The 60948-nt window shown below is 35.0% G+C and overlaps 1 protein-coding gene across 1 annotated transcript; it reads left to right on the top strand.

Moving 5' to 3' along the window:
- Positions 1-302: 302 nt before the first annotated feature.
- On the top strand, positions 303-52097 carry LOC133327645 (polyhomeotic-proximal chromatin protein-like). Its single transcript, XM_061536167.1, has 8 exons — positions 303-338; positions 43496-43548; positions 44819-45326; positions 45387-46761; positions 46823-47396; positions 47469-48322; positions 48410-49576; positions 51178-52097. Exons 1-8 carry the CDS (start codon positions 303-305, stop codon positions 52095-52097), a joined length of 5487 nt encoding a protein of 1828 aa, XP_061392151.1.
- The last annotated feature ends 8851 nt before the right edge of the window (positions 52098-60948 follow it).

Below are 60948 nucleotides of genomic sequence, written 5' to 3'. Positions count from 1 at the left end.
TATAACCTGTAAAATTATACCAATTTCATTTTAACCGGATATAACCGGTTACGTTCCGGGCCAAGAAAAAAAGATATCCCCATAATTAGGGTAAAAATAACTACCCCTGGAAAATTATTTCAGAAAAATATCATCGTTTTTACTAGACTTGAGTTGTTCCTACATTTTTAGTGACCAGTCGGAAGGTGTCCTTATCGACGAGCGGAGTGTTGAAGGGAGTATTTTATAGAATAGCCTCTTTTATGTTGACTACCAACCATGACCAGGTAATTGACAAACCAACAACTACAAAAAATTACAAAATGAAGTTAGATGACCACGCCTCGGATTTGTCCCAGGTAAGTTAAACAAATGATCCATTACAAATGCAACTGCCACGAAACCACCAACATTGCCAACAAAAACAGCAACAAAACAGAATGCAAATGAAGACTACAATAAAACAAAAACAACATAAAACATCCCTAACGAATGAACCTACGCTGAATAAGAAGTGTTAGAAAATTTACACACATACACGCACACACAAGAAATATTACAACAAAAATAACACATTGTAACGGAACGTTTCATAATACAACAAAAAATATTACAGACACAAACACACATTCATACAAACAATGCAGATATCATCGTCATAAATTTTCAACACGAAGCCGCAGAACAACAACAACAGCCTCTTGTTGGAATGATCAACAGCCTCAGAAACCGAAAAACAACATGAAGTCATTTCGGAAAAAAAACTGAAACTTCAACCCGAACAGTTGTTGAGAAAACGAAAAAATGGCAAACCAACAAACTGATGTGGCGGTACTGTACCCAGACATCGCTGCAGAAAGCCGTGAGAGCAGTAGGAAATGAAACAAAGCAACAACGACGACGAGTCGTGAACTCACCACCACCACCCGTCGCAAACATGTTCGCTCTGAGTCGTTGTACTGCATGAGACAGAAATACAACAACAGCAGCAACAACACAGTGAATGCTTAATGCTCCCCACTCTCTCTTTCCCAACCCCTACTCAAGCTCCAAACAACTACATCTAAAGGAGTAATGCAGCGCATGACAAATTCAATGGCGTGTTGTTGGTTTCTGTTGTGTAGCTTGGCTTTGCAACAAAACAAAGCAGAGATAACAACGTAAAGGAGGAAATCAGAAGGAGACGAAAAAACGGAAAACGAAATTTAAAATGAAGAAAACAAAAGCGAACGATACACGAGAGCTCACAAGATACACACAACGACGACAGGCGTTGGGCCTGTGCGTTGCTGGTATAGAGAAAATTTTGTAAATTAATATGGCGTCGTTCGTCGACATTTAACGAACGTTGCGCACAATAATTGAAATCGTCGTCTGGTCGGTCGTTCATAAATACAATGTTGTTTGTGCAGGCGAATGGTAACAATTATGTTTTTCTTTAGAAAACGAACAGTGCGGAGGTGTTGTTAACCACCAATTGTTTGTATGTGTGTGTCTATGTCGCCACACTGTTTTTTGTTGTTCTCCATATTTTACACATAACAATGTGAAATCTATAAATTTTAACAAAATGAATTCTTGTCAAGCTATCACCATTGTTGTTGTCCACTGCCAAGCTCAATGCATGGTGACGACTTCGTCGCAACAAGCATTTGTAAGAAATAAATACAAAACGTGAAACTCGTTTAGACCTATCAGTAAGAGATCAGAAGTCGAGGACGGATTATGATGTCTTGTTTTGCTTGCATTATAGGTCTTTGGCAATATTACTGATAACAAGTATAAAACGCCCAGCCGAACGTTTTATACCCTCCACCTCGTTGTGTGCGTTCAAAATTCCTTAAATTGGTCAAAATTTAAAAAACTCAATAAACGGGACATTTGTATGGAGATATTGTATTTATACACTCAGTAGAAAAAGTCTGCGTACAACCTTACCCATTACTCTATAATGCTCGAAAACCAATTTTCTACACAAAATTGTTACACAAAATTATAAGTATATGTATAGCGTTAAAATAGTTGTAGATCAGGCAACACTAATTAAATCGATAGTTTATTAAAAAATCCTAGTGATTCCCCGAATTGTAGTTACATGACTTGAACAAACGCATTTTCTTCGTTCGATGTTCAGAAGTAACTATTTTAAGAGGTTCTGACCGACGAATCCAATATCGCAAAATTACCTCTAAAGCAATGCTCAAAAAAGTGCTGCAAGATGAGTGGAATCAAATGTATTCGACAGAAACTTCTAAGCTTGCCTCTTCGATGCCAAAGCGTTTAGCAACTAAAATCTCCAAAAAATATTGACAATGGATAGAGATGAGCAGTGGGTAAATACCCAAAGGGTAAATACCTGGTAAATCAGGTAAATATCCATTTGTGGGTATTTACTATATTGAATCGGTGATCCAACATCTTACACCCTGGTTTCCTGGTTTCTATTATCAAATCGATTTAGAATGGATATTTTTACGATACTTTAAAGACGTGGGTAAATACCAGAGTATTTTGCATCCATGTTTTTAATGTCAAATATAGAAATCCAAAATGGAGTCCCTGGGTTCAAGTATTGATATAACCCCCATATAACCGTATCTCCCGATTTAAGTTATTTTTTATTTTACAACCAAATTGGCTGTAATTTGGCACAGAGAGTTCTCTTTGGGTACCCAATGTCCATGCAAAAATGTATATATGTAGGCCCACGTTTTCTGGTAGCCCCCATACTAAGGCACCCCTCATACATACCATTTGTATCAAAAACCACATCTCGAGAAAATATTTTGTGCAAAAGGAGATCTCACTACACCAAATTATAACCAATTTGATCGTAAAATGTGTCTAATAGACAAAAAATACCTTAAATCGGTTATATGGGGGCTATATCAAAACCTGGACCCAGGGTTACCATTGCTCACACCATTACTTGTACTGATATAAAAACCATCTGAGCCAAATTTTAGCCGCCTATGTCAAGTGGTTTGCCATTTAATGAGTTTACTAGCAAAGTGCCCGCTACTTCGTATGCGAATATAGCGAAAGATATATAGGGACTTTGGTACACCATTTACATTAAATCGGACGAAGTTATATATGGGAGCTATATCTAAATCGGAACCGATTTTCACGATGTTTAACACACATCCTTCTAGACGTAATTCAGCCCGCTGTGCCTAATTTCGTGTAAATCGAAGGTTATATAGGGAGTTTGGTGCACTATTTACCTAAAATCGGACTAAAATATATATGGGAACTATATCTAAATTTAAACAGATTTTTCCCAATTTCAATAGGGTTCGTCCTTAGGCCAAATATGTGACGTATGCCAAATTCCATCCAATTCGGATCATAAATGCGACCTGTACTTTGTTTACAATTTAACATGGACAGACAGACGGACATGCATAAATCGACATAGAATGTGATTCTATGCATATAATTTGATTCCGTTGCCGAAATCGAAATTTTGTGCATTTGCTATTCTATTTACTATTCGTACAAATCAATTCGAGTTTCCATAGTTATCTCTATAGCTAAATACTACACTTCAACAGTAATCTAAATTCCAAATCGCAGGATCCAACCAAATTCAAATGGTTCCAAATATAGTACCATCATACTTATAACTAAGAATTTCTAAAACTACATCAATATTACTCTCCAACTTACTTAGCTGGCTTGTTACAGATTTACAAGCGCGTCGGTCTTGTGCGCAAGTCCACCAATTTGGAAGACCACGTTCCAAGATGTTGTTTTCTACTTGGTCTTTCCATCTAATTCGTGGCCTTCCCCTTCTACGGGAACCATCAGTAGGCTCATTTTTATATGCCTTTTGAGCTGGGGCATTTGTTGGCCTAGCCACCGTAGTCGCTGCAGCTCAATACGACTGACTATGTCGATGTCCGCGTATAAATTATAAAGCTCGTGGTTCATTCGTCGCCGATATTCACCGTCGACGCAGATCGGCCCGTAGATCTTTCGGAGAATTTTTCTCTCAAACACCCCAAGAGCTGCCTCATCTGCTTGCGCAAGTACCCATGCTTCAGATCGACATAACAGCACGGGTAGTATCAGCGCCTTGTAAAGTGTGAGTTTGGTCTGGCGGGAGGTGGCCTTGTTTCTAAACTGCTTACTTAGACCAAAGTAGCATCTGTTGGCCATCACAATCCTTCTCCGAATTTCAAAACTGATGTCATTCGTTTTATTTATGGCGGTACCAAGGTATATAAAGTCTTTAACTACTTCGAAGCTGTAGTTCTCAAGTTCCACAGTTGGTCCGAGTCTCTCTCCAACAGTAATCTTAATTCCACCAAAGTCCAAATTTAGTACTTTTCGTACTCATAAGTACGAATTTCAAATATACCTCAATCCTTATTTCAAATAGTAGTCGTAAGTCAAAATTTAATAATTCCAGCTCTGTCTGTTCATCAAAAACCAAATTGTACCAGATTTGGTACCATTCTGTACTTTTCGTACCCATATCCAAACTTTATCAAATCTACACTCCCACGGTAACCTAAGTTGCAACTTTCGGGATTCGAATTCTACCCGTTAACCAATGTCCAAGTTGTACCAAATTTTGTGCTTTTCGTACCCATAAGTAGTCCACATTTAAGGATTCCATGTCTATCCGTTCACCACACTCTAACAGTAATTTTAATCATAAATTGCAGGATCCCTGCCCTATCCGTTCACATAAATCCAAATTTTAGCATATTTAGTACCATTTAGTAGTTTTCGTACTTTAAGTTTGAATTTTCACCACTGTCTCAATCCTGTACTGTAACAGTAATTTTATTTTCAAATATAAGTTTTTTATCTCAATCTAAATAAACTTAGTACCATTTAGTACACATAATCATGCATTTTCAAAACTACCTCCATCCTACACTCCACCCTTAATTTTGATTCCAAATTTTAGGGTTCCCGCTCACACAAAACGAATTGTACCCTATTTAGTACCATTAATGCTTCTCGTATCCAAGAGTACGAAATTAAAATGGACTGATAATTTTATTTATTTTTGGTTTTCTATGCGCCCTAGACGACACAATTATAAGCCGATCTTCACACATTTTACATGGGATCATCATAATGTACGATCAATATTTAGCGGCTCAAATGACCCAATTTTTTTTGTTTGGCTTTCTCATCGCATTTTTTTTTGTTTGAGCCTCTCATATTAAACTTTAATACATTGCGAGAACATAATATATCCTCACTGAGTCGGATCCCAATTTCCGAAAGCCATATTTGAAAATAAACAAATCATTTGGCTTTCCGGGTATGTAGACTTGCTAACATAGCTCTGTTCTTGAGATTATATATTCAACGATAACCCCGTCACCAATTGCGTTGAACTCTTAAATGTTTTTTTTTTTTTACTGCTATGACATTTTGTTTGTGTTGCCCCAAGAGTCCTAGACCGACCTTTAATGATACCAATTGTCAGATCTCGACTAGCTGAGTCGATTTAGACGTCTGTCCGATATAATTTGTAAACCCGATACAGGCACAGGCCACAGTTATGCACCAATCGTCAATTTTGCATGTGGGATCGGTTCTGGCCAATGAATACCCCTATTGTTTTTTGAAAAGATCCGTTTATATTTAGGGATGGAATGGACCAAACACTTTTATATATATATATATATATTTTATATATATATACAGTGGTGGTCACAGAATTAAAACATTTACTGTGGTAAACATTTTTTGAACAGCCCTCGATTCGTTTGAAGTATTTTTGAAAATTTTTTAATTCAGAACACTTCGATATACTGCACTTAAGAGATTTAGTGTGAAAATGGAAAATTATTGCATGCAATTTTTCCATAAATAACGGTTTTTATGAAAATACATCGACTTTGAAGTGGCCATATAATTAAAACATTGTGTGATTTTTTACTTGACAGCATTTTTTGAAAATATTTTTTAAAAAAGCTCTTTAATTTAGTTAAATTATGTAAACTAAGCACCGATAAAATCATTTACTGATAAAAAATTTTGAAAAAATCAGTAAAAATCTATCAAAATTCCCAAAAATTTGTACAGTACACCTTACATTCAGAAAATAACCCTTATTATAGAAAATAAAGGTCCGAATGCACCAGAAATTGCTAGAATTAGTAGAAAACAATAAATAATTCTCAAAATAAATAAATATTTGAAATAAAAACTTAAAAAAATGGGAATTATTCTAAAAGAACGACTCAATTTCGATAGCCTTTATTGAAGAAACCCGGAATATTTTTGCAGTATGTGAGGAAATATCGATTGATATTGGCATTTATTATATTAAATCGATTGTTCGAGTAGTAAAGAATATATTTCATCAAAAAATATACCAGTCACAACAGAAAGAACAGAGATCAACGCCTATGTTGACGAGTAAAAGTTTCTGCCACACAGCAGCATTGTTGATGCTCAACACAAGACTTTAAATATTTGTCAAATTGTAAATTTTTTCTTTCTTTAAGGCTAAAATAGATTAAACAAACATTATTATATTAAAAAAATATTATTTTGGAAAAATATTGTCATGTTCAATAGATTTTAAGGGTCAAGAGTTAACCATCAAATATGCTGCTGTGTACCAGAAACGTTTTCTCGTAAACATAGGTGTTGATCTCTGTTCGTTCTGTTGTCACTGATATATTTTTTGATAAAATATATTCTGTACTACTCGAACAATCGATTTGATATAATAAATGTCAATATCAATCGATATTTCCTCAAATACTGCAAAAATATTCCGGACTTCTTCAATAAAGGCTATCGAAATTGAGTCGTTCTTTTAGGATAATTCCCATTTTTTAAGTTTTTATTTCAAATATGTATTTATTTTGAGAATTATTTATTGTTTTCTACTAATTCTAGCAATTTCTGGTGCATTCGGACCTTTATTTTCTATAATAAGGGTTATTTTCTGAATGTAAGGTGTACTGTACAAATTTTTGGCAATTTTGATAGATTTTTACTGATTTTTTCAAAATTTTTTATCAGTAAATGATTTTATCGGTGCTTAGTTTACATAATTTAACTAAATTAAAGAGCTTTTTTAAAAATATTTTCAAAAAATTCAGTAAAGTAAAAAATCACACAATGTTTTAATTATATGGCCACTTCAAAGTCGATGTATTTTCATAAAAACCGTTATTTATGGAAAAATTGCATGCAATAATTTTCCATTTTCACACTAAATCTCTTAAGTGCAGTATATCGAAGTGTTCTGAATTAAAAAATTTTCAAAAATACTTCAAACGAATCGAGGGCGGTTCAAAAAATGTTTACCACAGTAAATGTTTTAATTCTGCGACCACCACTGTATATATATATATATATATATATATATAATAAACTATATGTTTAATTTTGAAAATGTTATAGGGCACATATTATCTTTACAATTTCAGTTGCTTTAGTTTTGGCCACCATTGTATGTGCAAAGTTTAAAAGCTATATCTCAAATATTTGCGAGCTTTGTCGTGATTTCAGCAGAGGCTTAATCAACATAGAATTATATTCTGATCAAGAATATATACAATACTTTATGGGACTTCAGATTAATATTTCGAGGTGTTGCCATGTGGTGAAGGAAGGCTTAAAATCGTACTTATTCCGATGCGTTACCATTTTTCCTTCAAGACAAATGTTTGGACACAAACCAATATCGATGGGGTTTTCTACCCTTCATCTTGAAGTATAATTCTACAATATAAAAGATCTAACTTAAATGTTTAGGATATGTCGGGCCTCTTTTTTGTAGCCCCCCAAAACAAAGGGTCCTTCATTTGCGACGATAGGTTCATGGAGAATGAAATACATCTTTGGAAAAAATAAATATGGTCCTAAACGCATTTTCCAGCCGAAGTTGTTTAATTTGGCATTCCGAATTTCAGTGGGTAATATCTAAAATAAATAAATAAAAAAAATTTACATTGGATAAGGAAAATACTTCAGAATATAGGTTCATGTTTTGATATAGCCCCCATTTCTCTATGTTTAATGTCCCAGCAATATTTACAAAACGATTACAGGATATATGACCATTTGGCGCACAATTTTCACTATTTATAAGTGGTTTGGATAATGGGGTCTCTGAGTCCACGTAATATAACCGTACCACCTGATTTAAGGTAATTTTTATCAATTATCCACATTTTTCAATCAAATTGACTGTGATCTGGCATAGTGAGTTTTCAATTTGTACAAAATGTCCATGCAAAAAAGCGTCCGCGTGGACCCGAAACCCAATTTACATGCTAGTATTCGTTTTTATATTAGAAACATGTGAGCCAAATTTTTTCCACCTATGTCAAGTGGTTGGCAAGTTCACTCATTTATACCCAATATTTGGGTAAATACTCAAAATAGGAAAACCTTTGCATGAGGCTACCAGAAAAAGTTAACATACGCCGATGTATTTTTGTACCCATAGATAATTCTCTGTGACAAATTACAGCCAATTTGATTGTAAACTGTGGATTATATGTGGGAAATTACAAAAATCTTTTAAATTCCTTGAAACTGAGGTTTGCAAGCTTATAACTCGCGAAATATGAACATATTGCATATAATTTTAATTCATTTCTATAAAATAAAGTGTTCTTGTCAATATCTTAAAATATTGGTAATAAATAATAAGTTGCGTGGAAGCTGTGATGGTAATGTAAAAAAATGGGTGAAAATGTATTGAAGCCAACGAGTTTTTTTGTGTTCCTTCCTGATTTGTAGCTAAAGTACACAACGCACGCAAATGTGATCAGTGACTAGGTTGCAGAATACCTCATGGACTATACGGTTCTAATGTATGATTTTTTTATATAATCACTGCATCCATCCAAAATGGATGCTGACAATCCGGAAGCCGGATTTTCGGTGTTTTTTTTTTAATTTTTCTTATAATCAGGACGCGCAACCAGACAATGGACTAAACTGATTATAGGATTGAAGAACTCGTGATTTTGCTTCGTTTGGTGTATATCTCATGAATGTGCCCACCGAAACTTCTTTGCAATTGGATTCCAAAGACGAAAATTTGGTGCGAAAATTTTTATAAAAATCCTATTTTTCGAGTCTAAATTTAAGAAGGTCCACTCAAATGCCATTTCCACGTAATTTTAGTTTTGTTATGTACCGGATCTAATGAGTCCGGTCATGTTCAATTCCGCTCAATAAAACGGTAGGTACCTTGAATGTGGGAAAAACACCAAGAAGTTATTTTGACTAATTCGCATATATGTATAATCGCGTTTTTCTTCGAGTTGATTTTACCAACATTCATGCTTGTATCATGATATTCGCGAATCTGAAAATAGGTCAAAATACATCGATACGCCAATTCTGTTAAAATAGATGTACTTTTGTGTATTTTCATTGTAGATTACTGAATCCTGATGCGCATAAAAATCGTATACACGTTGCGTCATTTTTAGCCATTTTACGGTTTTTGCATAGTTAAGTGCATCGAGCGGCACACTTTGGCCGCTAAATGAAACATCAACAAATTCAAAATTATTGGAAGAGATTGATTCGGTTTATACGACAACAGCATGCGCAACAACTGATTTCCACGAATACGCAAATTGCATGCTTTTCAATATTGATCATTTTAATGTATTGTAACTGCAATATATGTAGACATTTTAACGTCGAAACTCTTATCAGGTGAATCTACCGATATTTAACAATCATCTAAAAGAATTTGAAGAACAAGGCGCCGAAATCGAAAATTCAAAAAACGGTTTGTTTTAATTACAAAATAATTTATTTTATTTTTAGATATCTTCATGCTTTTATTAGTTTTTCGCGACTATTAACCCGTATTTCAATGTGATTTGACTAAAATGCAAAGCAAATAAGAACATATTACGAATCAGCATATTTTCCTTAACCTTTGTACCAAAAAAATAGTAATGTGCTCGCAAAAAATGTTTTCAATTGTTTTTATGGAATTTTAAACGAATTTTGTAATTTCCCATATACAAATTATCTTAAATCGGGAGGTATGGTTATATGGGGGCTATATGAAAACATGGACCCAGAGACCATTTTCCATGCCAGTATTCGTTTTTATATTAAAATGCCAATTTTTAAATTTAAAATACCTGTAATCATTTGGGACCTATGTATATATATGGCAGATTATGCCGTTATAGTTTAGAGCCAGAAAAAAGAAGAAAGATCAAGAAAAACGTGAGCGTGAGCAAGTCGTGATATACAGGAGTCAGAATGAAGTCCGAAAATTCTACCAACGGGTAAAACACCAAACCGAAGGCTTTGATGCAGGCTGTAGAGATAAAGAAGGAAACCTGGTGACAGATACAGACAGCGTGCTGAGGATCTGGAAGGAGAATTTTGAGAAACTTCTGGTATCAAATAGTAGCAATAATAGATGACGGTATAGAGTGTATACCACCTAGCCAAAATGAAGTCAGAATAGCAATCAATCGGCTGAAGAATAATAAAGAATCAGGTGCCGATGGGTTACAAGCCGAACTATTCAAGACTGGTGGTCAGATGCTGGTAAGGAGCATGCATCAGCTGGTTAGTACAATTTGGCTAGAAGAATGCACGCCCAATGATTGGAACCTCAGCATCCTGTGTCCTGTGAGAAATGAGACAAGACGATATGTACCAACTATAGAGGAATAAGTCTCCTTTCCATCGCATGTAAAGTGCTATCCAGCGTACCCACGAAAAACACATCGACACATTCCAGCTATTCGACAGCCCTATCAGTTCAGGGGTGTATAAAGTATGGCATTCCTGAAAAATTAATTCGGCTATTCAGGGTAACTTCAACAGGCACAAGATACGCAGTTAAAGTGGAAAAGGACCTCTCGGAGCCCTTAAATACCGAACGAGGATTCAAACAAGGTGATAGTTTGTCGTGTGACCTTTTTAGCATCCTGCTGGAAAAGGTCATACGAGAGGCAACAGTGAACAGAAATGGCACTCTGTACACCAAACAAGACATGTTACTCGCCTACGCCGATGACATGGACATAATGGGTCGAAGATTGAGAGCGGTAACAGCCACCTTTGAACAAATTGAGAAGGAGTCTGCCAAAGTGGGTCTGGCAGTAAACGGCGAGAAGATCAACGCGCAAGACGTCCAGTAGACTCGCACCAACTGTGGAACTTGAGAACTATAGCTTCGAGCCTGGCATTTTAGCGGGTCAAATGGACCCTGACTTTTGTGTGAAAAATTACATAATTTGTATTATATAGCGTATAGATTTATCCCTGAAGGACATATACCCGAGAAGTTGATAGTATATCCAAGAGGAGTTTTTAATCTTTAAACTGATTATATGGTTGTATGTACTCGGATGTGGGAGTTGCACTTAAATATTTCAGGGTACTTACGTATTCATATATTATTTAGTAACCCATTACCACACTAGAGGGCAAAAATATAGCGCTGATCGCTTTGAAATTTTCCATGAAGTTCCAGTTAAGTGAACCGAAAACTTAATATTTTGTGTTTTTTCGAGTCGAGTCAATTATAAGCCAAACATCACAACACAACCTACGGAGATGGGAATCTGGACAAGTAATTAAAAGAGCTGTACTGAATATTAGTAATATTTGGAAAATATATCAGTGTAAGGCAGCACCTCTGCCTCTAATTAGGCAAGAAGGTGCAATATCACGAAATATTTCCCAGGCTCGAAATAAACATCCGAACAAAGTTAGTGTTCCGTGGTAGTTGTGTAGGGTATCGTATGGTCGGCCACGTCCTACTGTACTGCTTCGCTAACTGGTTTAAAATTATTTTTTCTGCAAAATCGTTTTTTTAGTTATGCCTGTCTTGCAGCAAATGAGCGATATACTTTTGATCAGATCAGAGATTCTGTCCACATTTTCAACTCAATTGGCTCTAATTAAAATTGTTCAGGGATAGCCAACGCCTACGTTTTAGCATTACGAAGTGGAATATCTTCACAGATCATTTAAAAGATAAGACCACGTTTCTATATAGCCTCCATTGAAAGTTCACGGGGTATTTTAGTAGGTAGTTCAAGGTCATTGTAAAAGCTAATAGAAAATTTTTAAAAATGCTAAAAATTACTAGATGCTTTGTAACTCATAAGGTTCATATTCTTGTAACTCATCATTTTCATATTCTTCATCAGGGTAAAATTCTAGCCCAACGGTCCGTTGAAATTACACAGTCTTCTGAAGGGATTTAGAAAAAGCGTGCAATTTTCCATAGCGATGTCTATCATCAAGTCAAGTCCTAAATGCTTTTTGAGTATTGCTATCGATAGATTTTTAGATATAGCCCCCCATCCCTTGTACCCCCCAATTTGTGGTATTTTGGGGATTTTAGACACGTTTTTGAACAGTTGGCTGTAATTAGATATTTTTGTGTTATCATTCTGTAGTAAATTTGAAAATCTATAAATATCGGTCAATATTTTCCTAAGATATTAAATGTCCATTTATCCATATCTATCTGCTTGTCCACAAAATTACGAATAGACCTTTGAACCTTTTCGCATGCATTGCTATTAATCCCAGGAAGTTTAGCATTGGTGGGTGGCGTAGGGGATGATAGATACCAAGCAACGGCTCTGATTGGCTTTAACATGGCGAAGCCCAGGCTTATCTTGGTCCCTCTTTCATCTCAATTGTGGACACTGACCTCCCCGCGGTGCCACCTGGGGAGCTATTCTCATCACCCGATGAAATAGTGAGCTAACATGTGCCGCGAGTTCACCCATAACAACTATAAAAAAAATGAGTTGAGGCGTCGGGTTAGTTGCCCACTCTCGGAAAACCCAACCTACTATGAAAAAGCAAAGAAAAAGAAAACCAAACCCCCCTAATGTTGACGACCCCCGCAAACGTATAAAGGACCACGATCTGCGAATCTGCACTTGAAATGTGCGCACGTTGCTCTCATATAAGGGTACCCCCCACGTAGCTCCCATATAAGGGTACCCCCCAAATTTCGGTGTTTTGGGGTTATTGAGCGCGTTTTTCAACCGAATTCGCTGAAATTTGGTAAATTGGGTTCTTATTGGATACCAAATATGTCCACTAAAAATTATAAATATAAGTCCATTCTTCTGGTAGCTCCCATATAAGGGAACCACTCACATCTCAGTATTTTCGTGTTCTTGAGCGCGTTTTTCAACCGAATTCGAAAAATGAAAATTGGTATTTTGTAGTCGTATATGGTAACAAATCTCCCTACCAAAAATTATTATTATTCAACCCCTTTTAGGGGTAGTCCCCATATTAATAGTTATCTAAAATAGTTATCTGATTTGTTCCGCGTTTTGGGTTTGGTTTTAAGACTCTGTTGTAATTATTTCACCTGCGGAGAACGTTGAACTATAGTCCACATTTAGGCCTAGCCCCTATATAATGATACCTACGGATTTTCGGTATTTTTAATATTTAGCGTAAAGAAATGTAAAATAAAACCTGTGTATATTGGTGATGGTCTTATATAACTGTGTATTTTATTTGGTATATATTGAATTTTCGGCATAGGTCCACTTTTGATATTATTATATATTTGATTTGATATTATTATTATATTTTCGATACTAGTATCTGTTAGTATACCTATGGTGGAGGGTATCCAAAGTTCGGCCCGGCAGAACTTAACGTTTTTTTTTCACTTATTTGATATTGTGGGCGTACCAACGGTAAAAAATTAAAACAAATTGTTTTCACGACATAGTAGATTTGTCGTCTAAATATATTCCAGGTCAAACATTATATACATTTGACTATAAAAATGTTACTGCGTTATATTAAAAAAAACTCAAAACTGCGAATAAAAACAACTTGTCGGGTAATGTGGACCAGTAAGTTAAAAGGTAGGTTGTGGATTAGTTGTGATAAATTTCAATTTATTGCAATCTTGGGTAACAATGAATGCAAAAATATATGGGTATGAACCCATATATTTTAGCAATTTTCCCCCTTTTAAAGGTACCGCTCCATTTGCTGTATTTTGAAGGACCTACCTTCATTAATCAACCAAATCAGCTGTAATTTCGCATATCGAATTTTCAGAGGATAGAATACCTCCTCATAGAAATGTTTTTAATATGGGGCCATGTTTGGAACTTGTCCCCATGAAAATGTCCCGTTTTTTAAAGTGGTGAACATTACACGACTTTGCTTTTTTATTTAAATACATTTTTTGGCTTAAAAAATTAATTAAAATTGAAACTAACCGATTGTAATTACAGCTAAAGGTACATTTTTATTGAAGTTCTATAATTGAGAAAAACTTCTTTATAATTGAGAAAAACAAATTGTTTTACTCTTGTGATAAAAATCTTTTCAAATCACAGATTTCAATAAGAGCTTAACTAAATTTTCAACATTGCAATTATGTACTAAAAAGCGTGTAAAATGTTTGTTTTTACTTATTAGGAAAATATATATCAAACCGGCATTGACATACCTCAACCGTTTTCTTAGATATGGGGGTGGTCCATATTAGACGCATAGTCCACATTACCAGAAGTTACTCGAATATCAGAATGTCCTTTTAAATATTGACGTATAACTTCTACATTAAAGTGCATTCAAAAATATAAGTGACTAGCAAAGTGCCCGCTACTTCGTATCCGGAAAGGGAATGCAAAAATATTTCATATGGTATCGTAAATACTGTAAATTTGTTGTACTATAGTTTGCGATTTAGTACTCTTCATACACATAAGCACTAATTTCATCCAATTCGGATCATAAATGCGACCTGTGCTTTCTTTACAATTTAACATGGACAGACAGACGAACAGACAGACGGACATGTATATAATGTGATTCCGTTGCCGAAATCGAAATTTAGTGCATTTGCTGTTCAATTTACTATTCGTACAAATCAATTCGAGTTTCCATAGTTATCTCTATAGCTAAATACTGCACTTCAACAGTAATCTAAATTCCAAATCGCAAGATCCAACCAACTCCAAATGGTTCCAAATATAGTACCATCATTTTTACAAGTAAGAATTTTTAAAACTACATTAATCTTACTCTCCAACAGTAATCTTAATTCCCCCAAAGTCCAAATTTAGTACTCATAAGTACGAATTTCCAAATATACCTCAATCTTTATATCAAATAGTAATCGTAAGTCAAAATTTAAGAATTCCAGCTCTGTCTGTTCATCAAAAACAAAATTGTACCAGATTTTGTAGCATTCTGTACTTTTCGTACCCATATTCCAAACTTTATCAAATCTACACTCCCACAGTAACCTAAGCTTCAACAGTAATCAGAATTCCAAATTTCAGGTTTTAAGCTCATCCGTTTAAGCAAAATCCAAATTGTACTATATTTAGTACGATTTAGTACTTTTCGTACCAATAAGTGCGAATTTCCAAAACTACCTCAATTCTACACTGCAACTGTCATTTTAATTCCCAATTTCAAGACTCCAGCTCTATATGTGAACCGAAATCCAACTTGCAGCAAATTTAATACCATTAAGTACTTTTCGTACACAAAGGTACGATTTTTTAAAGCTACCTCAATCCTGTATTCCAACAGTAGTCCTAATTCCGATTTTCAGGATTTAGTACCATTTAGTACTTTTTAAAAAACATAAGTACGAAAATCTTAAACCCTTTCTATACATCAACACCACTTCCCAACCTGTATTCTATATAAAATTTCAAGATTTTAGATATATATGTTCAATATATCGAGCCATATTCGCCAAAAAAAAAACGTAACCCTCAATTTGAAATTTTACAGGAGAATGTTTTGTTTTAATAAATTCAGATTTAATAAAGCTATTATTTTGAAATTTAGAAATATAGTTTAAAACAAAACTAGTTTGTAACAAAACTATAGTTCTAAATTTCAAAATAATATCTTTATTAAATCTGATTTTATTAAAACAAAACCTTCCCCTGTAAAATTTCAAATTAAGGGTTACATTTTTTGGCGAATATGGCTCGATATGTAGAATTAGAACTTAATTTAGTACTTTTAGTACACTTATAGGTCGAATTTCCAAAAATCCTTTTGTACATCTTTCTAACTTTTCATCAGTGACCCACATTCCAAATTACAGAATTCTAGCTCTTCCAGTTCGCCTAATACAAAGGGTACCATATTTGGTACATTTTAGTACTTTTCGTACCCTTCTAGTACGAATCTCCAAACCCAGCCTTATCTCACGCCTACACACCAACAACAACCCACACTCAAAATTTCAAGCTTCTAGCTTTAGCCGTTTCGTCTGGGCGATGATCTGTCAGTCAGTCAGTCACTCACTCACTTAACACTAAGCTTTCATATATATATATATATATCAATTTAAAGGTCAACCACTCCATTTGAATATATTGTCAACTTTTCCCCCTTATGTCCTTCAGGTCAAATGCATTTTCTTAATTTTTCACACAAAAGTCTGGCCATTTGACCCCCTAAATATTGGTCGATCTTCATTGAAACATCCATGCTTATTATTTAGCCAGATTTCCTTCCTCGTTTAAAATGTCATGATGTTTGGGTCATAATTGTAGCCTACAGAACGACAAGAAAACAGAAAAAAATGGTCTCTTTCATCGTCTATATATTAACCGATCATTGCCAAAAATAGGGGTCTTTGGACAGAACTTACAAACAAAATTTCGTGATGATAGGTCCATAATTGTGCGTAGATTTATAGGAACATTTGTTCAAGGAAAATTAAGTAGTACATTACAAATTCCAAAGTGTGGGTTTTTATAAAAATGTGTTAGAGGACTATCAAGAAATTTATTTTTAGGATAATTTTTTAAAGGCTATCAAGGCGTAAATTTTGGGTACATTTTTTAAAAGCACGGGTAGTTTAATAATATGTTTTTCATGGACTATCAATGCAATTTTTTAAAGCCAGGATTTTGTACAAATATTTTCAAGGATTTTGTTAACTAATTTTGAATTCCGAAGGTATTTTTACGTGTATTATCCAGGCGTAGATTATTAGAAACATTTACAAATCCAATATTAGGAGAAAGATACAAATCCAATTATTGAAGATATAGCCGATTTATTGTGTCAGCATCAAATGACGGCTAAAGGGCTTCTCAAACTTTAAACGCGTTTTTCTCTTGTGCGTATGACGGGCACGATAACTCAAAAACTAATAACCCAGTCGATTCCAAATTTTTACAAGTTTCTCTGTGAGTGTATAGCTATCGTATGAACTAGGATAAAACCAATCGGTGAATATCTTCCTTATTTTTTAACTTTTCGAAAAATATTTTTTCAAAGGTCCGCCATTTTGTTAATTTTAGAGCGAAGGCAATAATCCTAGTTCATACGAGAGCCAGACATGTACTCTTTCTAACACCGTTGGAATTTTCGGATTCCGTTATCATGCCCGCCATCAAAAATAAGGACTTCTCTTTAATTACAAAAAACAATTACAAAATTTTTTTGTAAATTATTTTTCTTCCCTTTTAAATCTTCAAATATATATGTGCAAAGTTACAAACCTTAACAAGCATTGGTATTGAAAATCTTGAAAAAATAAAATCGAGAATGGGGGGTTCCCTTAAATAACAGATTTGATCAACTTTAAATCGAAAACCTCGTTGATAAAAAACATATACCTTGTATAAAGCGATTTATAAAACCTGTGTGTAATTCAAAAGACCTCCTCCTCCTTGTTTAAGTAAAACTTATAAAGAAATCTATGGAGGGTGATTTTTAAGAATATTTGACCAAGGACTATCAATGTGGATTTTTACAGATATTTGTTCAAAAAATATCGAAGCGCGGATTTGTAAACATTATTTATTCTATGTTTCCAAGGCATGAATTTTTATACGAGGAAAGTTAAGACCTGTTCTTTAGAAAACATTTTCAAGGTCTGAAGATTTAAAAAAAAAATTTTCAAGGAAATAGTTCAAATATTTTTAAAAAGACTGTAACAGAGGGTTTTTTAGGAATATTTTTTTTTAAATACTATGTTTGCATTTGTAAAAATAAATTTTCTGGACATGTGGATTTTTAAGTATTGTTTTTTAATAATATTATATTCAAGAATTGTGAAGGAGTATCAATGTTTGAGGATTTTGTATACATATGGTAGGAATATGTCGAACAAAGATGTTATTAAAGCATGTGGAGATCTAGTGCTCCTTTTCTAAAAAAAAATATTGTTTAACAATGTATTTCCGTTGGGATGTTGCAAAACGTTGGCACCATTTTCGGACTTGGTCTAGATTTGGTAAAAAACCAAATCGGAAATTCCATTCGCCTGATATTGGATTTAAAAATATTGAAAGTTTTGACCCTTTGTGGGGGATGTACCAGAAGGAGTGGACCAATGGGTCCCATCTTCAAACTTGATATTTTATTGGTAATCATAATAGGTTGTATAAAGTTTGTTTCAAATCGGACATTCCAATGATATTGGATTTATAAATATTGCAAATTCCGATAATTTGAAGGGAAGGCATCAGAAGAAGTGGTCCAATGGGTCCCATCTTCAAATTTGATGTGTGCTTGATAATGATAATAGGTTGTGCAAAATTTAGTTGAAATCGGACATTCCATTCGCCTGATATTGAATTCATAAATATTAAAAATGTTGACCCTCTGTGGGGGAGGTACCAGAAGGAGTGGACCGATGAGTCCCATCTTCAAACTTCATCTAGGTTTGGTTAATAGAATAGGTTGTGCAAAATTGGGTTTAAATCGGACATTCCAATTGCCTGATATTGGATTTATAAATATGAAAAATGTTGACCATTTGTGGGGGAGGTACCAGAAGGGGTGGACCAATGGGTCCCATCTTCAAACTTGATCTAGGCTTGGTAAAGGTAATAGGTTGTGCAAAGTTTGGTTCAAATCGGACATTCCATTAGCCTGATATTAATAACTAGAAAGAATCGACCAATGGTCGAGAAAGAATCGACCAATGGGTCCCCAATTCCTACTAGATCTAGGCTTGGTAAAAATAATGGGTTGTACAATGTTTCGTTTTAATCAGATAGTCAGTTTGCATGTTATTATAAAATAATTTTTTAGCACAATTTTGAACATTTTGTAGGGTAGGTACCAGAAGGAGGGGGCCAATAGGCCCCACCTTCAAACTTGATCTAGGCTTGGTAAAGGTAATAGGTTGTGCAAAGTTTGGTTCAAATATATTGGATTTATAAATATTAAAAAAACTTTATCAAATTCAAACATTATCTATTTTTTGGTAAATATAGGTTGTACAAAATTTCGCTAAAATCGGATAGTCCGTTTACAGTTATTATAAAATTAATTGTTGGCACAATTTTGACCATTTTGTAAGGGAGGTACCTGAAGCAGTAGTCCGATATTCCCCAACTTTGAGGTTAGTTTAAGTTCGAACTTGGAGAATTTGGAAGAAATATTAAGACGTGGAAAGTTTGGATGATATTTTTATATGTTTATTAGAACATATATGGAAAGGCTTTACTAATCGTGAAAATGTATTAAAACTAAAGACAATATTTTATATTCATTAAGGTCACAAAAATATATGTTTTGAATATAATCTGTATTTCAAATCTAGTCTTCTATTTTCGGTTTTTTTGCCAATAAATAAAATGTTTACATTTTCTTATCATTTTATTTAATTTGTGACTATAGCTCTACAACACATGCTTAAAAATAATTTGATTTATTCAACGTTTAAAAACATTGGCCGCCGTTTATCTTGCAGAATTGTAATCAGCGTCCCCGACATCCTTAGTACCTCCCCCACAGAGGGTCAAAATGTTCAATAATTATAAATCCAATATAAGGCTAACGAAATGTCTGATTTGAACTAAATTTTGCACAACCTAGATCTAAGCTTAGTTTAAAGATGGAATCCGTTGGTCCACTCCTTCTGGTACCTCCCACACAAATGGTCGAAATTTTCAATATTTATAAATCCAACACCAGGCGATTGGTATGTCGGATTTGAACCAAACTTTGCTCAACCTATTGTCTTTACTAAGCATAGATCATGTAGGAAGATGGGACCCATAGGCCACTCCTTCTGGCACCTCACCCACAGAGGGTCAAAAATTGCAATATTTATAAATCCAATATCAGGGTAACGAGATGTCCGATTTGACCAAAACTTTTTAGAACCTAGTATCTTTACCAAGCCTAGATCAAGTCCGAAGATGAGACCCATTTGGTGAACTCCTTCTGGTACCTCCCACACAAATGGTCAACATTTTCAATATTTATAAGTCCATAGGGTGAGGGTATATATCTGTCGGCAACACCGACTGACACGTTTTTACTTGTTCTTAAGAAACATTACTTATCGCTAGATTTGACAAAACTACCTGAATAAATGTACTCAGTTCGATTAAATTTTATACAGTGATAGGTTGCAGTGTTATAGAAGATTATTCAAGGTATTTTTCACATTTAGTGTTAGAATTTTTTAGTTATTTGAAGTTATATAAAACAGATGCCGACTATTGGTACATGCCGGGATAGACAAAAAGTGTTTTTGACCCATGGTGAGTCTAGAACCAATATGGTTTCAAACTTTTGGGGCCGCATACACTTCTAATACGCTCACAAGATATAACTAGTAAAAAATTAGTTTAGTTCGGCTGGGCCGAGCATTTTGTACCCCATACCATGTAGTGTGAATTCAGTACCTTCAACACCTTAATCGTGATTTAAAGTGATAAACTGTCATCAGCATAAATTGTGTCCCCTATTAACATAGTCCATAAATACTACAACTACATTCTCAAACTTAAGCATAATTATAACACTTTGACATGACAAAAATATGCCTCATCGAAATATCGGTGTTAGACATCAAGTTCATCCTTCTATCTGCAACGTCCTTCAATATTTTGAAAGATAATAAATTTCATATGAACTGGATTCCAGTTGGATCAATTATTTTAACTATGTCAATCTTCATATAAAAGATTTCGCCACATTTCGTTGTTTAAAAAATTGGGAAATTATATGTGTGTTTGACATAAATAGCCCATTTTCGTTATTTTGAAGTTTTTTACGCATAATTTCGTATTACGGATTACTTTTCAAATATTCTTCCAGAAAAGTTCAATTAATATTCACCATCTTGAAGATCCCACCCCAGTTTTCCATAAATGAATTTCAAATACACACCAATTTATTGAGGTATATCATTAGCTTTTGATACGGTAAACATTTACTAATCTAAATATCGGTTTAGATTTTTCTAATTGCTAATTTCGTTTAGACGATTTTATTCAAACTTTGCAAATTGTAATATTTCTTCCAAACTGGTACCTCTCCAGTAATAGTTCAACCAAACCTGTATAATTTTGGAGGAAAGGACTTTTCGGTCCACTTCTTCTAGTACCTCAATCATCTCAGTTTTGAAAAGTTGTGAATTAAGAAAAAGAAATGCTCCACCGATCGTCTTCACCCGTCAAGGACACGCAATGCCAAATATCAACCCCTTCCACTTGGAGACAAAGCTGAAACCTTAAAAATGTCGAAAAAGGGAGGGTCGTTATATGTTGACTACGTCAGAATTTTCAATAGTATTTTGTTCCACAAAAAGTGGAGATAATCGAAGTATGCAATGATCACCTAAATTATCACCATCGAAAGTCCCTAATGAATAATTTTCGAATAAGCAGATTTTTCAAACTTTCATATAATTTTTTTATTCTTGTTGAAAAAAATTATGTAAACATAGTAATTAATTTGGTTTTCATATTATGGATGACAAGAGCTTTTATGGGATGTTTGAAGTATTTGTGGTGTAGTTTCGCTTTTTTTGAGATGGAACATGAATTCCAAAGTCCCGTTCCAAATTTACAACTAGTAGTACGCCATTTACAAAATAAATTTGATTTTTTGACAGAACTGTAAAAATATTTAACTAATGTATCACATGCTAATGTATCACATGTCCACTGCCTGATGAAGGATATTAAAAGTTCGGTCGTTTTTACTTGTCAATCAACGCCTTTGCTGAATTTTCCCGTCAAAGTTTTTATTTTTTTCCCATATGAAGATCCTGCAGTTTTTCGACATTTTTAAGGTTTTAGACACATTTTCCTACCGAAGTGGAAAGTATTCCGTGTATTTGTATTCGTGAAGAGCGAACAATGTATATGCTGATACTTTCGATCCGTCCGATTTAAGGAATTTTGAATGATAGAGGGAGGGTATAAAAAGTTTGGCCCGACGTTTCTACTTGTTATAGGTTCAAATAATAATCACATGTAGTGTTTTTTCAGATGTTAGGCATTCCACATGAATTCTATACACCTTATTTCCCTCTGTAATTACATATGAAAATAAAAAAAAAATATGTGGTCAATATTTCAATATTCGAATTGTAATTAACAATGCTACTATTCGAACTTCCTTTCTACAAGGAAATTAAAATAAATGAAGCCCACTTGAATTTGCCTTCCATGCCATGTTGCGATGGGTAAACAACAGGCCATTAAAACAAAAATGTATCCAACAAATAGGAAAATGAATAAAAAATATGCAGCCATGTCATTTATCCAACCGTGGATGGATGGAGTGGCTATCATTTTTTAATTCCATTTCGAAAAAAGCAATGAAAACAAAGATTTACTAAATGAATGGGTGAGTGACATGTTAATGGTAAAGCAGCAACAACAACCTGATTGTTTGGATCACCATGCATGACAAACAAGCAATGAAGCAGCCAAACGAACGAACGATAAAATATCTCAATTGAATGTTGTGCGCATGTTAAAATAAAAAAAAAAAAACAAAAAATACAAAAGCGAAATAAAAAACATCAACCCAGCAACAACAGCAAGACAAAAATAAGTAATGAAGTTTATTGAACGGATACATTCACAAACTCATACACACATATACACACTACTACAATAATGACACGACAAACAACAACAACAATATAAAGTGGAAGAAGAAAAATGATTATAAAATAAAAGATGAAAGCAACATTTCAAAAGCCCTCAAACGAAACGAAATATGATGACTAAACAGTATGAAAAAGTTGTTCAGTAGGGTTGCCAAGCGGGGTTAGGGAAACGTAGTCGTCAGTCTACTTAAGAAAACCAGCAGCAACAACAACAACATCGACTGATTTCAACGTCCATACAAGAAAAATGTGGTTGCTAAGATGTGACTGCGCGCGCGACAGCTGCTTTGCTGAAATGTGAATATTGGCAGCAACAACACCAACTACAACAACAATTTTATGATATTTTTTCTTTCGTTTTAACAGAAAACTACCTACTTACGAACGTACGTCTTGATTAAGCCAACAGAAAACACACAGATACGTACACCACCACCACTACTACAACTCTTGCTTACCCACCATTGTGTGTTTTCGGCTAAACAAACGAAATATCATGAAAGCAAAAAAGAAATAAAAACAACATCCACCACCACCACTACTACGATACACAGCAATGACTGCCACCACCATCACCATTAGTGTGGCAAAGCGATAACGAACATGAAAAAACAAACCAGATGGATGGCATGGTTGGCCTGACAGAGGTTGTTATTTTTAATTCCCATATCCCATTGTAATAATCACCCCAAAAAGCAATGGCAAAAAAAATGGTTATTAGTATGGGTAAGAGTGCGCGCATAACATATTTCGTTGATTAGTTGTTGTTGTTTGTGTTGCGTTGTGTGTCCAACAAGGGTGTGAGACGAAGAGAGTGGTAGAGAGTTGTTAATGAATGCCTTTGTGTGCCACCATAGCAATTCACATGCGTGCAAAAGAGATGGGTGTGAGTTAATTGTTGTTCTCTTCTCTCAATGCGACTTTGGTATACACAAAAATAATCATGACTGAACTGAACGTCGACGAAGAGCCATTCTATGCGACCAAAGGGAGAGAGAGAGTAGAAAAACCAGTTTAATATGAGGGAAAACAATATACTGTGTGTGCTTGCTTGCCTGTCGGTCGGTCGCTTTGCTCGGTTTTGAATGATGGCTGGGGCCATGCCATGACCGTGTGTGCGTGCATGTGTGTGTTTGCTTTGCCTTTGTAGGTGATTTGCTGTATTATAGAGTTGCCGTTTAGTACGTGTTTGATTTTCTACGAGTTCGGTTGTTTCGCTGGTTTCTTCTCAACAATAAAAGCGGTGTTTTCTGATTTTCTTCAAATGAAATAAAAAATTGTGTGTGTGTATATATGAGTGAGCAGCAGCAATAGCAAGAATAATAATGAAAAGAAGAAGAAAAATAATGAACAAAAGAGAGTGAAATTTTTATTTGGCTGCTAAACGAATGAAAAAAATGTCTTGTGGAATAAAATAAATGAAATTTCCAATAAAGAAAAATTAAATTAAAAATTAATAGAAATTATTAAAAAACATAAAAGAGGAAGAAAAAAGGAGGCCATGAAATATTTTATGTGCATCTTTAATGAGTTTACATAAGTGCAGCCGCCACCAACAAAGTTTGGTCAACGCGCCAGCCAGCCAGCAGAATCAATAACAACAACAACTACCCATCGTCATCAAATGCAGCAGCAGTTTTAATTAAAACAAAAACCCAACAACGGAATATAACAAAAATTTATGGAAAAGGTGCAAAGAAAAATTTGAATTTTTTGTTAATTTTTTTATTTAAAAAAAGTTAATTACAACAAAATCAATTCCACCAACAACACTGCCTGCCACCCAACAACAAAAATACTTGGATTAAATTTTCATTTCAAATTTTTTTCTTTTGGTTACAACCACCATTGCAACAACGATATTTTTGACATTAACCCAAAGAGAGAGGAAGAACGAATTTTTATTACTCTCTTTGTGTTTTTTGTTGTCGCTAAAATTTTGTTGTATAGTGCGTTAACGTCGTCGTCTGGTTTTGCCTGGCTTAATTTTTTTTTGGTGTTGTTGGATTTATTTGTCTACCCAACAAAGCCTGGCATAAAACAAAAATTGTGATATTTTTTCTACTTAATTTCAAAACAATTTTTCATATTTTCGAAAAAAACGCGTAAAAAGAATAACCAAAAAAATCCAATAATAATGATGATGATGTTGCATGCTTTGATAATTTCATTTCGTTTAAATCCGATTTTAATTTAAACGATGGATCGTCATGCTTTAAAAGTTTATTCAAGAAGGTATTTGTTTTTTTTTACATTATTATTTATTTTTATGCTATTTTTTCGTACTTTTCTTTTTTAAAATAAATCCATCGCTTGGTAGTCAAACATTATTTTTGGAATCGAAATTCTGTTTTTTTTTTTTAAATAACCTAGTTTATAAATTTCCTTCTCTTTTATTTCTAAATAAATAAATTATTCTTTTTAGAAATCTATTGAAACAAACAGTTATTAACATTTTATTTAAATTCCCTTTAAATTTATTGCCTCTTCTAAATTAAATCATTTTATAAAAAACCTGCTACCTATTGTTGTTGTTCGTGTAACATGACAACACTCACAGCTGATCTTTTAAATTTCACATTTTATTTTTTGTTTCAATTCTCCTGCTGCTTCTTCTAGAAACAATAAAAAGACAACAATCGTCTTTTTTGATGTAGTATTTTCTTTTTGGCTCTCTTCTTTCTTCTTAATTACCAACCATACCCACATAGTTTGTATCTGTCTTCTTACTTTTTGTTTTGTATTTTATTTTCCATTTTTATTCTATCCCTCTTCCATCCATTTCATTTGCTGTCATTTGTTTTATTGTTATTTTCTTGATTTTACTATATGTTTCCCTCACTCTCTCTTGTTCACTGCAACATTGCCCAAAGTGTTTTTGACAGCGGAATACAAACAAAACGAACGATGAGGAAAAAAACGAAATGCCACGAACATCCTCTCTTCACAATACAACATTTGTTGTTTTTCTCATCATCGTCGTCTGCAGTCAAAACATTAAACTCTGCCGCCATACGGTTTATGAGAGAAGGTGGTATACGACAGAGTTGCATTTTTGTTTGTAAAATTGGATGTTTGTGGTGGGATTTGTATAGTGACAGAGAGAGTGAGTGGGTATTATTGGGTATTTTTTGCTAAATCGTTAGTTTTTTTATTATTTAGAAATCTTTTAGATTTATTTATTATTTAGAATAGTTTAATTTATTACAGTGATAAATGTAGTCAATATAAACAGTATAAATTGTTATTGCCAGTTTATATATCAATTATTCGTTCAGGTGTTGAAGAATATCAATGAACTGACGGATATATAAATAAGTACGACTTTTTCCATATGAGATTAATTAATCTGATGTAAATGAATATAAATATATACAAATATATGACAATCTTATAAATGTTTTTAATTTAAAATATATTTGCAACGTATTAAATATTAATGGAAAAAACTATACTTAATAATACAGTAGATTTAACATACCTGCACAAACCACACTTGAAATTATTTCTGTCCAGGAAAGTCAACAGTGCACATATCTTAAATAAATTACCTGACTCAGTGTGCGCTGCATAAACATGGGACAATATTAAATTTTTGGAATCCGCGATCAACGCTAAGTATCTGATAATGAAAAAGAATGAAAAATTTTAATTTTAACGTTTATATTTATTGCAACTAAACAATTGTGATGTTTTGTAAATAATAACGGCTGTTTGTAACTTCATATTCTTTGCGCTGGTAAATGCAAAAATTTATAGTAATGAGATTGAAAAATACAAATATTTTGAGCTGTTATCTTAAACGTGCAGTTATGAATTTTGCACTTAAACAAATTATTTGAGTTGGAATGAGAGGAAATGTACCAAAAATTTTTATATTATGCAGCTAAATGCAAAGTGCAGCTATGTACAAGGCAGCAAAATCCAAATTCTGTAAAGTAAAATTTACTGTTAAAACATAATTGATCGTGACTTTTATAAAACTAAATATTCGGGTTTTCTTATGCAATTTGTTAAAGCAACTTAGTTGAGTTTTTAATAGAGGGAGGTAAGAAGAATCGAAATAGGCAATATATTCAATAGAGAATCGTTAAAAGTAACCCCGGAGATAGCAAACTACTGAAACTCAGGTTAGAAAATTGGGCTAGGACCTGGAAAAAAACGCTGACTTTTTTATGGCAGAACATGGGCCTATATTAAAAATGTTCAATGAATAAAAATGGGAATTTAGTAATGCTAAAATATATTAACTTCGAATGTGCAATTACAACCTCATAGAGAAATGTATTCAAGATAAGTTTTTTTAACAATCGTTTTTTTGGGTGCTTAATACTTAGTTCCGTATTAGAGGAGGTGTTTCAATCACTTTTGGACAATTCGTAAGGCTAAAATATAGTCACTTCGAACGTGCAAATGCAACCTCACAGTGAAATGTATCCAAGATAACTTTTTTTCAATCGTTTTTTTTTGTGGTTAATACTTACTTCTCTATTCGATAGAAATCCGGGAATAGAGGAGGTTCTTTTGAATGGTGTTAATACTTAGTTCTCTATATGATTCAAATCCAGGGACCGAGGAGGTGTTTGAATCACTTTTGGACAATTCTAAAGTATCCATTCTCGAACGATCTGCGACTGGTGTTTGGGGTCATTGTCCTGATAAAATTGAAATGTTGTCCCCAATCCCAATTTTCAGCACTACATTTCAGATTATCTTTCAGAATATTTTATGCATACTTCCTTCAATAAAAACGAGATTTCTACTCCCACCTCAAATAGCCCCATACCATTAAAAACCGGATTGAAATCCGGAGTGGAGGAGATGTTTGGATCACTTTTGAACAATTCTAAAGCATCCATTCTCGAACGATCTGCGACTGTTGTTTGGGGTCAATATCTCGATGAAATTGAAATGATATCCCCAATGACAATTTTTCAACACTACATTTCAGATTCATTTCAGTGATTTCATACTCTGCGCTCATATAGGCCCATACCATTAAAGAACTTCCTCCGTGTTTTGCGGTCGAAATTGTGTGCTTAGGATCCACGGGTTTCTGGGTTACATTTTTCTTCCATATATATTTTCTCTGCAATTTCAGCAAGATTAGGTGCACTTAGCGTTGCACTATCGGACCTTGTCGGAGCAACGACTCTCTTATATTGAATATTTTTTTCGCTCGTTTTCGGCTTTTTGGAAATTCGATTCCCGTTTTTGTGCGTCAATATAATTTTTTGCACAGCAGATCGAGTAATATTGAGTAATTCCGCTATTCGAGTAATATTGGGTATTTCCGCTATTTTTTCGTTGGGATTTTCCTTTAGTTCAGCATGGTGAGGAACCAATTTTCTATCGACAATCATTAGCTATCCAAATAAGCAAACTCAAACACAGTTAAGGTTAAAAAAAATTATCATTAAATATACATATTTCTTATCATTTTATCCGGACTTTATTGCGGATGCATTAAAATTGGCCAACCAAGCTTCCGAAGTATCTGGCAAGTTACTGTATATGTTTGTGGCCTAGCATTGTCCTTATGGAACATAACACCACTCCTGCTGGCCAATTCTGGCCGTTTCTGTTCAATTGATATCTTCAAACCGTCCAGTTACTGTATATGTTTGTGTCCTAGCATTGTCCTTATGGAACATAAGACCACTCCTGCTGGCCAATTCTGGCCGTTTCTGAGTAGAGATCAGAATTTAGTGTTTGACCATAGTAAATATTCCCTTATAATAAATAATACCTTCCAGCCCCCCAAATGCATAGCAGAACCTTCCTGGCCGTTAGTCCTGCCCTGGCCACCGTTTGAGGTGCTTCACCGCTCTTTGACTACGATAGTTTTCACACAGGGTCACCATCCGTTTAGCGTCACCATCCGTTTATGAAATGGGTCTATATCATTCCGTTTGGCCAAGGCTTCGCAGATGGAAATTCAATTCATCTTATTTTTTCCTGTTGATTGATATGACACTTAAACATCGATCTTCTTTTGAATGCAGCTTTGTGTGAATGGTTTCAAACAGTTTTATGGTCGATGTTACGACTTCTCACATGCAGCTCAAGTACGATCATCTCTCCGATTTTATAGACATTTTCGACGTTCGGCCTAATGAGTCGAAGGATGTCGAACTTTCATACGAAAGTGTCAAACAAATAAAATGATTGTTGCCTGGACCATAAATATAGATAGTTGGCCTCGCAGCCCTCAGTGGCAAACCCATTTTCAATTGAGAATCACACTCAATAGGAACCAACTCATTTTACATATCTCCCAATGTTATGGGGGTTTCCGATCATATGAATACCTCGCCCTGTAGGTTTCCCTTATTGAGTGTGTAATTCACGCATACCTTATAAGAACACTTTTTCATGGATAACTATTACCAACAATCCCTATTCTTTCATATACCCCTTCATTACTTTCGCTTTTATCCAACCATATTTCTTATCTTCAAAAATTAATTTTGATAAAAATTAGACCCTACCCCTTTCCTGTAAAAATGTCATCATAATTATGACTTAATAATTGAAAATGAACAAGAGAAGACACTTTTCAAAAAACTTTAAGGAAATTTAAAACAATGGCTGACAGACAGAAACCTAATAACAGAAAAAATATGAATTGTGTGTGAGTTCAGGTTGTTTCGACATCGTTTGATGTGTATGTTGTGTGTGTGTGTTATGGGACTCGACTCTTTTTACACATTGTTGAAAACCAGACATGCAACAACGTTGGCTAATGTGGAGAGGTGTCTGTCTCTTCCCCCGAAATGAAACACATTTTACTTACTTTGTGACTTTGGTTTTTGTTGGTGGACTTACTTCTTTTATTTCCACGACAATATATTTCTTTTTAAGCCATGTCTAGTAGAGCTCGTAGTGCCTTGTGTCAGGGTTCACGTAAAAAATACAAAATAACAGACATTTCGACACTGTCATCATTTCTTTCTTTTGGTCGATCTCTTCGTCTAACAGTTGCTGGTGTTAGACATCATTTCTTTATTGTCATATTTACCAACCAACAAACAGACTACTTGCAACAACACTATCTGTTTTCTTGAGGCAAACAAGAGCAGCGACACCGCCACCACCCGACGAAAACATATCAACCCAAAAACATATTTTCTTCTCCTCGTTTCAATGTTATTTGGGACCTCGCAATATAAAATTTCAGAAGGTTTTTTGTTATTACTTAATTTTGTTGTTTGGACGCAATGTAGTTTGAAAATGCGTTCCTTCGCCTGTTTACTCTCTTGTTTTTGTCCCTTATGCTCTCAGTTTAGTTCTCTCTCACCTTTTAATGCAACCACATTTTTAGGGTGTTGAGTTGAATGCCTGGTGTTTTTTGACTCTGTCTATTGTTGGCTATAACGAAATATTACTTGGCCAGTTATACACACACCTACACAAGCACATGGCATCTAGTTTTTTTTTTTTTTTCAAAAATGAAATTTGAGAGCCAACAAAGAGCATACTAATATTATTAGCAAACTCACTCCACCAAAAAAGAGCGGTAAAATCATGTAGCACAGTGTTTTAAAAAAGATACTTGGTAGTAAAAAAATGTTCCTGTATAGCTTCGGAACCGTGTCGTCTGAATTTTTGAAGGTGTTATCACCGCCTGGCAAATGTGTTATCTCTATAGAATCTATTTTGCGTACGTTTTCAAAAATTGATGTAATTTCCTCCTAAATGTTTTACTACTGATCTAGTGATTTTATATTTCCTTCAGGAAAATTATACAAATAAGGGTTTTCCACAAAATTGCGCCTAGCTTCTTCTGCTTTTGGTTCTGTTCACAAGTGGAACTAGGTCAATAATTAAATAATTCTTTTTAGTACGGTCGATCTGTGGTACACACCACTTAATTTGGTTAATACAGAGGAAAGTCTTTTTAAAAAATTGGATCAAAAGGAACATATTTTTTTACTGCGAAATGTCACCCTTCCAAAGAGCATAAATCTGAAATTGTTTGATTGATACTTTAAGAGAAATATATCAGTACAGCCAGCTGCCAAACCAATCTAACCTAATGTATATGGTCTAATAATTAAAATACTAACATTTATTATCAGAACACTTCGATGTAGGCCCTTCGAAAACGCAACAACAATCTTTGACCGCTCAGAAAAAAATAAGTGGGTATATCCAAGTACGGCGGATCATTTTCACGTTTCGACCCAGTGATTCATTTTCGTTTATTCGGTTTTTATACCACTGAAAACTTTAGGCAAACAAATTGTGTTTTAGTTTTCAGAAGCGTCCCCATCATAGGATGCTCAAGCGGAACGGACAATCATTTGCTTCGAAGAGCTTCCTCCGCGAAAAACTTACGTTGAATTTGGTATGCCACATGCCTATAATGCAATAATGGGCAAAAATGGGGCACAAGAGCAGTATTTTATCGACATTCGCCTTTGATCGAACTTCGGTCACGATTTAATTCTTTAAACCAGTCGGGATGTTGGAAAAATTATCGCAAAAAATGAAAATGTTCACAAGTTAATGCAATTTTATGTCAAACTAATCTGTGTATGTCACTGTAAACAACACAGCACATGATCGTACGTCAAATTGATCTGAGTAAATTTATGCCAGAAATATCTAACTTATCCATGGAACTGTCAGATGTAGAGATGTGTCGTTGCGAAAAAACTATTTCAGGAGATCTATTGGGAAATAGCAATGATCGGTACAATATCCGGTTTTTGTTGTTGACTTAGTTCTAGCTCAAGTCGTTTGTGTTTGCTTTCGTTTATTTAGTTCCTTTTCCTCAAATCGTTCATTTAGTTCCACCAGCACATGTAGTTGCATTAATTTTTTTCATATGCCCCTAAATAATTTTTGGTTTATTTACCAGGCCATTGAATCTCATCGAAATTTTTAATCAAAAATGGCTGATGTACGTAAAGTCGAACTTGATTGTTTTTGTTTTTTTTTTCGAGACACTGTGCAAATCATCTGTTTCTTTTATTTTTTGTGAATTCTCCTTTAATCTACGCATTCCGATTCCTTTTTATTTTTTTTTATTTCTTCATTTCTCTTCCTCTTTTGAGACGCAACAAGATGGTGAACATGGAATAAGCAAAAAAGTAAAGTACTTCGTCAACTGTAATGCTTACTGTCTGCTATAACTTTTACGCTGAAGGCAATAATTTCAAGGAGATACCGCAACAAGACCCAGACCAAACACCCAACAACAACAAAACGACATAGACCAAACAACAACAAGACTTGTGGCAAAAACAATTGTTGTTTGTTACGTTTGGTGGCAAGGCTAATGTTCTTGTTGTGTTGATTTTTCTAGTTGTTGTTGTTGGTGCCATGTTTCAGAATTCCCTAAATGCACATTTATCACAAAACCAGTTTCCCGCTGTGTAAAGAAATGCTGCCTCCTCTGCTCTACGTTTGCTGCTGCTTTTTGGAAGTGGATTTTCTTTTGGTTTGTTGTTGTTTTCTTTCTCATCATCAACTACTATTTGTTGTTGATTTTTTTTTGTTCCTCCTTAATGTTGGATTTTTTCTACCTATTCCCCTGTTTAATGGAAGGAACCCAGCGAGTAAACAAAGCCCAAGATACACGGAACGAACGGAGCACGGCTCATATTGCCATTTTTAATCTTGAATTTCAACTTCCTCTCCGTTACTCTCCCTTGGTGGTTCTTCCTTTCAGTTAAGGCAGTTAAGGCAGTCAGTCATTTTTATATTCGGTTATAATTGAGTAAATGGAAAATAAAAATACATTTGAAATTAAAAATCGAACAGAAATTAAAAAGATATACATTTTTTTAAATCTTACAGAAACAAGTAAAAAATAAAATTCTATATTTTTCAAAAATCTATTATTTTTAATATTTTTTGTAGAAATATTTTTTTAATTTTAATAATTCTTAATATTTTTAAAAATTGTTATATTTTTTATTATAAAAAAGTCCAACAAAATATCAAATTATTCAAACTCAATGTACTGTGCAGAAGAGTGTTCGGGTTCGAGTTCTCTGCTTGCTTCATACAACGCATTGATTCGAGTTTGTTGTGTTTTTTTTTTGAGTATTGCTTTATTTACGAAATGAGAGGAGAAGAAGAGAACACACAAATTTTGTTATTGAAGTGCGATAGAGTTGCCATTACATTTACATATATTATTTGTTGGACATTATTCGTATAAAGTAAAATTCAATGGACACGGCAATTAAGCGTGAAATTCGATACAGATGTTTTCTTCTTTGTATGTTGTTATTGCTTTTCTTAGTGTTTTTTGGTTTTAATCTCATTAAATGCGTTTTAGAATCAACGAAGAAATTTCTGTCAATTGCCATTTTGTCGGTGTTGTTGTTGTTTTTAAATCTTCTTGTTAAAGAAAAATTATACCTGATACCAAGCAACCAACATAATCTCCAACGGATTTACGCAACAATGTTGCCGGTTGATCCCGTGGTGTGGAAATTGGTTACATTTCTGGATGTGTGTTTTAAAATAGTGGCATGTGCCATTCAGGTATTGTGTTCAGAATTTTGAGGATTAGTTTGACTTGCGTGCAGGTAATTTCTATTGTAATTTTACACATTACAAATGCGAGTGATAATGAGAAAAGGTGGCAAAAATCTTAGCAAAGAAGTTGAGGGAAGTCTATTTTCTGCATTAGAAGAACATTAATTAGAAATGTTATAAACAAACCCAGACTTGAAGTATAAAGTGAATTTTTCAAGAATCGTCTGATCTTTACTTCCTTCAACACAACGAACCAAAAGCTAAAATTCCTGAAGCTTTTCGATATTTTCCGGGTCGCCCGTCAATCTGAGTTCCATTATTCCTTTAGTTCAATCGTTCTATGGTAGACATAGATCAAAAAGGAACTACTGGAGCAAAGGAACTAGATAAACGAGAAAATCGGACCTAGTATCGACCTTCTGAAACGACCCACCTCTACATAACTCGAAAGAGAAAAAAAAAAACAAAACAAAAAAAAGAAAAAAATAATAAAATGTTGCATATATTTCGGCGAGGTGATTTTTAACTCAGAATAGACAAATAAGTGGGAATTATGGAAGTATTACCAAAGAAATTCATCTAAAATGTTATTTCCTGGAATAATGAAAAATACTTCAAATTTGAGCTCTCAGACTCCTAGATTGGAAATAAAACAGGTACAGGGTGTGTTAACTCGAACTTTTTGTAACCCATCATAAGGAACGAAAAAGTATAGACGCCTGTTCGATTGGAAATTGAATTGGTTTGATCCAGAAGTTATTTTACACATGAAAATTCAAAAAATAGACTATTCATTATTATTTATGGAGTCGTATACATTTTGTAAAAGTGGGGAAGTTGAATTTTTTTGTACGCCCCGTCGGATTATAGGTAACGTTGTTAGTACCTAAAATGTGATAGAAAACCCCAATTCAAATCCTCACATAAATTTCAAAACCCCTAAATTTGATAGAAAACATTATTTTGGACATTAAGTCTTGATTTAGTTTAGGCGAGTGTACTTGCGGCAATTCTTGTCGTTCTCTATTGAACTTGCTTCATGTGTCTATACAAGGCAATTCGGTTTCCAAAACATGTTTCTATTTGTTGTTTTTTCACATTTAAATATATATAAAATGTCAACAAATACGAAATACACAAAATGAATTGCCAGAAAATTGTCGGTACGACCATTTCGGGTTTGATTACATAAAATCATCATTTAAATATAGATTACCCTAGGATCCACCTTAAATATTACGAACGCTATATAAACTGATTTGGCGCCGAAAATGATATCTAAAATATCCAAAAATAGTATTTTATTAATAAAATACTGAAGCTTTTAAATGACAGAAGAAAAATGCTCTTTCGTTGATTGGTTTAAATGATTTGAACACTTTTGTGCATCTAAAAAGGCTGAAGAGGTTGTTATGCTATTGTTCTTCATGTTCTGACTTTAAGTGGTTTTGGTATCCTAAGTCCAAGAACGTTAGCATTGAAGTTTGTCGGGATTTGTTCAATCCTATTTCGCATCAATAAATTCAAACTCGTTGAAACTGGCTTGATTATCTGTTTAAATAAATTTAAAATAATGACAATTAAACTCCTTTGTCGAATATTCTATTTAAAAATACTCCCACAAATATCATTTATCTACATTTCGACCTTTGAAAATGTACGCCAACTTTTTGGGTATTATTATTTAATATTCACATTCCATTTTTCTCCAAACTAATCACATCATAAATACTACATTGGCAACCCTAATTACTTCAACACACCACCACAAAAAAAAAAACTAAACAATATTGTGCATTTCTGTTCAAAGCGAATATTTCTATCCCTGTCTCTATTACCATCGCAAACCACTAGTAATTCCAAATGTCATGTATCTCTTTCTCTCTCATTGAAATTCTATAAAAGCATTTCAGCTAGTTTTTACCCTCATATTACTCTTCCTTCTTAGCCCCGCAAAAAATCTGTATCTACAAATTTTGTCGATAAAATATCCAAGAAATGCGCGCGCATTTTGAAAAACGAAACAAAAAACGAACAGACATTTTTTGCACATACCACATCAGATTGTTGTTTGACAATAATGAATTTATGTGTGTGCGTGTGCAGATTTTTATCGCAAATAACAGAAAACAAAAAAGAGGAGAAAAAAGTCATAAGCGCAATGGCTGAATAGCAAAACAAATTAAAAACCAGCATGGGCAAATGCGAAACAAATAATGATAATCATCATCACACACAACCATACCTATGATTTCTGTTAAGAAAAATAAACAGAGAGCAGATTATAATTCTCTTTAGAATTTTGCTGTAAAAATTTACCCCAAATGAGAACTAAAGACAACCACAGTATCATGAGAAACCATTGTTGTATTTTGCAATAATTTCATTCTCCACAATTTGTTTGGGATTATTGCATCTCTTGCTGTGGTTGCATATGAGGAGAGAGAAGGAGGTACTACAGTTTATGTTTTCTGTTAATGTTGCTCCACTCTGAGTTGTGCAGTAACATTTTTCTTTATGTCTGTTTTGGTGGGGTCTGTGTCTCTCTCAGGTTTTCATTATTTTTTGCACATTGCCATACAATGTGCCCATCTCGTACCTAAAAAAGGTTTCCACCACAAAGATTGCCTGCCTATCTGTCGGTTGTCAGGCTCGGATTTCTTTTAGTTAATGCTGCCGTTTCTTTCTCACAACACATTCGATGTGTGTTGATAACTTGTAAGGTTAAAAAATCGCTCTAATTTTCAGTGACCCCAAAAATCGCTAAATTGATGAAAATTGTTTAGGATGTATATTTTTAAATTATAATAGCGACTTGTTGAGAACAGATTGGATTTTTTCATGATTTTTTACAAGCCTATTTGGATTAAGAATTATCATGCCCTTAAGCGAAATTGAATTAAAAATATCTATTTTCATGAATGATTCGATTCGATTTTAGCTATCAAATATATGGTTTGTCGTCACAAAATCTTTCATTTTTGTATATTCTCTTGTTTAGATACACGATTTCTGTGTGTATAATAATCCCACAGTAACATATGAAGATTTGATCTTTTACAGTGGACACCGCATTCAAAATTATATTTTGAGAAAATAGACATAAAAGTCCGAAAATAATTATTTTGAAACCCTAAGTTTTTTTATAAATTCCTTATCGATGTATTCTTCGATTTGGATTTTATGAGGGCTAATATTTATATTATGTTGTGGAAAACGAAATCCATTATTTTTATATGAATTATATGACTTCATTTAACATGCTTCGGAATGTCCGATTTGGGCCAAATATGCACCGTTTTGTTGTATAATTTGTTGCCATTTTAAAGGTAACTTCATAATGCATCTCTCATAGAAGCCCTGCTCCCTATTTGCAAAAATCTCTAGTAATCGATTTTCACAATCCTCCCTAGATACCAATTTTTTTATCATTAAAGAAATGTTGCAATGCAAGTAAAAGATGATAATCGCTTGGTCCTCGGTATGGTTTTATGTTTTATCAAATCAATTTGCCATAATAAAATGAAAGAAACTCATCCACAGCACTGCCAATAATTGGTTTTGTGAATTCATGTACATTCAAGAAATTCGGTTGTACTAGAGAATATTTGTGTGTTGGAAGCATTTCTTATTTGATTTTGCATGATAACACACCTTGTGGTTCTTCAAAGTCGAGTGGAAAAACTATTTCGAAGCAAATGATCACTTATTCCTTTGCCAAACAAGTTCATTTTGCGGCTGTCCCGCTCGAGCATCTATCGACACTCAAATCTAAGTGGAATACCACAAGTTTTTGCCTGCAGCATTCGTAGAAATTCCATAAACACGAACAACAGAATACGAATCATCGCATGACAATGCGAAATCTAGTACTCGCCTCAAACTAGGGATTTCATGGCCCTCCAAAACGTGAAATTGATAAGTTATCGGCCATTCAGCCTAGACTTGGCACAATCATACTTCTTTTTATCTCCACAAAACAAAAAGACCTGCGTTGTGAACGGTGACCCATGCCATGACTAGGACCTGTGTTGAAACAGTTTTTTTTTATATTAATTGTAAAATCGGAATGCTAAGTTACAGCTCCTTTGGACGAGAACTATGGTGGCTACACCATGTACATATATCGAAATTGTGCTCCTAAGGTAGACAAGTTACATTCACTTTGGAAAATGCTACTAAATACCTCAAAATACCGAAAATACAGTCATATTGGGGCTATATGAATATAGGGATCTATGTTAAAAATTGTTTACAAAATATATTTTTCTCCCTCCATGAACGCCTAATGCCAAATTACAGCTACTTCCGTTGGAAAATTTGGCTAAAAATATTCTAAACTTCGAAACTGATGCGGGATCTTAAATGGGGTGCTATGTAGAGACATGTACCATTATAAAAAATTATTATTTTTTTTAACTTCCAAGAATCCTTAATGCCAAAATACAGCCACTTCAGTTGGTTGGTTAAAAAAATAGTTTTAGATCCGCGTTTCAACCAACCAACTGAAGTGGCTGTATTTTTTTGTATTTTTAAGCTCTAACAAACCAGATAGCAAATTCTATGCCAAATTGTAAATCTATATCGAAAAATGTCCGCGAAAAGGTTTTTTAACTTCAAAAACTCGAGCGGCAAATTACGATTACTTCGGTTGGAAAATGCGGCTAAAATTATTAAAATAACAAAAAATGGGCGGGAACCTAATATAGTAACCACATTGAAATATGCACCTATCTTGTTAATTTTCTGCAAAAATATTTTGAATTTTTGATTCAATTCTGCACTTACATTGCAACTACAGTACAGAAAATTGGAGATATCGATCCATCCCTCATTAAATATTTCATGTCACTTAGTTAAATACGCCAATTCGTCATTCATTAGTGACTTCTAAGAAATCACAATTAATGAAAAAACGCCAAGTTGGCATCACTGTTGTGAATACTATCCTTCAGTTGGGGTTTCTCATTTTATGCTCTCTTCATTTGTTTTTGTTCTTGGGTGTATAATTGATGATGATGACGGCGGACAACAGCAGCAGGACTGTCTGCATATTTTTGTTTACTTCGTTCGTTCGGTTTTGCTTCATTTCTTGTTTTCACGACTGTGCGTCGTCGTCGTGTATATGTATGTTTGGTTGAGTGTGTATGTATGCTTTTGTATTGTGGTGCGTAGGTAAAATGCCATGGCGTTAACACAGTGCAGCAACCAGTGTAGAATGAAAAAAACATGTTTTTTGTTAATTTAAAGAGCCGGCGCAGTGAATATTTATGATACCGAATGGTTAGGGTGGAAGTAGTGAGTAGTTGGTGGGAGGGGTAAAGATAAGGGTGTTGGCACATGGTTTGGCTGTGTGTGGATGGATAAAGGGCGGGTGGGTAAAGTTGGCGTTGGCAATTTTTAATGTCTGTTGCATCCATGGAGTTTGAAATGTTTGTTGTTATTGTTGTTACACCCCCTTTGGGTATGTGCTTCTTTATTTTGTTGTTGTTTGTGCAGTCCGTCCGTCATAATGAATGATAGCATGTGGACAGACAGACATTCAGACAGACAAACATTTAATATCTATGGATGGTGGCAGACTGGGTCTTGGCTTTATAGTTGTTGGGCTTCTTTCTTCATTCTCTTTGTTTTTTTGCCACAAAAAGCCATTGCTATGCTCCCACAATATATTACTCTGTTCAACTACCTCCGCCCTCTCCTGTCGCTCTCTCCCCGTCCTTTTGCTTGCTCCATGATTTAACTTTGTTGCCTTTGATTTAAAAAAAATCTCAAACATGTAATCCCTTTATAGCTCCCACACACACCCGAACATTCGGCGTTGTTGTTGGATTTCTTGGTTGGATATAAATCAAGGTTGCCATGACAATATTTTTTGCTTGCCTTTATTTTTGTCAAATCCTGTTTTTTGTTTCATTCCCTATGGCAAGAAGCGTTTTTGCTGTTGTTGTTTGTGTGTTATTTGTTCTTCATATTCTTTTTAGCATGTGGAAGGGGATAAATCACAATTATATTATGTTACTTTGTGTTTTTTGCCATTGCTGTTGTCCATTTATCCCGTCTTTGTTCATATCCATGGAATTACTATTATGTGGACGAAGTTATTGGATGGGTGCGTGTGTGTGCTAAATATTCTACGCAAAAATTGTCTGTCCTGTTTTGTTTCGTAGTAAATGGTGTTGCCTTTAATTTCTGGGTTTTGTGGATAACTGGAAATTTTGACCAGTATGCGAGGAGATATTGCATTGCCCGAAGGCTGTTAAAACTCCAACAAAAATACGCTTTTCCTGAAGCATGGACAATTTAATGAAAGTGTCCATGGTAGAAAATTTCAGGAAATAACGAACATTTTATGAAACAGAAATTTTCACAAAATCCAGAAAATTTTATGAAACACAGAAAAATTCATGAATGGAGACTGAAGAAGGCATGTTCAAATTTACCAATTTTATCGGAACTTGGTTTTTATGCTCTCCATCATTCAGCGGATTCCCTATACAATTCTATATCCTATCCTATATCCTAAATCTCCCTACCCGAACTTCGGAATTTATGGAATATTACGTACGTTTTTCCACCGACCGGCATGTTAGCAGTCGTAACATCGCACAGGAGCTAAAAATCGACCATAAAACTGTTTTAAACCAGTTCGATATTGGATGCCACACCAATTAACAGAAAAAAAGGATGTATCGAATTTCCATCTGCGAAGCCTTGGCCAAACGGAATGAAATAGACCCATTTCTTAAACGGATGGTGACTGGAGATGAGAAATGGATCACATAAGATAACCCTGTGCGAAAACGGCCAAAGGGCGGTGAAGCGCCTCAAACGGTGGCCAAACCAGGGCTAACGGACAGGAATGTTCTTCTATGCATTTGGTGGGACTTGAAGGGGATTATTTATTATGAGATGCTTCCATATGGTCAAATGCTAAATTCTGATCTTTTCTGTCAATAGCTGGACCTTTTAAAGACAGCAATTGACCAGAAACGGCCAGAATTGGCCAACAGGAGAGGTGTCGTGTTCCTCCAGGACAACACACATCTACAGAGACTTTCCAGAAATTCGGCAGCTTGATTCGGAAGTTTTGGCACCAAGCGATTATTATTTTTTCTTGCATTGCAAAATTTCGAAAATTAATAAAAACAAAATATATAAATTTATTTATTCATAGAAAAGTTAGTTTGACCCGCTAAGTATTGACCTATCTTCATCCAAACGGTCATTCTTATTTTTTAGCCAGATTCTTTCCCTCTTGTAAATTTTCGTAGTTTTTGGTTCATTTCATTCCCAAATTATTAACAGATGGGGTTCTGGCCAAAGAGCTAGTACTACATTCAAAATCTCATGACAATTGGTCTATAACAGTGGCCTGTATCGTGTTTGGAAATTATTATGGACCGACATGCGTACCTCAAGTCTAGATCGAAAATGCTAGTCGAGATATGATGATCGTGGGTCTAGGACCATTATTTCGCGGCGTTACAAATTCTTGGGGCCACACAAAGCTATAATATTCTTACAACATAGTTAAGTAGAGTATAAATATGCTGAAATGTGTATTTACTAGGATTCTCTTTGACAGTGGGTTATCGAATACTTTCAATTTTATATACGATAAAACCATAAAGATCCTCTGTATTTGTTTTGAGGTGTGCACAACACAAAATCCCATGTCACACATCTAGGATATCACTGAAAAACCCTTAAGTGGCCGACGGTAAATTGAAATAATACCTTTTTGGTCGAACCAATATTTGGTAGTCAAGAAATATTATTTTTAAATATGTATAAAATTAGCATACCATTAAATTTTACACAACTCCTTTGGAAACTGCTGTAAATATGTTTGGAAGTTTCCGATAATTATACAATTTAGGGATCGTATATCAAATTTGTGATTTCCGTTGCAGCACTATATAAATTATGTACATTCTTGATCAGAGAGTTCTCGCCCGTCTTCCATGTTGAAATTATGATAGAGATCACAATATTTAAGATAGAGCTATAAAAAACTGGCATATTAGATTTTCTGAGAATAAAAAGAATATTTTTCAAAATAGAACCATGTTTTGACATAGTCCACATATAAAGAAAAAAAAACGTTCGATATGTTGAAGTCCTGGACGAACTTCGTCGTTATTACAATGTACATAAAACCAACTGCTATCCTTTTAAAAAGTATATAATTTAGGACAACGGGGGATATACATTTTCTTACAATGAGCCTGAAACATATGGGTTTGAAAGATTCCTGAATAACCCATTTTGTTACATTTCACTTTTTATCAATTGCAGTACTACAAAACAACTTCTTTTCCCTTACCCTTTCTCTTTCCCTTCTAAAGGAACCCCCTTTTTGTCCTCAAAAACAAATAACGCATGCCAAAATAACCATGCATGATGGTTTTCTTCTTCTTTTTTGGAAACCCATGATAAGGATGGTGCTGCTGTTGATGGTTGGGGGAGTAACTCGCAATGAAACCCAATACCAAAGAAACCAAGATAGCGTGTGAGGGAAGACAACAAAAACAGAAGTTTCATATTATCAAACGAGTGTCGAGCCTGTGTTGGAGAGATGCAGGGTGTTGCTGTTGAAAACTTTTCAACAGCAGGAAATGTAATCTCATACTAAGCTCTAACTTCTCTACTGTGCTGCACAGTGTTACCAACACCCTAAAAAACCACAACACCAACAAAAAACTGAACTTTCCAAACCCAAAAAGTTTTTGCCAATACACTGACACTGTGATAAATTTTAAACCCTCAAGAACAACAATACCTACCACCCCCTCATTCAAGGGAAATTCAGTCAAGGCGTTTTAAGGTCCCATAGACAAAAAATTGTTATTGCCCCCTTTTTGGTATGGAATTTACGTAAATTACCATATTTAGAGTTTTTAACTTTGTACTACCTTGGACTAATTGCAAAATACACACACTCAAACACACACAAAATTGGAAGGGTGGAATTGCAGTTTTTGTGTACAAGGACGACATGTTATTTTTTCTATGGACCGAGGGGTAGTTACATGGCATAATGAATGAAATTAAGAATTATGACACAGATGTAAAAACATTAATGTTTACTTAACAGAGTCAGGACTTTGTCTCTCTTCTTCCCTTGGCTACAGCCTGCCTGCCTACCTGACGAGTGCTATCCATTATTACAAGTTTTTTGCTTTTTATTTTTTGCGAATATAAAAATCGCCACATGCAACTCCAGCCATTAGGGGTTGAATATATTGTCGTCCGTTGTGCGAATAAAAAAAAGTGGGATATTCTTTTCTCCAATTTTTTACACCGCCGAAATAATTGTTGTCCTGTAGAAGGATTGTAAAGGGGTAAAAAGGGTTGAAATATCACTATATCATCATTATCATCATCTGCGGGACGAAGTATATATGACAAGCATTGTAATGTATGCCAAAAATTTAGTGGTTCCCGTACTGCACTGCGCCGCACTGTACTTTCAAACTGGGATTTTTCGGTATGGAAAATTGAAAAGAAAAAACGTGTGTGTTCTGTTCGTCCTTTTTGCATGTTTTTAGAATATTTTCCCTTTTAATGGCGGAGAAACACGTTTTATTAACTTTTAATTGGGACAATATTGAAATTTATGGCACAGTGTGGGCTTAAAATAAAAAAGTAATCGATTTAAAATTTTCTAAATTTTAAATCGATTACTCAGGCAATAAAATCATGTAGCAGGTCTTCCTACTTAAAATCAATATTGGTGAACTTTTTAGCAAACTTCCGAATTGCAGTGTTCTGGGTACCTTGGTCCAACATTTCAACAATATTGGCTGTAATGTTATATTCTGAATTCCCTTTGGGAATCTGAATTTTGGATGATAAAGTTCAGAGTATTATAGTTCCACGCTCAATATTGATATTAAAAATCATACTCCAAAAAATGTTCAATATCGGTCGATATTTTGGTATAGCGCCATATAACAGTAAAATCCCATGTTCGGTTCTTTGAAGGTTTTAGTTCAGCTCATTATTGTTTCATTTTCGTGGTCATAGGGTAATTTTTCTAGGTTCATGTTTTGACTTAGCTCCCACAAAAAGGTCCCACTAAGTTTTTAGTTTTTTTTTTGTTTCCACTTTATTTTAGGCTTTTTTCACGCTCCTAATCTTATTTTCCGGTTTTAATTTTGTATACAGTTGTCTTGGTGGCTAAAGGACAAGTTATTATGTCTTATTGTCTTTGTACATATGTTTGTAACAGGCAAAAGGAAACGAGATAGACACATGGTTCCTTTTGAGAATATGCATAGAATCACTTTCTGAGCCTATTTACGCATGTCTGTCGGCCCGTCCATTTATGATCCGATTGGAATGAAATTTTGGCACAGTTCACTTATTTGGCCCAAGGACGAACCCTACTGAAATTGGAGAAAATCGGTTCAGATTTATATATAGCTTCCATATATAGTTTCGTCCGATTTTATGTGAATGATACACAAAACTCCCAATATTTGTCCAATTGGGACATAATATTGCACAGCGCACTGAATCAGGTCCATACATATGTATGCGAAGTTTTGTTGGAATCGGTTCAGATTTAGATGTAGCTCCCATATATAGTTTTATCCGATTTTATGTGAATGATGCAGCAAACACCCAATATTTATCCGATTGGGACAAAATTTTGCACAGAGTGCTGGTTCAGATTTAGATATAGCACCCATATATAGTTTCATCCGATTTTATGTGAATGATGCACCAAACATCCATCGGGGCAAAATTTTGCACAGAGTACTGAATTAGGTCCAGATTGATATCTGCAAAGTTTTGTTAAAGTCGGTTCAGATTTAGATATAGCTCCTATATATAGTTTCGTCCGATTTTTGTGTGAATGATACACCAAACTCCCAATTTTTGTCCGATTGAACAAAATTTTGCATTGCGAATGCTATTGAGGATAAAATGATGTGTGATAAGGTTTTTTGATATCGGTTAAGATTTTGATATATGTCTTATATATATTTTCGTTTGATTTTATGTAAATGGTGCACCAAAGGGCCTATGTTTTTTCGATTTACACGAAATTTGGCAGAGGGTAATAAATTGAATATAATTACCGTTCTCGCACCACATCTCCGATTATAGCTTCCGTTTTCTTATAAACCCGATGCTTGTAGAAATCTTTTTTCTCATAGTAATAGGACTGGGAAATTTTTTCAAGTTTTGAGCCCTATCATATTACTACATATAAAAATATATTACATATTTTATGCTTTCTTTAGATTTGAATTTAAAATTTATTTCAAAACTCTATTAGCTTCTATCTATTCACTAAAAATAACTATATTGATATCAATTTCCTTTTCCATTTGCAATTTATCTTAGATATTTATTAGATTTATCCCAGCCTATCCTAATTAGAACATAGCTATTTCCTTCCCAGTAATATTACATACAAAAACTCCTCTTATGTTTTATCATTTATTAACCAATTCTTTTTTCCCTTCCTTCCACCCACAGAACTACGGCAACAAGAGAAAGTGAAAATTCAATCGCGACATCAAATACCACATATTTGCCAACACAACCCCTTAAGGATAATTCCAATATCAGAATAATTAAAGTCAATGCCGAGCAAGCACACTTAGTGGAACAAACAAAACAACAGCAACAACAACAATTGCAGCATCAACTTCAACAGCAGCAGCAACAACAACAACACTCAGCATCATCCATATCATCCCCTAGTAGTAACACTACAAACAACCACAACGGTTCTACCACAAACCACTTGACAAACACAAAAGTCGTTGGGAATACAGCAGCGTCATCGACCTCTTCATCGTCAACCCCAAATACCCCCAAGGCGAATAACAATAACGGCGAACGCCCTCTCAAGTGTTTAGAGACTTTGGCACAAAAGGCCGGCATAACATTTGACGAAAAATACGATTTTGCCACGCCAACAACAAATACCACGCCCCCACCACCACCACAACAGCAGCAACAACACCAACTGCAATCCCAACAACACCAATATTTACAACTACAAAATAATTTAAAACAACAACAGCAGCAGCTGCAGCAGCACCAACAACAACAAATACACTTGGCCAATTTACGGGCATCCTCTGCTGCCTGCACTTCAGCCACAAACACCCACACCTATACCTCCATTTCAATTGTTGGCAGCGGCGGCGGCGGTACTGCCAATAACAAAAGCTTCAAACTGGAGAAATCACAGAGTCCAGCCCAACAAGTGGCACCCAATACGGTGCCACTACAAATCTCACCCGAACAATTGCAACACCTACAACAGCTACATCAACTGCAACATGGTTCACCCTTTGCAGCCATCCAAGTCAAACAGGAATTCCCCACACAGCAGCATACTCTGTCCACGGCCGGTGGAACTACAACGGAACTTAAACACACCGGTATGTTGGATGCGGCCACACAGGGTCAATTACAACAGATGCAAATGCAATTAGCTGCAGCAGCGGCCGCTGATGCCAATGGCGGAGCTGGACCCAACAGTCCGGCCAACCAGCAGGGTGTTAACAATGGTTTACAGCCACAGCATTCGACCACCATAAGCACCATGTCACCCATGCAATTGGCCACAACAACAGGTCAAGTGGCCACAGCGAGTGATTGGACCCAGGGACGGACGGTACAATTTATGCAACCATCCACCGGATTTATTTATCCCCACATGGTGTTGCCGGGTAATCTGATACAATCAGGTTTGGGCCAACAGCCAATACAAGTCATTACAGCCGGCAAGCCCTTCCAAGGTGGACCCACACAAATGATTGCCACCACACAAAATGCCAAGCAAATGTCTATTGGGGGCAATGCTGGGTTTCCCAGTGGCACCACCTATGCCATTCCATCCAGTCAATCACAGCAGACGTTGTTGTTTTCTCCCGTTAATGTCATCTCCCAGTCTCCGCAGCAGCAAAATATTCTGCAAGCTATGACCCAGGCTGCAGCAAATGCCCAACAGGCCCAGCAACAACAACAGCAGGCTCAACAACAACAGCAACAGGCCCAACAGCAGGCTCAGCAACAAAAAGCCACAGTAGATGGTCAAAAGGGCCTACAACAGAAGGTGGTACAAAAAGTCACCACGACCACAAATACCGTTCAATCGGCCACCGCCAGTGTGGCACAACAACAACAGCAGCAACAACAGGCCCAACAGCAATGTGTCCAAGTGAATGCTCAAACGGCAGCCGGTATGGCAGGCGGGGCAACACAAATCATAAGTCCGCTTCAGCAAGCCACGGGGGCACCACAATCTCTGCAAATAAATCCGCAATGGGTTCCCTTCTGGCCGAATGGTCTCCAACAATTGGCTCAAAATCAAATAATTATACGTGGCACACAACCGGATGGGACACAGGGTGTGTTCATACAACAGCCGACGGGTCCAACGCTGCAGGCTCAACAACAAAATCGTAAGTAGCCATGGAAATCTAAAATCGAATGCCTCAAGATTAAATGTTTCTTTTATTTCAGAGATAACCCTACAATGTACCCAGACGCCCACAAAGCAACGTACCCAATTGGATCAATTACAGGCGGCGGCAGTTAAACAACAACAGGTTGCTGCCGGTCAGGCTACAGCCGCTGCTGCTGCCCAGCTACAAGTCAATCAGCAACAGCAGCAGCAACAACAGGTTGCCAATGCCGCGGTGCAACAACAACAGCAACAGCAGGCTGTGGTGGCTGCCCACCTTCAACAACAAGCTGCTGCCGCTGTGGTCGCTGCAGCCAATCAACGTGGTGCGGCACAAATTATGCCCCAGGCTGCCGGTGCACAAATACGACCAGCCTCCTCCGTTTCCACACAGACGGCTCAAAATCAAAGTTTGCTCAAACAGAAGATGCGCACCAAACAGCAGGCGGTAAGGCCAGCATTGCCGCAACTGAAGCAAGAACCCAATACCGTGCAGCAAGTGCAACAGCAGCAGGTGGTTAAAGCCCAGGCAGCCACAGTGGCTGGTTTACAGCAACAGATGACGGCTGCCGTGGCAGGGCAGCAGCAAGGTCAGCCCACAATGCATCAAGTGGTGACATCGGGTGGAAAACAGTAAGTAGAATTAATTTCCACAGTATTTCAGATTTCATTATTAATATTTTCTCCCCCTCCCCTTCCTCCCAGAATGGTGGTTATGAGTGCTGGTACACCAATCACCATACAAAATGGCCAAACTCTACAGCAGGCAGTGGATAAGCAACAGCAACAACAACAGCAGCAGCAACAATTGCAATTACAGCAAATTCAAAAACAACAACAGCAGCAACAACAAGTCCTGTTGCAACAACAATTGATACAACAACAAATTGCTCAAATACAATTGCAACAACAACAGCAACAGGCCGCAGCAGCCGTACAACAACAGCAGCAACATCAGCAATTGCAACAACAAGCCGTACAGGCGGCTCAACAGCAGCAACAACAGCAAGTAGGTCAAGCTCAACAACAACAGCAGCAACAACAACCGCAAATCCAACTGCAAACTGTGGGTGGACAAACATTCATAACCACTCAGCAACAACAACAATTGCAAAATCAAATTTTGCAACAACAACAACAGTTGCAGCAGCAGCAACAACGTGATGGTCAGCAGCAGCAGGCCCAACAGGGACAAAATATCATTCATCAAATCGTGGTGGCCCAGTCACCACAACATCAACAACAAGCAGCCCAACAGCAGCAGCAACAACAACAGCAATTGCAACAACAAATCACAGTACCATTTTCAGTGTCCTCATCGACACCGGCCTCCATTGCTAGCTCGGCAAGTGCCCTACAGCAGGTGACCTATCACACCAAGACATCTAATTCACTGCCCACCACATCTGTGGTGACAATATCGAATCAAACCGGTCCCTTGGTGACAAGTACTGTGGGTTTGAATCAATCCCAATTGCAACAACAGCAACAATTGATTGCCGCCACCATTGCTGCGTCACAGCAACAACATCAGCAGCAGCAACAACAGGCCCAATTGCAGCAGCAAGCTCAGCAACAAATGGTTGCAGTCGCCCAACAACAACAACAGCAGCAGCAACAACATGCTGCTTCCCAGCAACAGCATACTACCGTTATGCCACCACCCTCTTCTCCTGCTCAAAATCCAATTTTGGCTATGGCCTCCATGATGAATGCTGCTGCTGGTGGCACTCTAAACACCAGCTCTACCACATTGAATAATGTCACCAATGCCACCACCGTTCCCATGACATCGCCTCTCACCAACAATGTCACCAGTGTATCTTCCCTGCCCACAACACCATCCAAAAGTGCTTTGGATCAATTGAAAACCGTGTCCAGTGCACCCAGTACTCCAAGTACCACTGTGACGGCGGGTAATTCGCAAAATGCGAACGGTCAACAAATGCTTTCAGCACCTTCGACACCAGTCGTTGTTAGTTCGGATACTAGTGGTGGCAAAGATACCCCATCCAACAAAACAAACGAATTAAATCGTATGGCTGATAATGCCACACCCACCGGGGTACTTAATCAAACGGATAGTAACACAAATAATATGGGACAAACCACAACAACATCATCTCCAGCCGCCATAACAGCTTCCAATAATAGTGGTAGCCAGGAAAATTCTTCTTCCATGCCACAGCCAATGGATACCTCGGAAAATGCAAACAATCAGCAAACACCTCAGCTGCCTCAACAGGAAGATAATGCCGAAAACAAACAACAGCAGTCCAACGATGTACAATCCACAACCCAAACAACAACTGATAGCAACAATCTGTCTTCACCCACAAAAACTTCAAGATCGTCGAACAATCAAACTCCCAGCTCTACGGAAAACAACTCCGTGGCTGGTGATAAAACCAATGTTGTTTCTACATCACCGGAAGATAACACAAATTCGAATACATCAGCTGTTGCACCAACAACAACAAGTACATGTAGTTCTTCTAGTACGTCCATAACAACAACATCGTCGTCCAATAGTAGTTCAACCACAACATCAACAACATTTACAACCACCACTGCTGCTGCCACAGCTTCTGTCACTGCCACCACACCCACCACAAAATCTTCAGGTGTGTCACCACCCAAAACCACACCGGGTGCCACAACGGCTAAAGTTGAAAAAGATTTACCCAAGGCAATGATTAAACCTAACGTTTTGACTCATGTCATCGATGGCTTTATCATTCAGGAAGCCAATGAACCATTCCCGGTGTCACGTAAACGTTATACCGATAAAGATGATAGTGATGAATTGCCACGTAAGTTTCTGTATTATTAATTTATTTTAAATATTAGGGTGGAGGGAGAATACATTAAAGATGTCATTCCGTTTGTAACACCTTAAAATTTTCACGGGAGACGCTTATAGAGTTTATGAAATAACGATAGTGCAATATTTAAGGGAGAGAAATTTTGAAAATTCATGTTTGGCTGTATATTCGTATTTTGAATTACTATTGGGTAGATAATCTTTCTACCAGTAAATATTTATGTTGATCCCCATATAACGGCTCCTCACAAATGTCTGTGCTCTGGGGAGTTCAACCGACACAGCTGTAATTTAATATTTCTCATAGAGGTAGAAAATCTCCATATAAAAAATTATCAATATTGGTCTAATTTTCGGAGTAGAATTGACTGTTATTTCGTATTATAGTTTGTCATTAAGTTGCAAATCATCCTACCAAAAATTATCGATACAGGTCCACTCTTTAGTATAGGCCCCATATAACGGTACCTTTTTCTTTTTGGTATTTATTGAAAGGGTTTCAACCGATTTGGCTCTAATTTCATAGTTTGGTTTCTCATGGGGGTGTCAAATCTTCCTACCAACAATTATCAATATCGGTCCAATTTTTAAGGTAGCTTCCATAGAATCGTAACTCAAAATGTTCGCAATTATATTTTTGGTTCAACAATTATCAATATCGTTCCTCTTTTTTAGGTAGCACCTCAAAATGTTCGTTATTTTGGGGGTCTTGGGCATGTTTTTCAACCCATTTGGCTCTAATTCGATATTTTGGGTTCTCATGGGGTGTTAAATCTTCCTACCAACAATTATCTATATCGGTCCACTTTTTAAGGTAGCTGCCTATAATGGCACCTCAAAATGTTCGGTATTTTGGGGGTCTTGGACATGTTTTACAACCGATTTTGGCTCTAATTAGATATTTTGATAATCTTTCTACCAAAAAAATTCAATATAGACCCACGTTTTAGAGCTGTTTCCATGTAACGGTTCCATAATAAATTTGATATTTTAGGATTCTTGGGCACGTTTTTGAACCGAAATGGTTGTAATTTGATATTTTGACTTCCCTTTGGGTAGCAAATCTTCCTACCAAAAATTATCAATATTGATCCCCGTTTTAGTGTAGCCCCCGAATAACCCTACCCCTAAATTTCGATATTTTTTTCGCGTGAAAAATCGGACTTTTACTTCATTTTTATTTTTGTTCTCAGTGCGTATAAAATCGTCCTACAAAAAATTATTAATATCGGTTCACGTTTGACATAGCCGCCCTTCAACGGTACCCAAAATGTTCGGCATTTTAAGCATTTCCGACTTGGTTTTCAGGCAGAAATTCTCCATGTCATATATAAATGTTCCGAACTATTATAGGTATTTCAATGTCCATCTCCCTCATGGTGGAGGGTATAAAAAGTCTACCCGGCTGAAAATAACGAAGTTTTTCTTGTTTAATTTTAAAATACCTACATTTTTAGGATACCGAACACAAATCGATATTCAAAAATCTTGCATAAATGATTTTCGGAATATATCCTTTTAAATTAAACCTTTATCATTTTTTAATATGGAATAACTAAATATTTATTGTTGCTTTTTTATCTTTTACAGAGAAAAAACAAGCCCTCGATGATTCGACAAATACTGGTAATACAAACAACAACTCCCTTAACTCAACGAGTCCACTGCCACCGGATATGGTGGCTTGCGAACAATGCGGTAAACCTGAGCATAAAACTAAACTGAAAAAGAAGCGATACTGTTCACCGACATGCGCCCGACAGGCGAAAGCTTCGATTGGTCAGGAGCAACACAATCAAAATCTGCAACAGCAAAACGATAATAACACAACTAATGGCCTGGTGGGAGCAGGAATGCCCGGAGCTGGCGGAATGGCTCTCAATAATGTCAATGATACATCATCCGTTGTTACCAATAACAATGGCATACCCATGGATATTGGTGGTGGCCATGCATTGGCAACATCTATGATCCCTGTTAATGTTGGTATGGTTGATACGCCGCTGGTGGCGGCAATGCCTATGGTACCAGCTCCTACTCTTGCTCCGGCACCAATTCAAATGCCTATGCCTGCACCACTGATGAATGATGTGGCGGGGTCAGTTTCCTCGGCAGCCCAAATTGCCGCCGCCATACCCACTGCTGCTGCTGCCACAATGAATGCCATGCCATCAGTGGCGGCGGCTGCAGCTGCTGCAGTCCCGCCCACAATTGATCAACAGCCACAAATGGCCAATTGGACAGTGGCCGATGTCTGTGAATTTATTAAAAATCTTCCCGGCTGTACGGATTATGTGGATGATTTCGAACAACAGGAGATTGATGGCCAGGCTTTGTTGTTGCTCAAAGAAAATCATTTGGTCAATGCTATGGGTATGAAATTGGGACCGGCTCTCAAGATTGTGGCTAAAGTGGAATCCATGAAGGAGGTATCGGCTGCGGCCATGAATGCAGCAAACAATGCTGCGGCGGCGGCAGCTGCTGCTGCTAACAACATGGATATGCAGTAGGAAATTAGAATGTATTCATAATTTGGTGTAAATATTGAATGGAAGAAATATCCAAAATGGCTGCCAGCTATTGAAGCTTCCCAAGTCGAAAAAATATATATATACAAATATATTTTAAATGACTGTATATTTATAAAATGGACTTGCTGCTCACAACCTTGTAAGATCGAATGGAGAGAGTTCGTTCGCAAAAGAAAGGAATTTGCAAGTCACACTTTTAGCCCAACGTCGTCACGCGGTGTATTGAACAAATTATTCGTAAAACACACACAGACAATGTCGTCTTTACTATTTAAGCTCTCTGTACATATTTATAATTATTGATAACAATAACAACAACTATTTGAATAATTAATTTCCTTTTTAAAACATAAACAAAAACTTAAATTTAAAAACTAATCGTAATTATGTAAAGAAAAAAATTTAGTTTTAAACAATTTTTAATTCTGTGAAAAAATCATCGCATCTTCCCTGTCACCAATTTTAATTTTTTATTTGGATTTTGATATATTGTACTTTCTTTTGAAGTATATCATAATATTCAATCGATGATATTTTTGTTATATCGCAATTTGTTTTTAATTTAATTCCCACACCCCAATCTTCCCAAGTGGTTTCCCCCCAAATTATTATGTAGTGTATTTATTTCCAATAACTCATTTCATCCCTAACCTTAGGTTATCTTTAAGATATATATCTTTAGCATTCTATATATAATACAATCTATCTCAAGATTGAGTCTAATCTCCTAATTTACCGCTGTTATTATTTTTAGTTTAGATTTTTTTTAATTTTATATTATTTTTATTTGTCATCATCCATACCTGCCCCCTATGTTGTCATTATGGGTTGTTCAGTTCAACCAGTAGAAAATATGCAATAATTATTAATGATGCTGTGTGATTATTTTTCTACCACCGAAAATCAATCTATTCACACATCCACAGAAACTCTAATAAGATGACACCCATATTTCTTTCTTTTTTAGTTTTTAGTCGATTTTATGTTTCTTAATGCATAAGGAAAAATCTTTTTTATTATTACATTAATAATTGAATAAATAAATTCACTGGAAAGTGTTTAAAATATTGTAAAAAAAACATTATTGTTTTATTCTTTAAAATGATTCTGATTCGATATAACTGCTGGGCTTCGCACTATACACAACATTTGTATGCGTCCGATAACATTCAGATATGTTTACCACAGACAGATATAATCTTTTTTTGAATCCCATAATTATATCTGCAAAAAAATGACACATTGACCACTATTACTCGATATTATGGAATTGAGAAGGTTTGGTGTTTTAGGTCCTTCTTGGTTGTCTCATTTTCCCACTACGTTTTGCTCCACTTTCGTTGGTTATTTTATTGAAATTTGGGCATTATAACTAAATTGGCTGTAAATTTATAATTTTGGTCTTCAATAGGTAGAAAAATATTAATATGGCCAATGTTTCGAGATTTTTTGAGGATTTTGGTAAATTTTATTTGAAGACAATTTCCCACCAATGCAGCTGTAGTTTTATAAAAATGGTTCTAGAAGGCTGACATAAATATATAGGACCCTGCTTTGAAAGTGCGATAATATTAATATAAGAATATGTAGGTGTAACTTCCACATCCTAGTACATCACTCCACTTGGATATACTGTCAACTTCTCCGGTCATAACCTTTCCTAAAGAAATATATGTTTTTGACCCGCTAAATATTGAACGATCTTCATCAAAATAGTAATACATAATTGGCCGTCTCCGTGTACAATTTTGCGATATTCGAGTAATTTTTTGACAATTTGATTTCCAAATGTTGACTTATGATTTCCAAAAATTATAGGTTTCGTCTTTGGCCAGAATCGAACCGACATAGTGACGATTAGCCCATAACTTCGGCCATGTTTATTTAAATTTTAGAGTGTATTTCGTTGAAAAAAGTAATAAAGTAAAAGAAAATCCACGCGGTATTGAAAAAATTATTAAAAAATCCACGCCAATAGGAAGTATTGAAAAAATTATTGAAAAATCCACGCCAATAGGAGGTATTGAAAAAATTATTAAAAAATCCACGCCAATAGGAGGTATTGAAAAAATTATTAAAAAATCCACGCCAATAGGAGGTATTGAAAAAATTATTAAAAAATCCACGCCTATAGGAGGTATTGAAAAAATTATTAAAAAATCCACGCCTATAGGAGGTATTAAAAAATCCACGCCTGTAGGAGGTATTGAAAAAAATGATTAAAAAAATCCAAGCCTATAGGAGGTATTGAAAAAAATTTTTAAACAGATCCATGCCTATAGGAAAAATCTACACATTTAGAAGTTCCAGAAAGAATTATTTAAATAATTCCTATTGGAAAAATTTACGTATTGGAGTTCCCTGAAAACTTGGCCATAAAAAATATTTTAAGTATCCATGTCTATTATTAAAAAATCCACGCCTATAGGAGGTATTGAAAACAAAATTATTAAAAAACCCACGCCTATAAGAGGTATTGAAAAAAGTTATTAAAAAATCAACGCCTATAGGAGGTATTGAAAAAAAATATTAAAAAATCCACGCCTATAGGAAGTATTGAAAAAAATATTAAAAAATCCACGCCTATAGGAGGTATTGAAAAAAAAATTATTAAAAAATCCAAGCCTATAGGAGGTATTGAAAAAAAAAATTATTAAAAAAATCCATGCCTATAGGAAAAATCCACACTTTTAAAAGTTCCAAAAGAATTATTTAAATAATTCCTACTGGAAAATTCACGTATTGGAGTTCCCTGAAAACTTGGCAAAAAAAAAAAAAATATTTTAAGTATCCATGTCTATTTGAGTTCCCTAAAAAAATATTTAAATTATCCACGACTTCCGAAAAAATTATTTTAAAAATCGAATCCAACTTGAGTTCCCTATAAAATTATTAATTATTTATTTTCAACAATTTCCCGGTTTATAAAAAAAAAACAAAATAATAGTTTACTTTTGAATCTTTTGTTTTTAGCCCATATGAAATCGGAGTTGTTAAGCAAGGTGTGTATGCGTCCCTCGCATTTCCTTCAATATTGTGTATGTATTGGCGTAAGTAAACTGCAGCATCTTCCCATTCCTTCCATTTCCATTGGAAATACTCTCAGAGAAATTTCCCATTTTAGGTAGACTCTCTTAAATATCAAAGGAATCAAACTCTTCATTTAAACTTCCTTCGTTAAGTTAAGCCCTCATATTTCCCATTTTTATCCGTAAGAGAGAGATAGTTCTAGAACAGAGTTGAACAGAATTAAAGTGAGAGTAAGTGTGTGAGAGCGTAAGTGAGAGATCCCATTCAAAAATGACTTGCGAAGAGAGAAAAAAAGAAAATACGTGTTTAGCCATCACCGCTATCGTACTATTTTGTGCATTAGTGTTCTAGAACTTCCCACTCTTAAGGATTAAAAACTGCGACATCGTCCCATTTCTTCCAATTCCCCAATAGCTACTCCCAGAGAAAATGTACATTTTCAGTACACTCTCTTAAACATGAAAGGATATCATTGGAATATATTCATTTAAACTTTATATTCCCCATACCTGTAAGATTGAGTCATAGACAAACGAATGTATAGACACCAAAGTACTCAGGAAAGTGCTAGTGAAGTGACTCAAGCCAAAAAACTCAAAGCCAATTTGTAGCAAAATTATCAATATTTTATGTAAAATTTTTATCATATGTTATAGATTTTGTAAAAATCTAACTATATATAGTGTCTTCCTCCTTAAAAAGTTTATAAATTCGATTTAAAAAGGAAAATACCTGTTAGCTAACTCAATTTGAGAGAGCGCTGGTGAGAGCATTTTGGTGTCTATTCCTTCATTTGTCTATGGCATGTTCCCATTTCTCCCTTTTCTCTCATAACTACTTCAAGAGAAAATGTCCATTTTCAGTACTCTCTCTCTCTTAAAAATCAGAGGAGACGAATGCAATATCTTCATTTTAACATACTTTCGTTAAGTCACCCCTCATATTCCCCATTCCAGTAAAAGTGAGCGCGAGAACTGTCCACTCGTAAGGTTAAGAAACTGCAACATGTTCACATTCCTTCCGTTTCAATTGTTGTTTCGATCAGTCGCCATTTTCTTTATACACTCTTAAAAATCAAAGGAAAAAAATACAATCTCTTTTTTTAAAGAGCTGACTTAACGAATGAAATTTAAACTTTAAACTTCATTCGTTAAGTCAGCTCTCATATAACCATCATACCTGTAAGAAAGATATTTAGAACTGTCCCCTCATTTAGTTCTTTTGCCGCGTTCATCAAGTATAGACGTCCGTGGTAGTGATCGGTTGCGAAATTATTAATAAATTGGAAATAATAAGAAAATGTTTTTGTAATAATTGAAAAAGTTGAATACAACAAAAAAATGGCAAAATCCGTTCATTTAGTGATATAAAAATATTCTGCAGTATTCATTTAAAAAAAATTAAAAATGTTTGCTCGTGTGTGTATGCATCTTTTTGTTTGCTTATTTCGATCTATGAGCCGTTGGCTACAAAAAGCTTTCTAATAAGAAAAAAATGCTTGCCTTTGCAACAACAACGTTTCCGTGTCCCTGTTAAAGAGAGCAAAAGCTCCATCTTTTCTCGGTCGTTTTCCGGCAAATGAGTGCTAGTTATTCGTGTGTTTGTTTTTGTTCGCAATCGGTCTGGGGTTTACTACAAAAGCTTCTATAGATAATGGTTTTGCATTCTTGCAAAAAGTGTTCATCATTTAGTACGGTTTTCAACCATAAAAAGTGGGTTCAATTTGAACTTCGAAATCGTAGATAATGCACAAATAATTTAGTTACGAAAAAATTGGTATTCCAAATTCAGTGCGTCAAATCGACGTTTCATGCGGGAAAGTTTTAAAATAAAATTTGAAACAGTGTGAAATAAAAATATAAATTCGAATGTATAACGTGTGTTAATACAAGAAATTGATTTATAGCAGAGCAGCAGTAGATTAAAAGGTAAGTGATTTATTGTTTTCTAATTGCGACCCTCGAGTTTTTTATTTAAAAATTATTTTCGACTTCAAAAATAAATAAAAATTACAACCCGCCGATTGCTATTACAGCTAAAAGTGTTTTTTTGTTTTAAAAAATAAAGTGCCAGATTACTTCTTTATATTTAGAAAACCTTCTTATTAAAAATGATCCGTATCGGTTGCAATTTTTTGGGCAGGGGCCTCAAACAAAATAGTTGTAATTTCATATTGTGGTAGAAACCATTGTGTAAAAACGTCACACAATTGGCTCAAATGCGACCTCTACATTTAAATATCGACGCCTCCGAACCATAGTATGCTATGTCTGAAAAGTGAGTTTTTCAGTAGAAGCTTTCAAAGTATGGAAGTTTCTTTAATCGTACGTGCCATGCTAAATACATTTTTGCTTATAACTTTGGTTTGGATTGGCCAATGAGTACCAAAATTTTAGTGAATTTAAATTAAGGACCGTAGTATCTAAAAACGTAAAGAACATTAAAACATGCTAAGTCGACTTAACATACTATGGTTCGGAGGCGTCGATATGCAGGAATTTTGAAAACAGAAATAAATGATAACCTAACCACTACCATGGAAACTATCTTTCTGCGGTTCTATATCCTGAGCCTGATCACTATTTCGCGATATTTGGACCATCTTGACCGATTATAGGCCAACAGCTGCAATTTCTAACCCTGGCATATTTTAAAAATGTTTTTTTTCTCATCTGAATATTTACGCTATCAAATAAAAATGTGTCCACTTTTGATTTGATTTGACCCTCGGAGCCGTTTGATTTGACCCTCGGAGCCGTTCTATGTAACTGGTTATGTAACTTCCCCATCGAAGTGGCCGTAATTCGGCCTTCAGGATTTCTAGAGAAAAAAATTTAGCACAAAAATATTCACTATAGGTCCATGTTTTGTTTCTGTTGTTCTGTTTCTGTTTATATCGCGCTTTTTGTGCTGGGCTAAGAAGTTTAAGTACTACCCTCGTAATTTTTAGAATTTTTAAGATTTTAGATTCATTCCTGGTTCTGGAGCGTGCATAACATCATTGCAGAACATTTTCGATATAGGTCAATTTTTGTTCGGTTTTAGTAGAATTTCTTATCGAATTAGCAAAAATTCAGCATTATGGATTTCTCATTAATAAACACTGTTTGTACCAAAAATTTCAATGTAGGTCCACGTGTACCCCATACAAAGGTCCCACTTAATTTTCTAAACTTAGTGTCATGAAGTTAATGTTCGAGTGGATAATGAACCTTCTTTCAAAAAATGTATAATATAGGTTAACACAGTTGATAGAGAGCCCCGACCAATTGTGCGTATTTATATTTAACACCTGGTGGTATTCATTGGAGACCTCAAAATAAAATTTTATGTCGATTTAGTAATTTATATCTATCTGCTGAAATCAAGATAGTGACCGAAACATTAAAGATACACCTAGGGCAATATGGTATCAATATGGACTCCTGATTACAAAAATCTAATTTTCTTATCGAAAAAGTGCATAGTTCCGGAGAAATGGGTCCTCAAAATTATAATTTGAATTGTAATGGTTGGTTGCCCCTCTTCCGGCCTGGTATTTAAACCTTTCTCCAATGGGCCAGAAATGGTCCGATTCAAAATTTTCTTCTCCCAAAAGATTATAATTTTTTATCAGTTCTTGTAAGGAACTGATAAAAATAGCTGTATATGGTAATAATATTCAAATAAATGACTTTTACTACATTTATTACATTTTGTACAGGTATATGACGTTTTCGACTTTTACACCTTTCTGACAGTCGAAAACCTAAAAATTCGTCACATGGATCATCCCTGCAATGGACAGATAACTGCCGACCCATATCTCAGAGTATTACTTAAGAGTATTTAAAATGAATCCGCCCAGAATTTGTGAGGTTCATATATCCGAAAATGCAGATTTTCGCAAAAACTAGTATATCGTCGTAATCAGGAGCTTTAAACATACTTTGCTGCGTGTACTTAGGATATGTAGGTCTACGTTTCATATAGACCTCCTCTCACCCCATATAACGATACCCTTAAATATCCGGTATTTTGAGAATTTCAGACACGACTTAGAACCAAATTAGCTGTATATTTTTTGTTTTCATTGGGTGGCAAATCGTTCCATCAAATATTATCAATATTGGTCCATGATTTGGTATAGCCAGCATAAAAAGGTACCCCCAAATTTTCGGTATTGTGAGGTGTTTTGGTAAAATGTTCAAACGAATTGGATCTAATTTAATGGGAACCAACATTAGGTGACAAATCTTCCTACCCAAATTTATTAATATCGGTCTACGTTTTGATATAGGTCTCATATATGGATAACCCTCATATATACGATATTTCGAGAATTCCCGGCAAATTCCGCTTCTCAAGCGTTGCTATAATTTTATGATTTGAGTTTTCATTGTATGTCACCCAAACAAAAATGATATGTAAATGTCGAACGATCTTTGAATATAGCTCTCATACAATGGGATGGTCCTAGGCGCATTTTCAAACAGAAGTGACTATGTATTGCGTAATTTTGACTATATTCAAGTTTTTATAAAATAGTTCAAATGAAGTTTCTGTACTTGGTGTTTTGTTTTTTTCAGCCAGAAATTAAAAGGTTTCGGTAGATTTCAGGTAATTGGTAGTTACATGGAGGGTGTTTAAATTTCGTCCCGAGGTTTTTCCTTGTTTTTCCACAAAAAGTTAAATTTCTCTCTCTCGCCCTCTCACTCTCACGTTGTCCATACGATTTTCTACTTACCTTCAAAATCCACTTCTAAATCAAAAATAAAACCATATTTAAAATTATTAGTTTTAAAGAGCGCTATATTTGTGAAAATTGTATTTGATTTTCATTCGTAAAATTGTTTATTTTTTAATAATTATTATTATTATTTATTGGTTCTTAAGAGGTTTTTCTTGTGATCTATTGTTGTTGTTGTTCTGGTTGTATTCTGTTACATTTTGTTAAGACTTTGGGTTGTTGTTGTTTGGGAAATAATAAATATTTTTGATAAAATTTCCAACTAGATTTGAATTTCTGTTTTTTTATTATTATTAATTAAATTTTAATATTTATTATCATTTAAAGCATTTGTTTTAATACCACGTTTTTGTTGTTGTTTTAATTTTTATTATTAGACTTTTTACAGGATTCGAGTGAAAAAATGTTAAATTTATTTTTTTTTTCTTTGAAATTTTTCTGCTAATTGCCAAAAATTTAAATTTTTATTATTGATTTCGTTTATTTTCTATATTTATTTACACTAATTATTAATTTTAGTTATTAATTCGTTTATCTTTGCTACTACAATGTGAAAAAATAATTATGGACAATTCAAAATATGGACAATATATCCGTGTCTCTATTCAAGTTTCGTTTATTGATTTCATTGATATACCTTCGGATCAAAATGTATGTTTAGTAATTTTTAGATTTTAATAAATATTATTTTTATTCTTTTTTTTAATTAATTTTATATATTTACATGGAAAATTATGCAAGGTTTAAATTATTTTTTGTATTCTTTTTAATTAATGTAAATATATGTATGTATTTATTTTTTAAAGCAAACTTTTTTATTCACAGCCGTTATAATCCAATTTTTGTGTTTAATTTTTTGATAATTCATTCATATTTATTTCCTTGTTCCGTAATCGGTTTTCTAATTTTAATAACTGGTTTTCCGTTATGGTCCTTTTTCGAGAAAACATAATGAAACATTTATAATTTTATATATGTTTTTTGTTTATAATAGAAAAGGGAAAGCTTAACTCTAAAAAATTTCGAGGAAATATGTATGCTGTTGAAATCACGATAGAGATCGCAATATTT

This window comes from Musca vetustissima, unplaced genomic scaffold (assembly GCF_032173495.1).
Source record: "Musca vetustissima isolate MV318-11 ecotype Yass unplaced genomic scaffold, APGP_CSIRO_Mvet_v1 utg12009, whole genome shotgun sequence".
Lineage (NCBI taxonomy): Eukaryota > Metazoa > Arthropoda > Insecta > Diptera > Muscidae > Musca > Musca vetustissima.
The sequence above is the reverse complement of the archived record's forward strand: the minus strand, read 5'-3'. Positions and strand labels throughout refer to the sequence as shown.

What these genes read in the sequence shown, in the direction of transcription:
- LOC133327645 (XM_061536167.1), top strand. Translation starts at nt 303, where the DNA reads ATGAAGTTAGATGACCACGCCTCGGATTTGTCCCAG. An exon ending in ACGCCTCGGATTTGTCCCAG is followed by an intron (nt 339 to 43,495) that starts GTAAGTTAAACA and finishes TTTTGTATACAG; the next exon opens with TTGTCTTGGTGGCTAAAGGA. An exon ending in TGATAGTGATGAATTGCCAC is followed by an intron (nt 49,577 to 51,177) that starts GTAAGTTTCTGT and finishes TATCTTTTACAG; the next exon opens with AGAAAAAACAAGCCCTCGAT.